The sequence below is a fragment of the Uloborus diversus genome, chromosome 6, assembly GCF_026930045.1.
Source record: "Uloborus diversus isolate 005 chromosome 6, Udiv.v.3.1, whole genome shotgun sequence".
NCBI classification, from domain to species: domain Eukaryota; kingdom Metazoa; phylum Arthropoda; class Arachnida; order Araneae; family Uloboridae; genus Uloborus; species Uloborus diversus.
This window is the reverse complement of record NC_072736.1, coordinates 34,837,393-34,909,481: the sequence shown is the minus strand read 5'-3', so window position 1 is coordinate 34,909,481 and position 72,089 is coordinate 34,837,393. Positions and strand designations below refer to the sequence as shown.

The 72,089-nt window shown below is 34.1% G+C and overlaps 2 protein-coding genes across 2 annotated transcripts; one reads left to right on the top strand and one right to left on the bottom strand.

The window, feature by feature from the left end:
• The first annotated feature begins 29,128 nt into the window (after window positions 1-29,128).
• On the top strand, window positions 29,129-54,496 carry LOC129223882 (ribokinase-like). The gene is made up of 8 exons (XM_054858252.1): window positions 29,129-29,299; window positions 29,445-29,577; window positions 34,192-34,255; window positions 36,493-36,555; window positions 38,606-38,770; window positions 41,845-41,936; window positions 43,314-43,502; window positions 53,951-54,496. The coding sequence occupies exons 1-8, from the start codon at window positions 29,253-29,255 to the stop codon at window positions 54,125-54,127; spliced, it is 930 nt and encodes a 309-aa protein (XP_054714227.1). The 5' UTR covers window positions 29,129-29,252; the 3' UTR covers window positions 54,128-54,496.
• Window positions 54,497-64,780: 10,284 nt separating this feature from the next.
• LOC129224257 (transcription initiation factor TFIID subunit 7-like) lies at window positions 64,781-66,563 on the bottom strand. Its single transcript, XM_054858684.1, has one exon. The coding sequence runs from the start codon at window positions 66,402-66,404 to the stop codon at window positions 65,205-65,207; it is 1,200 nt and encodes a 399-aa protein (XP_054714659.1). The 5' UTR covers window positions 66,405-66,563; the 3' UTR covers window positions 64,781-65,204.
• Between the last annotated feature and the right edge of the window lie 5,526 nt (window positions 66,564-72,089).

Genomic DNA, 72,089 nt, shown 5'->3' with positions numbered 1-72,089 from the left:
AAAAATAAAAAAGAATTAGGGGAAATGAATAAGATCTGATATTTATGATTTTTTTCCCTTTTAAAAAGAGGTAAAAAATATGTAAACCAGGGGGGGGAGTATTCCCCCCTTCTCTTAAATTGCAGTTCTGCGGTAGAGAGGGGGTGGAGGTACTCATTGAAATAGCTTATTGGTACAGGTATAGCTTATTGGAATAAAATTAATACAATGTGTTGAGTTAGGAACCCAAATATAAATTTACTTCAAAACACTTGGTTCAAAAAGTAAATTTAGAGCAAAATTTAAATTTGCTGTCCCCAGGTGGGAAGTAATATTTATCTTTATAGTGCTTATCTTGTGTTGTATTCTGAGCATTAACTTATTCTTCCAGTACAAAGAGTCAGTTTGATTTGTGTTTCTGTTCAGTGAAGTTGAATTATTTCTTGCACATATCGTCGCCTCAGAGCAACAGTGGGATATCTTACTGTTATTCCTGGGATTAGATGTCTTATTGTTGCTCTGATGCAACGATATAGTTTTCCAATGTAGTCACTAACTTTTTGCCTTTGTTTTATTAAAATGCGACGGAAACAAAATTCTCTTCCTTGTGGTTGGAGAAAGACAAATGAATGCAAGATCAGCACTCATGGTGGCGTGCAGAAAAGATGAATTTAAAGCAATTTGTTCTGTTTGTAATTTATCTTTCCAATATTGATAATCAAGGATTTTCGAGGTATTGTCTCATGCTGATTCAGCGAGACATAAGAGACAATCGACTGAAAAATCAAGCTGTATTTTGAATTCCATGTTCTTAAGTCTTCTGCTGAAAACAAATTGGTTATGATGAAGCATTCCAAAGCGTTTGTGCCAAATTCAGTCCAAGGTAAAATTTTGAAAGCGGAAGTTTTCTTAGGCTGTAAAAAGCAATAATTCATTTGCATCTTTAAATATTTTATCTTTAATTTACAGGGATGTTTTTGATGATTCTGATATAGCAAAAAGTGTATATGATAAAAGTTTAGTATATAATGAATTTTGTGCTTGCACCGTACTTTAAATCCCTCCTTATTAAGGATATTTTTTTCATCATTCTTTGTTATTCACTTTGATGAAACAACAACAAGGCAAGTAAAGAATTAATTGGACATACATTTATCCTACTGGTATATATTTCAACTTACGAAGTGCCACTGTGTTAAAGAATAAGAGATTGAATGCAACAATGAAAAATCCGATCCAGATATGACGCAGACTGGTAGTATTGTCACTTCTAAAAAACAATAATAGTGATACCAGCAGATATTTAGAGAGAAAAACATGTGGCTCGTGGTTTATTTCTTCAAAAAGTGAGCCTAAACTTAAAAATAAGGGAATTTGAGAAGTGTCCCTTATAATTTGGCCCCCGACTGTAATTTCTCTCGCATTTAGCTCTGTAAAACAGTTTTATTTATCATTGCAAGTGCATTGCCAAGAAACCAAAGTACAGGGTTACTTCATACTTCATTCAAAGCATTAAGGAAAAAATGAGTAAAGGTACAGGAAATATCCAACGTTTTGTGGCACAAATATATTTGTACTACAAAACGTTGGATGTGTCCTGTTACTTCTCGGCACAAAGGTATTTATTTATTTCTTAAATAAGTTAAGTACTGAAAGTCGAAATTGTTCTTGACAAATTAAAATTTTTGCATGGGGAGCAAACATGGTAGTGATGTAAACGAGATTCGTCTGCTTCTGCCAAGGCAGAAAGTTAATTATAATTGGGGAAAACCTAACCTGGCAGCATGGCCGCCCATATGGGGGGGGGGATCAAGTGGGGGCTCAAGCCCCTCCTCCCTCAGAAATTAGAACTTCCTTGCTTTTAGTACTTTTTCATTTCTTTTCCAGCCGTTAATGAATTAGTTTTTAAAACTGGCAAAATTTAATAACTCTAATCTATACTGAAATCGGTTTCCTTGGGGTAAATATCCTGCTAAAATATAGGGAAAATATCTGAGCCCCCCCCCCCTTAAAACTTCGCATATGGGTGCCTATGCTTGGCAACGTCGTAGTACTGTGGAATATTATCAGTGTTATCTTCCCAATGCTGCCTGATTAGGTTTGCCCCAACTGTAGTCACCAAGTACCAATCCTTATTCTATATTCTTACCTTCATCCTGTTTGAAATTTAAAACATTTTTTCATACATTTTTGCTTCGAAAATGCCATCTTACGCAGCATATACAACTGCTATAAGACTATTATTTCAAATTCGAATTTGGCTAAGCATATAATTCTATGGAGGAAAAAATTCCTCCTTGAATAGATATTTATAATTAATTCTTTTGCATTTGCTCTGTTCTGAAATGAATTTACCCTGTGCATCATAAAGTTTCAAAACTTTTTATTTTCGCATTATATACCATAATATTACAGGTAATTGAGTTTAACAAAAAAAAAAAAAAAACATTTCTTTCAACTCTGAATGGGGTCGTTTCCGAAATTCTAAAAGTATTTTTTTTTTCCTGAAAGATCATGCTGTAAAAACACGGGATTTCACCATTGTTTAAATAATTTGACAAAGTTTAACAGTTTAAAAAAAATTATTTTAATCAATGCGCAGATTCAATTTCATTTTTTACTCTTCTTGAATTCTATTTAATTCGCTTCCAAATTATCACAGAACGCGGTAGATAGCAAGCGTAAGCATTCATCGTGCCAGTGGAGTACGCATCAAAGTTCATCACTTGTGACGTCACAAAGATCACGCCTTGTTTGAAAAATTAGACATTTAAAAAAATTAGTGAAAAAAATTAAACTTTTTGAATAATTTTTTATAATCATAATTTCACAGTATTACGACGCTACCAGGTTAGGTTTGCCCAAATTGAGGTTATCCTTCTGTCTGGGCAAAAGCAGAAAAATCTCGTTTACATCACTATCATGTTTGCTGCCCATGCGAAAATTTTGATTTATCAAGAACGATTTCGGTTTTTAATACTTTACTTATTTAAGAAATAAATAAATACCTTTGTGCCGGGAAGAAACAGGACATATCCAACGTTATGTAGTACAAATATATTTGTGCCACAAAACGTTGTATGTTTCCTGTTACTTTACTCATTTTTTACTTAATGCTTTGAATGAAACTTAACCCTGTACTTTGGTTTCTTCGCAATGCACTTATAATGACAAAGAAAACTGTTTTACAGAGCTAAATGCGAGGGAAATAATGTCTCTTTTCTTACTGCTTAAAACTTATTTTATACTCAAATGGAACTTTTAATGATTTGAAGGACTTGGTACATTTATTTGATGGAATATTTTATATTTCAATAGAACTTTAAATGTTGTTTAATTTAGAAGAGGTGTTAGTTTTTATGGAAATGTTATTTAATGACGTTTTATTCGTTCGGCCGATTTTTCATGACAATTTGCATAATTTTCAGTTCATCTCAGATTTTTTATCCACACTAAATATTATACAAAAAGAACGCTAGCAAAAATTGTAATATTTTTGAGTTATGTACCATAATACATAAATTAATTATTAAAAAATAAATGTATTAAACAGTAAGAACTGTGCATACTTGTAATATTAACTAAAAGGTATTGTTAAAAATTATATAGTAAAGGGAAAGAAAAGTAAATTTGTAGTAAAAAAATGTTTGAATAAAATACAAATTCGAAATGAATTTTTCTAAATTTCTTTTATTCTAAGCGTTGAAAGATCGAATTCGAAAGAAATTTCCAAAGAAGTAAAAAGAAAATGAAGAAATAAAAATAAACACTATTTTTGCATGCGAAAAAAAGGCGAGAATATTCATTGTCAGAAACGTGATTTTTTTTTCTCCCTCAATAATTTTGCTTTCATTAACTTTACTTGTCACGAGTCATAAAAAGGTTGCCCAGTAATGTTCTCCAGAAACATTTTTTCCAGCACTAAGCAGTGGATCACCTGACTCGCTATCTAACAATCACAAAGCAAGTAAAAGGAGAGAACAGCAATCACAGCAGAGCGAAAGCAATGAGCAACCCTGATTATTTAGTAAATTTATCTACTTATTGATTTACTGTTTGAATAAGCGTTGGAGGTTTATACATTTTTTATTTATCCACTCGTCATTAAAGCTTGACTACAGATGGAGGATGACCTTGAAGCGAAACATCATTTGTATCATTTGTAATAGGCAGTGGCGCACACATTTTGCAAGGGGAAGGTCTAAGATCGAAAGCCTCAGTCTCATATCATATCCCCAATACGCCGTCAAACATATTGACTTGATTTTTTCGATTCTCGAGAACGAAAAACTAAAAAATAAATTATTGAATAAACAATTAGTGTTATTTAATAAAATATACTTAAATAAATTACCAGACAGCAAAATAATATACGCATTAACTTTTCTCATTATTAAAAAAATGGATTCAACAAATCAAATTCATCGTTGCAGAAGCACCATATGATTTAGAAGTTCTTAGAATCTCGTTTGGTGTAATCTGTAATTACAAAACTAAAACATGATTTTTTAGTGTATTCATTTATAATCACCATTTTGCTTGTAATAGGCAATTCGTTATAGGAAAAGTGCACAATATTTAAAAAAATCTTTTATCATGAGGATTTTTTTTTTTCACTTATTAGAACTGAAATTAATGTTACCTTTGTTTGAATTTATTTTACGTACAAAATACACAGAATCGTAATCAATTGGGAAAAAAAGCAAGACCTTTGGGAGGGGTCCGGACCCCCTGGACAACTCCCTTTTGTGCGCCACTGGTAATAGGTAGAATCTGCCAGAAAGTATCGAATAGTAAGAGGTACGGTCTCGCTAATTCTATCTGTTCCAAAATAGTATCAAAAAAAAAAAAAAAAACCTATCATTGTCCGTTTTTCACAAGAAGGCACTTGACTCCTCCCTCGTCATGTGGTATCCGATGATTCTATCTCGCTGTTTTCGGCAGAAAATATATTTGGATTATAGCTTTTCGTTGTAAAGGCAGCAGTTTTTAAAATGTAAGAATAACTAAAATGACAACAGACAAGTGAAGCAAGTGATGTAAAGGACACTAAGACTTTTTTGCACATTAAAGTGCACGTGGATTGCGTATTGATCACCCCCGCGTAAAATGGAACTCTGCGTTCGAGGAGGCGTGGCGAAGTGACTTCCCCTGAAAACGGACAATATAAATGATACAAATGATGTTTTTGCTTGAAGATCATCCGTTTTCTTTTCGTCGCCACGCTATACCATTTTTCGTATAATACTTTGCGTTAAATGTTTTTTTATTTATTCAGGTTCTTGAAAAAAGGAATGTATTTTGGAAAAGATGTCCCGTACAGTTGCTGCAAATGGAATATTTTCCGACCTTGCGTGGATGCGAGAATTGAAGACAACTCCTATCATTCTAAATACAATTTTCCGACGGATTTGACTCTACACACAACTGGATGCCGGAAAGCAATAACCGATTTCCTCGGGAATAAAATTTTTAGAGGTGTTGGCGCTTACGTCTTCACATGCTTCTTTGTTTGGGTAAGGTGTCGGATCAGCGGCTATTTTCTGAATCTTTAAATAACTCGAATGATGATCAATGAGGTATAAACAAATACATCATAAGGCAGTGGGGAATCGGACAGAACGTTCAAATCTAAAATGTCCATGTCCAAAAGGTTCAATGGACAGAACGTCCAACGGACAGAACGTCCAGCGGACAAAAGGTCCACGGTCAGAGAGTCCACACTTTCGGACAGGTAGGACATAAGGTCCAGTTTTCTGAGCAGTCTGGACATAACGTCCGGACTGCTCAATTTTTTAAATTCTTCCTTTGTCTAAACTAATTTTGTTGAATTTATCTTGTGTAATGCATGGTGCAATTACCAGCAAACAAGTTTTTTATACCGAATGAGTCTGTATAGATCCCCTCCCCGCCCATACACACACACTGACAAGACAGAAAGATAATTTGAGTATTAGGGTCCCTTTCTTTGTTGTGTATCCAAAACGTGTTTTACGGCAAATGTAGCGTGGAGATGGTCTAATTATTCAAACAGAAATTGACACTCGAACCAAAAAAAAAAAAAAAAAAAGTTTACGCAATGATTACTTAAGTAGTAGTACAACAAATTGAGGGACACACCAGATATCCGGTAACTATTCGGTATCCAACCTATCCGACTGATTTTTAAGTATTCGGTATCCGATCCGGCTACTATAGACCAGATAACCTACAATTTTCACACAGAATATCCGACAGGTTATCCGGTATTGACGTAGGGGAAAAAACATCTTACAGAAACTTTTCAGTTAAAAAATCCATATTTTGGTAAACTTTTTGGATGATTTAATGATACTTTTTCTGTTTCCTTCATTTCTTTCCGCTTCCAAATAAAATTAGAGGTTGTACCTCAAACTTTGTACTGTACATAGAAGTTTTCCGCACTCTTTGACTTTTTCACGATTTCCATTTGAGTAGGATTTTCATCATGCTTTTCAAAAATAATTTAGTTAAAACATTTTTTTAATAAAAAAAAAATTTGAAAAAAAAAAAAGAACCGACTTCAAAATTACTCTAAAACGTGAAAAATAATTTTGCTCTTTAAACACCATCTATAATACTTTCAAACATAATTTTTGAAGTTGGCGCAAAAACAAAAAGTAAAATATAGTGTAACCGTGATTCGTTCAATTTTTTTTTTTTTTTTTCAGAAAATCATCCAAAGTTAGGAACGAAACATTATCGTTACTCAAAGATGCTGTCATCAATGCATAATGTATACGTGATAGTGAAGAAACCGGGCATGGTTAAATTTATAGTTGTTTAGTTATGACTGTGAATGATTTTATCTATCGTTTTTGAATATATATGCTCGTCTGTTCAAAGCTTTTTTTTTTTTTTTTGAAGGAGGATAACGTTATACCAGGTAAAACGTTTTTATTGTTTTGTGTGAATTTGTAAGAATATGGGGGGGGGGGAGTTGAGCAATCATGATTACTATTTGTTTTTACTTGACTATCCTTGGCGTCTGGTTCCTTTTTCAACCCCACCGTCCTCTGCAGGCGCGGCTGGCTCCTTCGGTCCTGAGCACTGTCCCCCGGAATTCGCTTCTCCTGATTGGCGGCGTCCATATCCTACACAGACGCAAGCTCATACACATACACACTCGCCTTTACACACATACACTACACACCAACGTGCATACACACAACTATACACATGTAACCGCCCAAGAGGAGGGGAAGGCTTGGGGACACAGAAGTCGTTTCTAGAAACAATAACTTTAATGAGTAGGGTCCTGTCGCAGCTAGTGATTGCGAAAAACATAATTTGAATTCAAAATTTCAGAATTCAAATTAATTTTCTTTTTTTTTCTTAAGCTAGATATAAAGATTTAATAACATTAGCAGAAGAATTCGAGCTTTCATCTCCGCCGAGTTTAAAAATAATTAATTTAACTAATCTTATTTTACTGCAGCGTTTAGTTATAATGAACAGTATGCAAAATATTTTCTTGAATAAATTATCGCAGAACGAAATGAAAAATGTTTAACGCTGAGAAGGAAGTAAAAATATAAGCCCAGTAGTTTAGAATGCTATTAAGTACTACTGAATAGCTGTACCATTGAAATAGTTTTATATTCGTACACAGATAAGACATATCATGCATTCAATAACAAAATAGAAAGATCAACAGTCGGGGCCCATTCAAATTTTACGGTGTTCCTTGATTCAGAAAGAAATGAGCCCTGACTGTTGATCCTTCTATTCTGTTATTGAATTTATGATATGTCTTATGTGTACGAATATAAAACTATTTCAATGATACAGTTACTCAGTAGTACTTAATAGCGTTCTAAACTATTGGGATTATACATTTTTCTCTTTGGTTTTTTTAGTTTTCACGCAGTCGGGTTTTTTGTTTTTATTTAATAATTATTTTATTCTACACTTTTTAGTTCATTTTTATTGACTTAGTCATTATGATTATAAGACTCGCAATCTTGTCATTTCATTGAGAGAGTTTGTATCTGAGGTTTATTAAGTAACTTGCGGTGGTTTAAACTACTGATAATTAGTTCCTCTAGGGACTTAACTCGGCTAAAGGCTACATGTGCTTGTCCTTTAGCAAAAATGCAAGAACTTAAGTCAACCACAGCACAGCTATATAAACAGCCTGTATAACTCACGATGACGCGAGCTAGCAAACATCCGTCAATCAAATCTTTCTCGCAAAACTAAAAAAGTCACGAAAGTACACGTCGCGAAACTCAGTCCCCTGAATCACGACAGAAACAAATGCAACATGTTAGAGATGAAAACCGAATTCGTAGACTTTCTTTCTTTTGGTGCTTATTGCACGTGTTTATTTTGATGAGGACTACAATCTGAGTGTCTTGCCTTTGTTACGCATGATATATTTTTTATTACAGTACAGATTACATATAAAGAAGACATGAAAGAATTTTCATCAGAAAGAGGGAATGTACATCCGGAGCAAAGGTGTCTTGACCCACCGCCTCAAGTGGGAGAAGCAATCGCTTAGACCACTTGGCCACTGAGACTCCAATTAGTAGACTTGGTAAACAAAAAATTCAGGCAGCGAAAACTACCTGCATTTGTCGCACGCAGGCAGCGTGCGACACAGTGTGCGACACAGCGTGCGCCGATCCCAAACTGACAAAATGGCAACTGGTTTTTGAAATAATACTTTTGATTACTGTCATGTGTTTAGTGACACTCCCAAGGTTAAGACAAATCGATTGACGTAAGAATTACCAAAATTGACCAAGGCGTTTAGCCTGTAGAACGCCACATAGGAACAGACATACATACATAGACTGATAAACACATTACCCTCCTTTGCGTCGCGCACGCACAGTCGGGTAAAAAGTGTAACCGTGGAAACCGTGGAAGTGTGGAAACGCGAAAATAAAATGGTTGATAACCTGAATCGAAATGACATTTTTCGAATTCGATTTAAAAACGCTTGTAACTTTTTTTCCTTTGAAGATAGAAGCTAAGTTTTTCGACTACAGGTCAAGAAAAATCTGGAGTAAAAAATGTCACTTTTTCCAATGGTGTCAAAAAGAAAACTGTGGGACAATTCCTTCCTTCACTTTTTATTGATAGATTTAATGAAGAAAGTAGTACCTAAATTTCAGCGAAACCTAAAAAAATTCGCGCTAAAAACGCAAATTACTCCCGCCGTAATTAAGTTAGAGCATTGAAAAAAAAATGTTTAGAACGCGGAAAATTCTACCCTTTTCAACGATATGTAATATTAATATGTGCAAGTAATTTTTCACTCCCATATTCGGGAATTTATGTGAAATTTGGGCCTAAATTGAAATTAAAAAAAAAAAAAACTATTTACCGGATTTTTTTCGAATTACAGCCTATACTACTCAGTAAGAAAGCACCTTTCATATAGTGAAAGAATTTTTCAAATAGGTGCAGTGATTCCAGAGATTATCTCGAATATATAAACACACAAAAATCCACCCTCTCTCTTCATAATATTAGTATAGATTTTGCTCAATCCGTGCTTTCGTTAATTTGAACGACCTACGTATCCCCTCTTAGCCCGGAGTATTGAAATTCTACTTAATACTGAAAACGTAATAATCCATTATTTCAGTATACACTGACATAAAAAACCCTATTAAAATTTCTTTGGAATTTAAAACTTTACGTCAAATCAATTAGATTTACAGTGGCTTTAATACTCTATTTAGCGAGTGAAGCGGTTTTTGCTGCAATTTAAAATATTTCGCCAAATAAACAAAAAAAAAAGCCATAAAATAATATCTTTCAAACGTAAGAATAGTTCCGCAACTCTATTGTTTATCGCCAAACTCGCCCAGCAACCACGCTACCATAATCCATCCGTCTCACGAAAAAAAAAAAAACATCCGAGTGCAGTGGTTCCAGAGATTACCTCTAACATATAAACACACAAAAATCCGCCCTCTCTCTTTATAATATTAGTATAGATTTTACTCAATCCGTGCTTTCGTTAATTTGAACGACCTACGTATCCCCTCTTAGCCCGGAGTATTGAAATTCTACTTAATACTGAAAACGTAATAATCCATTATTTCAGTATACACTGACATAAAAAACCCTATTAAAATTTCTTTGGAATTTAAAACTTTACGTCAAATCAATTAGATTTACAGTGGCTTTAATACTCTATTTAGCGAGTGAAGCGGTTTTTGCTGCAATTTAAAATATTTCGCCAAATAAACAAAAAAAAAAGCCATAAAATAATATCTTTCAAACGTAAGAATAGTTCCGCAACTCTATTGTTTATCGCCAAACTCGCCCAGCAACCACGCTACCATAATCCATCCGTCTCACGAAAAAAAAAAAATAACATCCGAGTGCAGTGGTTCCAGAGATTACCTCTAACATATAAACACACAAAAATCTGTCCCCTCTTTTTATAATATTAGTATAGATTTTACTCAATCCCTGCTTTCGTTAATTTGGACGATCTATGTATCCCCTCTTAGCCCGGAGTATTGAAATTCTACTTAATACTGAAAACGTAATAATCCATTATTTCAGTATACACTGACATAAAAAAAACCCTATTAAAGTTTCTTTGGAATTTAAAACTTTACGTCAAATCAATTAGATTTACAGTGGCTTTAATACTCTATTTAGCGAGTGAAGCGGTTTTTGCTGCAATTTAAAATATTTCGCCAAATAAACAAAAAAAAAAAGCCATAAAATAATATCTTTCAAACGTAAGAATAGTTCCGCAACTCTATTGTTTATCGCCAAACTCGCCCAGCAACCACGCTACCATAATCCATCCGTCTCACGAAAAAAAAATAACATCCGAGTGCAGTGGTTCCAGAGATTACCTCTAACATATAAACACACAAAAATCCGTCCTCTCTTTTTATAATATTAGTATAGATTTTGCTCAATCCGTGCTTTCGTTAATTTGGACGACCTATGTATCCCCTCTTAGCCCGGAGTATTGAAATTCTACTTAATACTGAAAACGTAATAATCCATTATTTCAGTATACACTGACATAAAAAAAACCCTATTAAAGTTTCTTTGGAATTTAAAACTTTACGTCAAATCAATTAGATTTACAGTGGCTTTAATACTCTATTTAGCGAGTGAAGCGGTTTTTGCTGCAATTTAAATTATTTCGCCAAATAAACAAAAAAAAGCCATAAAATAATATCTTTCAAACGTAAGAATAGTTCCGCAACTCTATTGTTTATCGCCAAACTCGCCCAGCAACCACGCTACCATAATCCATCCGTCTCACGAAAAAAAAAATAACATCCGAGTGCAGTGGTTCCAGAGATTACCTCTAACATATAAACACACAAAATTCTGTCCTCTCTTTTTATAATATTAGTATAGATTTTGCTCAATCCGTGCTTTCGTTAATTTGGACGACCTATGTATCCCCTCTTAGCCCGGAGTATTGAAATTCTACTTAATACTGAAAACGTAATAATCCATTATTTCAGTATACACTGACATAAAAAAACCCTATTAAAGTTTCTTTGGAATTTAAAACTTTACGTCAAATCAATTAGATTTACAGTGGCTTTAATACTCTATTTAGCGAGTGAAGCGGTTTTTGCTGCAATTTAAAATATTTCGCCAAATAAACAAAAAAAAAAAGCCATAAAATAATATCTTTCAAACGTAAGAATAGTTCCGCAACTCTATTGTTTATCGCCAAACTCGCCCAGCAACCACGCTACCATAATCCATCCGTCTCACGAAAAAAAAAATAACATCCGAGTGCAGTGGTTCCAGAGATTACCTCTAACATATAAACACACAAAAATCCGCCCTCTCTCTTTATAATATTAGTATAGATTTTACTCAATCCGTGCTTTCGTTAATTTGGACGACCTATATATCCCCTCTTAGTCCGGAGTATTGAAATTCTACTTAATACTGAAAAAGTAATAATCCATTATTTCAGTATACACTTCAACAGGCTTGATTTTTTTCCCTTCAAACAAGGTTGCTATGCTGGTTATTGCAAGGTATTTGCATACGTCCATTACTCAATTGTCTCTTGGTGAAGAACCTATCGGATTCCTAATTCCGTATGCTAAACCACAAAAGGAAGGAGTTGAATCAGAAAAGATTAAAGTAGAGGAAACAGAAGAAGAATCTGATGAAGAATAATATGTTTAATTATGTAACACAATGTATTGTTTCTTTTGCACCTCACTGAAATGTATTATTTCGCACCTCCTACATTAACATGTGTACGCAAATTTGAAATAATATTCAGATTTGGTCGAAAAATAGTGCCTGACGTATCATTTTTCATTAATATTTATGGATGAAAATCTTTCGCTTAATTAATGTCTCCTTCCATTTCATGTATCTCTCATTTACATTGATTTAACTAGATAAACATCTTCCTCAGCTTATATTCACGTGATTTTGTTTCAAAACTTAATTTTTCTTGAAAACAAAGTTTCTTTTTTTTTTGATTTTATCAAAATTATCTTTTCAAACACTTTTCTTCAGGAAGAAAAAATCCGCTTTTAAATTAACTCAAATACTTTTATTATTAATTTTAATAGGAACATATTATAAATTTATATTTAATTTTAATAGGAACTCAATTTTGAATTCCTATTTTCTTTAAAAACAAACTTAGCTGATGTTTACATAGTTAAAAGTTGTCACAAAATCCAACAAATGTCGCTGGAGTCTGACCGGGTTTTTTGTTTGATTAATTGATTTCATACTACAACTTTTATTGAAATGACTGAGCCTGATAAGACGCGTATCAAGTGAAGCCTTGGTAATCATAATGAAAATTTTGAATCAAGAATTCTCTGGAGCAAACATGCGTTTAAAGTCATTTAAACATTTGGAAACTCTACTTTTTGCACACTTAGGGAAACACAGAGAGCTTTTTTTCTTTCTTTTTGTGTGTACGTACTGTTTAATTAAATAAAGCGCACGATTTTTTTAGTGATCTTTGTTTTTGTTAGTTCATATTTTGGAAATTCTTCAAATTTTTATATGCTTCAATTCATGCTTTCGTTTCTAAATGAATACTCGTTCGTTCTTTATACTTATTGCTCTTTTATTTTTATGGGTAAGGAAGAAGCTCGATTTTTAATCACGTCAAAACGGTGTGTTTTGAGTTCTTTCAGTTAAAACAGAAAACAAAAGTAGCGATTGTTTCTCACAATTATTTCTGACCCAGGCAACGCCGGGTATTTTTGCTAGTATATACATACAGAGAGAGAGAGAAAAAAAAGGAGAAATAATCTAATATCTGCACAAACATAGGAGGTTCAAGCGAGTTTCTAAAATTCTTCTAAAATTCTAGCTTTAAAAAAAAAGGAAATTTGGACTACATTTGGAAGAAATAAATTTTTCGAAATTGAAGTCCTTAACTGAAGTTTTACATGGGAAAGTTTGGGGGATATTCTTTATAAATTTTTTTAAATTGAAGTTTTAAAAATGCGACTATAACCCATCTTAAATTGCCTTTTTTAACCTCAATTTCGAAATTTCCGGGGAAAAGTTCCATCTTTTCCCCTAACTTCATCTTCATCGTAAGTGGGCAACAAATGCGTTTTTAATTTGTTATGTAAGAAGTAGGTGGCCAAAGATGAGACTTCCGGAATTTTTTAACACGCTTTTATTAGCTTCACTTGTATGTTTGTGAGTAACTCTCCTTTGGACTAAGAGGTTGTGGCTTATTACTGTTAGTACATTCCACCACTTTATGAGCATTCGTGGCTCAGCGGTCTAAGGCGCGGGTCTTCGCTGACGTTCACCTCCGGGAATCATTGGGCTTGCGTTCTAATCCTGAAAACACCGAAATTACATTTATAATCTTGCAACTCAATTTTTGCCCACTTTTTGCGATCGATTCTTTTAAAATTTGGAATGCAACCTCAGACCCGATGACAATGCATTGTTCTATAATCAAATTAATTTACACTGCTCGACATTGAAAATGCAACACCAAGAAGGAGTGATCAGAAAGTGATGAAATTTGAAAAAAAGACAGAGACAATAAGGAATAATAAATGATTTTAATTTCAAAATGATTGGCAGAATACAGAGCGAGAACGGCGCGGCGTCGGCTCAGTAGGATGTAGGACCACCGCGGACTAGAGGTGATATGAAATTGTACGCAATTGCGCCCCAAAGCATTATGCCACGTTGTCGTGCGGTGGGACATTCCACAGTTACTGCCGGATTAGATCTGTCTCCACGTCGACGCGACACACGTATGCGGCGACTATCACTGGATAAACATAAGCGGGATTCATCTGAGAACACTACATTTTGCCATTCTGTCATCCACGTCGCTCTAGTCCGGCACCATACTAAACGTTTCTGTCTATGTTGTGGAGTCAATGGCAGTCTTCTTAGCGGACGCCGTGATTGCAGACCACGTGCGACCAAACGACGAGAAATGGTTCTGGTTGACACGGGAACATTCAGGGTATCTTGCACCTGCTGCAGAATCGAGGAACAAGTGACTTGTGGAAAGCTTGTTTTTTTAGTTTTTTAAATTATTATTTTATTTGATACTGAAGACACTGAAAGCGTAATTTTAGATATTCTATAGTAATTTTAAAGAAACGGAGATTCAAGGGCTCTCTCTCTCGGAATTTTTTTGAAACGGAACTCCTAGATATGCAATTTTAGGTCACCTTTAATGACGTGACGAGAAGAAATACGGATCCAGAGGGCTCTCCCGACATTTCTTCAAAATCAAAGTTTCAAAACTGCAAATTTAAGGTGATTTTCTATGATATTGGGTTGATGAAAGGTTCGAGAGGTAGTACTCATAGCTTTTACAAAACAAAATAGAACATATTCTCTAATAATATCTATAAGTTATTACTGTCTGACCACATATTGTATGGAAAAGCAAACATCCGTTTTACAGCCGGAAATGGACGAATCTATTATTTTTTAGGGATGTAAGCTTTTGCAGAAGCAGTCTCATTCAAACGAGCGAAATACGTGCATCAAATTTTTACTTTACCCCCTCATTCAGATAGATTCGTCTTATCTGAACGTTTGCTAATTCCATACAATCCGTGGTTGGACAGTATATGCACACAGTTGATATTATGTTTCATGTTTAGAAAATTTTCTACTAACAGGTGAACAAAATACATTAGATACAAACACTTACTATTTTACAGAGAGTTGCTGTGAGACGAAGACGAATCTTTAAAAATACAATATACACTCAAATTTTTATCGCTCCAAGTTCATTGTATTATAGCCATTAGGTATTCTTGCTACCTTTTAGAGTCTATATTAGTTTCTTCAAAGTCTTTAAAATTCTTCTTCAGTGTGATAAATTTTGAAACACGGAATTGCATTCAAATCTACGTTACAGTCACTGCACATTGGACGAACATCCTTTCGAACGCTCTTAAAATTATCAGTTATTTTGCTTGCACACATGATATAGTTCAAGTGCTTCAATGATTTTCTAAACGAGAAGAGGTGTTACTTACTGATTACTGTTTGATGCATTCAAGGTTTCTAAGAAAGGGAAGAATTCTTGCTTTTTGTTCATTTAATATAAAATGCAGTAAATATAATTCTTCTTGGGAAGGGAGCTGAAATCGTTTGCTTAAGCATGGGAAAATTTTTAAAGGGTACGGGGATCACAAAGGATAAAAACTGAATATTATTTCGGCATTTACCACAAGCACTGTCAATAAACTTTCTGTCATTCGAATTAGAGCAACTGAAATCCCCCTCCACTAGTACAGTCCAAGAGAAGAGCAAGAAAGGTAAATGATGAAAGAGGCGGTGCCACATCCCAGAGAAGCACTTTTCGGAAGAAATCTGCTGTCGCTGATTCAAATCGGACAGTGAGATTTAAACAAAATTACCGCACCAATCCTTTTCATGAGGTTTATTGTTGTATTATTATTATTATTTTTTTTCAGAACGTCTGACGTACTTTAGAACAAGAAAAGAAGAAAAAAATTTCTAAGTGCGAATGATTTTCTAAGACGGTAAAAAGTACTCTTTGGTGCATTTGTGACACTTCAAAACGACCAATAACACAAAAAGATACCTTCACTCGTCGGTCCTTTTATCTTAACTTCTGGTAATTTAGTTCCCATTCTAAGTCCACGGATATGAGTAGCTCAAGCGGGAAATATTTTAAAGATAAGTAATTACAAAAGATCAAAACTGAAGACTAAATCCCCATTTCCCCAAAGAGCATTTACGTGAATACAACTAAAAGCGCTCAGAGAGGTCCCATTCGACTCCGTTCTTTGGAGAACCTTCTGCTAACCATCCCTTTCTCATGATTTTTTTACCACATAATAATTGAATTAAGAAAGGAATTTAAAAGTATGCTTTACTACGGCTTTGTTTCGGAGCATTTGATATACTTCAAAAAAAAAAAAAATAATAATTTGAATTTTGACATCTTGAATTCAAATTATGTTTTTCGCAATCACGAGTGTGTGTATGTAGGCGTGTGTGTTTGTGTGTGGGGTATGTGTTTGTGTGTAGGGGTTATGTGTATGCGTGTGTAGGCATATGTGTCTGTGTGCTGGGCATGTGTGTGTGGAGTTTGTGTGTATGTGTGTGTGTGTGTGTGTATGTGTGTTTGTGTGTATGTGTGTAGGTGTATGTGTGTGCAGGTGTTAGGTGTATGTGTTAGTGTGTATGTGTGTGTATGCGTTAGGTGTATGTGTGTGTGTGCGTATAGTTGTGTATGTATGCACGTGTGTGTAGGACATGGATGCAACTCGGAGACGGCTTTCGCTATAGGAGCAGCATCGTGAGGAGCCCGTCGACGGTGATGGTGCGGAGGGTGGCGGTGGGAAAAATCGAAGGACCTGAAAAACAGTCAAGTGAGAACAATAAGCAATCGTGATTGCTCAAAAAAAAAAAAAAAAAGGAAAACTTGCATGAAATCGAATCAAGATTTTTTCAAAACAAGCTTTGTTACATATTAGATACTTTCATGGGATTTATTGCTAATTGATATCGATAAGAAACCACATATTTAATATCTCTTTTTAAATTCTCATAGAAAAAAGTACAGTTAATGCATTGGAGTAGTTTTTAGATATGAAAATATAGTATGAAAAACAGGGAGAAAAAAATACTTTATTTTATGTGATTAAAGCGTACATTACAGGAAAAAAAAGAGTCAAAATATTAGCATTTTATTTGTGTTTTCATGTACTTTTTCTGTTTTTCACATCAACTTTTATTGACGATCAACTCTTCTATCAGTTCTGCCGAGAGTCACAGCTGGCCTCTTGTCAGTTTGATAGGCTAACTCTACTCCTTCATAAAACTTATATTAATCTGATTTTGAGGTGGGGACCTCTAAGGGCCGGGCCACTAGTGTCCGACTAGGTTGACACTGCTTTTCGGTGGCTCATGCATTTTCCTTCATTTTGCTGTGCTTTTTGAAAAGAATTATTAACTTAAACATATTTCAGAGACCTGTGTAGTAAGCTATCTTGTTTGGCTTGCCATATAGGCTTCCATAATGCTCTGAATATTTTTGATTGCAGCATGCATTTTGGGGGTCTTTACTTAAATTATCTTCACAGTTCTGATTCTCTGACGTTTCTAAATAGTATTTTATTCCATTTCTATTAAAAACTTAGAGAAAAAATTTATCTGCAAAATTTTATTCCCCCTTTTTCTTTTGTTTTAAACTTTTATCCCACCGAAGGTCTCCAATCCCTTTTGCGTAAAATCTAATTTTCGGGTCCTTTTTTTTAAAAAAAAACTTGGAATAGCCCTGTTCTTATCGGCTACACTTTGTAGCTAAATAATTTGCTAATTGACATTAATCCAATTTATAGCTGAGTTAGTTTTTTAAATGAAAGTTTGGCAACAGCTATAAATTGTTGAAATTTGCTAAGTTTGGGCCAGACCCGTCATTTAAAAGTTTTCTGGGGGGGAGACAAAAAGTATGAACTCAATGCATTGTAGTATAGGAAAAAAGCATCAAAACAGAAGCAAAAATGTAAAATTACATTATGTTTCTATATTCCAGGGGGGATGAATTGATCCTTGCCGCCTGATTTCCCAGGTGACGGGCCTGGTTTGGGCCCCTTTCACTCGTTTATCGAGCCTTGTATAAACCTTGACAAACTTCGGCGAGTATACATCTCTCTGTTAGTTGTGAAAATTTTCTGAATATCTGACGTGCAAGAGACTGAAGCATAATGCTGCTAGGTCACCCAATTCAGATTCCAACCAAAAATTTCCTTGGGCTGTCCGTTTCCGGGCTCCCTTGCAGTCAGGATTCAGATTTTTCCTTCTCTCTGGGAGGCGACCTGGTTGTGGGCATTATGATACTTATGACCTCGAACCAACGTTTAGTTTTCGCGAATGAAGGTTGACAGGGCCTTAGAAGAACGAGGGCAGGGTTAACGCCGCGAAACTAGGAACGAGGGGGAAAGTGCCAGTGACGTCACCGGGAACACTCGATCTGGGATACTTGTATAGTGCGTGCGTAATGGGGTTGTTTCCTTCAGTCAAAAGTATTACTTTTTAGTCAGCGAAATGGATAGAATGAGCAAAAAAAAAAAAAATAATACATGGATTCAGAAAATACTTTCCTTTTCCCAACAGTTTTTTTAAATTAATTTCTTTAAATCTCCGATTTTTCAAACAAGGCTTGGTCTTGATGACGTCACAAATGATGCACTTTGCCGCATTTTTCTACTACGTTTCCACGTTATGATAATCAAGCAGCGAATTAAAATTGCGCTCTACGCTTGCTACCAACCATATCGTTGCCAATACACGTGAGTAAAGATGCGAATTAAATATTTTGCGCTGTGAATAGCAACATTGAATGGCATTTCATCACTTGTGATGTCATCGGCAGAAGCCGTAAGCAATGAAAGCGCTCCAATTTAAGTAATTTTTTTTTAATATTAAACGTAAACAAATTTATCAAAAAATGGTCAGATCCTATGCTTTTAAGCTTGCCATTTCAGAAAAAAAAATACTTTTAAAATTTTGGAAACGACCCTATTCTTTGCACCCTCTTTTCCCGTTTTTATGTTTAAAAGTTTTTTGAGGGGTAAGCTTTAAAAAGGAATGAAATACAAGGGTAAATGTTTCGAGTCCCATCGACAAGTTAATAAGCAATACTTAAAACAACTTAAATCTACAATGCAAATTTTTAGTTTCTCTTGTGTAGTTTTGGATATACTTTATCCAATATGCGGGTTTTAAAGGAGTAGAAAGCGGAGATTTCGCACAATAAAATTGAGCTTATAAAGAAATGAAAATAATTTACTGTGCTTGTCAAATTTCCTCTTGTGTGTACATAATTTTGTCAGTTTAGATTTTAAAAAATAATAATAATAATATTGTATTTCAAACTTGTCTCAAAGAAAATGAAAGAGATAAGATAGATATAAGGAATAACTAAAACATATTTGAATTTCGTGATACCCCATTTGAATCTAAATACTAACGATATTTTTTAGAGGATTTTTTTTTTTACGTTAAGTAGAGTAAAATTGCCTTATGTGCCTTCGATGATAAACGATGTATTATGTAGGAAGGCACAACAACATAAGCATATGGGCATTATGCAATCAAGTAAGAATGAAGTTTTTTTTTTTTTTTTTTTTTTTTAAACACCGAAGAATTGTAAATATTTGCATGTATGATGTGAATAATTTATGCAAAAAGCATCGATAATGACGATGATACAAGTTGTAGAAATAATACTATGTGAAGAAGAAGAAAAATTAAATTTTTTGATGCAATTGGAAAATTTAATGAATAAGAGAATAATTGAAGAAATGTGAAGACACATGAGAAGTGAGAAAAATGTAGATTTTTTTGAAAAATTAATATGAATTTAATTTGGAAATGAGTATTACAGTGAGATGATTGAATACGTAGTGTGAAGACATGGAAGATTTTGAAGGAATAATAATATGATAACCAATAGAAGTAAATATATTTGAATGAGAAGAAGATTGAATTGGATAGGCGAGGAGAAGTCGAGCTCTCTTTTTTTTTCTCTTTTAATTAATGGCAGTTTAACTTAATGATTATATTTTATTTTTAAAATTTTATTTTGATTTTTTATTTTATTTTGTTTTTATTTCAATTTATATTTTTATTTCATTTTATTTAGATTTATATTTATTTTTACTTTTATTTATTTATATATTTTTTATTAATTTTATTTTTGCTTTGATTTTTTTTTAATTTTATATTTTTAAAAGGTACCTTAGTGTATGCTTGTAAAATAATTATTATTTTCCTTTCAAAATTAACTACGGAGTATAATTAATTTCCCTTTGAGATCAGCTTTTTTTTTTTTTTTTTTTGGTCATTTTCTAATTTTACTGGAATATAATGTATATATTTTTGTATATAATATTGCATTTAAATGTTTTTGCATGTTGAGTGAATGTGTGAGTGAACGAATTTGAATGAATGAATTTGAATGTATGTGTGCGATTTATAATTTCCTGGCTGAGCCGAGGAAGGAGACTGGTACCTGGTTATCAAAAAAACCCTCGGTCGATGACGCCCTGAATGAAATCTCCAGGTGCCAGGATATGATATTTAATGAGAGTTTCGTGATCTCAATTTATGATCCGGCAAAAGTCCCCAAATATTCTTATTATTGTATACTACTTGTAAATGTGCGGTGATTTGAATGTAAGTGTTTGATAAACTTATTTAATATGATTGTGCGCACTAAAATTACATTAAATGTCATTGTTGTAAAGAAAAAATACATGTGCCGTGAATTGAATGTAAGTGTTTGATAACCTTACATAATAGGATCATGTGCACTAAAATCATATGTATAAGTTGTAAGAAATTTTCATTTTAAAAGGTGTGATATGAAGCAAAATTGAATGATAGGAAGAGGGTATAAGAAATGAACATGACGTCTTGTGAGTATATTTTTACATTTTAAAGTACTGTAGAAGTGAAGTCACGACACTCGACTTTGAATTTTAACACTTCTAGGGTCCTTCTTAGATTTTTAATTATGTTATGCGTGGTGTTTTATTTCAGGAAATTTTTTGGCAAATTACTTAATTTGAAAAAAAGAAAAATTTTTTTGATGGAGTGTATTTATTTAATACACCGGGCTGGATGGTGGGACTATAAACTTAAAACAAAAATTTATTTTTGCGAAAAACGACAAAGTCCAAAAATTCGCGCCAAAATATCTAAAAACGCGGGAAAAACCTTCGTAACCTTCTACGAGTTCGGAGGTGATAGGCAGATCAAGAGGAAGAGTGAGAGGCGCAGCAGGCGGAGTGAGTTGGGAGGAAGAGTAAGAGGAAGAGCTGATCTTCAAATCTTCTTCTTGCCGCAGAACCGGTCTTTTCCCACCACTCCTCTGGATACCCCCTATTTTTTTTTTAGATTTACTAATAGTATTATGCTGCAAAAGTTTTAGATTCTTACTTAAATTTTAAGAGGGTGCTCAATGGCCCCTTAATTTAACATTAGCTGTAGAAAATGCCTCAAGTTTAGACATATTTACACAGTCCAGTCACATGAATGTGACCACCACGTACTTTCCAGGTCAGAGTTAAATAACCAATCACAGAAGGCAGGTGGCAGCACAGTGCAGTTGAGCGTATATAAAGGGTGTGTGAGGGCTTCGGAAAACATTTCAATCGTTGGCGTAATGCAGAAACGAAGCGATTTATCCGACGTCCAAAAGGGCATGATCATTGGCTTTCGGGCCAAGGGTGGAAGCATTTCCGAAACGGCTGACTTTGTGAACTGTTCGCGTGCCGCCGTGGTTAAAGTGTACCGTGCATGGCAAAATGGGACTGTCCAAAATCAGCGACGTGGCAAATGTGGTGCACCACGGGCCATAGATGACAGAGGCGAACGATGGTTGCAGAGATGCGTTCGGGCAGATAGACGGGCTACCGTTGAGCAACTGACCACCAAAATGAACCAAGGGATACCAAAAGTGTCTCCCAAACTACTATTCAGCGAACATTGCTGCGTCTGGGCCTCCGAAGCAGACGCCTGATTCGTGCACCTATGCTGACTGCTGTTCATCGACGACGAAGGCTAGAATTTGCACGCCAGTACAGCAGCTGGACGTTCACTGAGTGGCGACGGGTAGCGTTTTCAGATGAATCGCGTTTTATGCTCCATCGAACAGATGGACGTTGGCGTATAAGGCGTGAAACCTCTGAAAGGAACCACCCTGCAACCATTGCCGGAACGGTCCAAGCAGGAGGCGGGAGCATTATGGGCTAGGGAATGTTTTCCTGGCATTCTCTGGGTTCACTGATCATTGTGGAAGGTACGATGGATCAATACAAGTACGCATCTGTCCTTGCGGACCATGTTCACCCCTACATGCGCATTGTTTTTCCTCAGGATGATGGCATCTTCCAGCAGGACAATGCGAGGTGCCATACAGCTGCCAGTGTACGTGCGTGGTTCGAAGAGCACCAGGATGAGTTTACCGTCCTCCCCTGGCCAGCAAACTCACCTGACTTAAATCCAATCGAGCATCTGTGGGACCATCTCGATCGAGTTGTTCGCGCCATGGATCCTCAACCGCGTAATCTAGCGCAGCTGGCCACGGCATTAGAGTCGGCATGGCTCAACATCCCAGAGAACACCTTCAGGGACCTAAGTGACTCTCTTCCTGCACGTCTCGCAGCAGTCCGCACTGCGAAAGGTGGTTATTCTGGCTTTTGACAGATGGTAACAGTAATGTGTGACTGGACTGTGTAATTTCCCCAGCTGTTTTTTTTTTTTTTTTGTAAATAATTATTTTAGTGCACTGTATATGCATATTACGAGTGTATATTATGTTGTTGTTACGTATGACACTCGGGAACCCGAGCCCGAGTAGAGATTTAAAGCAGAGGGGTTACGGCTTTCGTTTTAATCGATAGGAAGTATGATTTGGCTCAGACAACACGATAGATGGCAGCACCATCTACGGACAGTTCGATAATTTAGAACCAGACCAGAAGTCGAATAACTTTCTGGTCTAGCACCCACTGAGGTATCGTTTCACTTGGAGGACATTGTGACTACGAGCATATTTAACGTCGTCCAGTCACCTTTAATGACGACGGTGATTAATGGTGCGACGACCAGCGAAGATCGAACCCGGGACCCTCCGGCATGGGCGGATTTATGGGGGGCAGAGGGGGGCAATGACCTCCCAGTTTTGGGAGGACTTTATGTAGTAACAACACATCTTCCAAAAATTAAAAAAGAATATATTTTTTTCTTTTTTCAGAAGGGTATGGGTGGATTTATAAGGGGGGGGCATAGGGGGCAACATATCTTCCAAAATCTTAAAACAAAAAAATTATGACTTTTTCTTTTTTTGGATAGTTTAATGAAAATGAAGAGAAAAGCCAATGTCCTTTTCTGATGGGAGAAAAGAAAAGGAAAAAAAAAAGAACATTAAATACAAATAAAACAGCTGTCACTGGGGTGCTAAAAACGTGTCTAAATTCACTATTTTGGACTGAAAACTATTTGGGCAAGTATATAAATGAAAATATAGGCTAAACGAGCTTTACATTAAGCTGCAACACTTATAATAATTGACGATTATTTTGACAAATTAGAACCTAAAGCAAAGGGGGGGGGACTCCCCCCGCCCCCATTCTAGCTAACAGAACGATCTACTCGTTATGATTTGTGTCCACATTTCAAGTATATTTGTGCATAATATATATGTTCTTAGTAGATTAATTAGCCCTTTAAGAAATTCTAAAAAGCATAGTTTTTTTCCTTCCCTCTCTCTTAAAAAAAGGAGAGAGAGAATAAATACTATCGCAAACTGAATAAATTTCAGTTATCTGAGTATTCTGATTAAATGAATCTTTTAACTTGGAGGGAGAGTACAATTTTACTTATTTTATAAATACTGTTTAAAAAGTAAGGTTAATCATAATCATTTAAGTCTAAGTGAGTCAGTCCTTGCAATTATTGAAATCTAAATAATTGAGTCATCAAAAGTTTTGGAAAATTTTGCTGAAATTTTATAAAAGTCTATAAAAACCTAACAAAGATTGGTAAAATCGTAAAAATCCTTTAACCGTAAAAACTGACGAATTTTCGTAAAAATTACAAAAAATCAAGCAAAAATTTGCAGGTAAGAGTGAATTACAAACAGGGCCAAATTTGCCTATAAGATAAACAAGTTATTGCTTAGGGCCCCTGCTTTGAAATGGATCCCTAATTCCCAAAAAAAATTCATGATTCGTTCCTTAAAAAATAGAAATTGCTTGAAAAAACTAATTTCATTTTTAAGTGCTTGAAAACCTTGAATATTTCAAAACGTGTGACTACAAACCTTAAATTTTAAAATGTCTTACAAATGGTAGAGGGGGAGGAATGCCAAGACATGTCAAATTCAGCTCCTTGTCACATCCTGTATTAAAAATGTAAAAATCATGGTTCTCACGTTTGTAACATTATTTGAAATAAATTTTTGTGACTCATATGTTTCATATCTTGCTAGTTATTCAATCCCGAATGCAGTAATTTAGAAATTCTTTTGTATTGATTGCTTTTATCTTACTTCTTCTGCATATTGTCTATCTGTTTAGCACGGGAAAAAATACACAATACACTACTTCTATTTCTTTTCGTTTTCTGCCCCACTTGCAACTGAAGAAAAGTTACTGTCATGAGAAATCTATGGTTACTTTTCTCTTTTAAATTTAAAATAGCTATTTCTCAAAGTTAGAACAGGATTGTAAAAATTTACAATCAAGTACTAAAATATCAGAGACTGGAAAGTACAAATGAAGTGCGTTAAATAATTTTATTTATTTTATTTATTCTAGAGTCCTTGAAAATAATTAGATAAGACTTTGAAAATCCTAAGCAAAATGGGCTCCAATTACTTCTACTGCATATTGTTAATCTTTTTAGCCAGGAAAAAAAAATGATACACTACCTCTATTCCTTTTCGTTTTCTGCACTCTACTTATAATTAAAAAAAGGTTGTTATAATGAGAAATCTATAGTTTATTTTTTCTTTCAAACTTAAAATGGCTGTTTCTTACAAAGTTTGAACTAAACTGTACAACTGTATAATCTAGTTATCAATTTCTATGTCTATCCAATTAACCTCTATAAGGCTTCAAAATGCAGAATTTTATATCCATTTTACAAAATTTCCTGCGGAGGAGAAACCCCCGGCCCCCTAAAATTGGAGACATTCTATTTCCCTCTTAAAAGAGAGCCCTGCGTCACTCTCTTGATACCAGCTCCCTCTCTTAAGGTCAATTCAAAAAGGACAGCATGAAAACACACATTAATCAAAACAACACACAAAAAAAGTAAAGCATGGACTTATGCATCACAGGAAAAAGGCAAAAACATGGGAGTGGGGGGGGGGCAATAAAATGTTGCTAAAAAAATCCTGTCCCCCCCCCCCCCCCAGGAACTCAGTCCTAAATCCGCCTATGCCCTCCGGTCACAAGTTCGATGCCTTATCGATCAGACCACCATGCCCCTTGGTGTATGTTATAATATGTGGCATTGTTTTTTCAGTTCAATGTATTCCCCCCCCCCACCATACTTATTAAGTTGGGGGATGGTGTTGAGCACCCTCTTTCAGTTTAAATAGGAAGCTAAAATTCTTCCAGTATATTACTATCCAAAAGTCTAAAAATATTGAGGAGTGTCCCGTTGTCAAGGAGAAACTTTTTTTTACATGTATTTTTGAACCACCCGACTGTCCCGTTGTCCCCGCACATTGTGTCGGAACGCACAAAAGTTCCGTTTTCTGAAAGCTAGCAACCTACTCCCAGTAAGCAAAATATCTTTCTATTTTCTATTCAAGAGTCACAACTGACTACAACTGTATTTTTTTTATGTCGAGGTCTGCATACTAGTGCCTTGCCTCCATTATTTTTTATATACCGATAGATGGCAGCACCATCACCGGATCGAACAGTTAATGAGAATTTAGAACTAGTCCAAGAGCTAATAGCTACCTGGTACTAGCACCCCCAGAGGTATCGTTTCACTTGGAGGACATTGAGACCACGAGCATATTTAACGTCGCCCAGTCCCCTTTAATGACGACGGTGGGTCTTCGACCAGCGGGGATCGAACCCGAGCCCCTCCGGCCCCGAGTCCAATGCCCTACCGATCAGGCTACCACGGCCCCAAGCAAAATATCTTGCCTCAGTATTGCATAAAGGTTGACATGCAAGAAAAATCATCTTGCATGCTCAATATTGTTATGTTACTCCATTTATGCTGTCAGCAGGCTGCTACAATATTGACTGGCAAGGTGTATGCAGCATAATATCAGGAAAATATCAAGGTAGGCTACTTTTGTAATACAGTCGAACCTGTTTATCTCGAACCTGCCTATATCAAAAACCTCTCTATGTCGAAGTTTTTCATTTTCCCTGCACATCAAGTATTAATTCAATTTTTTCCCCATGTTTATCTCGAATCAAATTTTCTGAAAACCTGTATATCTCGAATTTCGACTAAAGTGTCTTTCTTGAATTCGATCCCCAACGACCTTTATTAACTGACAAAAAGCATTTTTCTCAATATTAGCAGTCACATAATCCTCCAGAATTAAAGCTTTATGTACAAGAAGCAAGTTTTCCAGCAATTATATCCATTCGAAAACTGAGAGGAAGGGGACATTGTTGATTAGTAAAATTGCTTCCAAAGTTTTACTTTCGAGTCATTGCTCCAATTACTTATTTTTAGAACTTTTTCAAAACCTCTCTATCTCGAAACCTCCATATCTCGATTTTTTCATCTCTTCCATAAAATTCGAGATAGACAGGTTCGACTGTATTGCATACATATTGATATGACAGGATAATATCAAGATGTTGTCATGACAGCATAAAATCAAGGTCTAGGCAAGATGATCTTGCTTTTGTAATCTTGCACACGTATTCCCAGTAAGCAAAATATCTTGCCTCAGTATTGCATAAAGGTTGACATGCAAGAAAAATCATCTTGCATTAATACTGCCTCAATGTTGTTATGTTACTCCCTTTATGCTGTCAGCAGGCTGCCACAATATTGACTGACAAGGTGTATGCAGCATAATATCAGGAAAATATCAAGGTAGGCTGCTTTTGTAACATTGCATACGTATTGATATGACAGGATAATATCAAGATGTTGTCATGACAGCATGAAATCAAGGTCTAGGCAAGATGATCTTGCTTTTGTAATCTTGCATACGTATTGATATGACAGGATAATATCAAGATGTTGTCATGACAGCATGAAATCAAGGTCTAGGCAAGATGATCTTGCTTTTGTAATATTGCATACGTATTGGTATGACAGGAAAATATCAGGATACATTGACATGACAGTATGAAATCAGCACGTTTGCAAGGTGTTTTATCTATTTATTTATTTGTATTATTTTCACTTCAAACTCGAGAATTAAATTTCATTCTTTAATTATTTCTGTTATTCTTCAAGATAGTTTTCTAGTCTGAGAATATTTTCTTAAAGCTGACATCTGATCGGAAATTCATATAAAGATATTAATAGTACTCGCAATTTAATTTAAAAAATGAAAGTTTCTTCGTTTTGCGTAATACTTGACTTATTTTTTAAATTCTTGCTTCTAATTGTATTATAAAGACATAAAATGCCTATTTAGAAATAATTGCGGAAGTTTTTATAGCACATTTAAGAGTAAAGGTAGCAAAATAATAAATAAATACAATAAAGTACATTTTCAAATGGATGTCAGCATTGAAAATATCCCATGGACAAAACATATGAATTTATCTCAAAGAATAACATAAATAACCATTGAATAAAATTAATCTTACTTGTGAGATTGAAGTGATAATACGAAATTCTGGACTTCATGTCCTTTGTTATTTTCGGCCATTTCTAACATTGATTGCACATCGTCTGCGATATGACTTGTTTAGTACTATATTAATAAACAAATGCAAATATCAGTTATTCATAAGTTATTCCTAAAACAATACTATTCCACACTAATAACTAAGCAACCAACTTAACGAAGCCTAAAAAATGCATAGCCACGTGCAACTCCTCTGAACCGACTGAATCAATGTGCCAGCAATGCGAGGGACGCTGGGTAGAAAGAACTGTGCGCATGCGCAAGTATCAACGAAGGTCCACCTGCTCTATTGTGTACTAATTACCTTGACGGCGACAGCATGAAATCAATATCATCTTGACGGCATCAACATGTATGCAATGTTGTTATTTTAAGGTAATATCAATATTGATATTTTAAGATGAATGCAATGTTGCATACGTGTTGTTATAGTAATATTGCTTTTTAATCTTTATGCAAGCTTTATGCAGTATGAAACACGTCAATATTGACGCCGTCAGTATAATATCAAGATCTGTCAAGGTTGATGCAAGAAATTTTGCTAGTAGGGATTGATATGACAGGATAATATCAAGATGTTGTCATGACAGCATGAAATCAAGGTCTAGGCAAGATGATCTTGCTTTCGTAATATTGCATACGTATTGATATGGCAGGAAAATGTCAGGATACATTGACATGACAGTATGAAATCAGCAGGTTTGCAAGGTGTTTTATCTATTTATTTATTTGTATTAAAATCACTTAAAACTCGAGAATTAAATTTCATTCTTTAATTATTTGTTATTCTTCAAGATAGTTTTCTAGCCTAAGAATATTTTCTTAAAGCTGACATCTGATCGGAAATTCATATAAAGGTATTAATAGTACTCGCAATTTAATTTAAAAAATGAAAGTTTCTTCGTTTTGCGTAATACTTGACTCATTTTTTAAATTTATGCTTCTGATTGTATTATAAAGACATGAAATGCCTAGTTAGGAAGAATTATGGAAGTTTTCATAACACATTTGCAGGAGGGGGCCCAAATTTTATATCAAGGCCGGATCGAGCAAAGACACCGTCTTGCTCCCCCCTAGATTCGGCACTGGCTTTCAGTATTAAAACTTACGAGAATTTGCCGACCGCTCTAAGCTAGAGTCCCTTTTTTCATTCTGTTGACTCCCGAAGCCACGCCTCTTGTCGTCATGTTTTGAAAACGGTAGACCAGCCAATTGGCACTCCATCATTTTATGTTCTAAGGCAACTGGCATCAGAATAACAGAATTTCGTCTGCTCTCCTTCGTTGATAACTGTAAATTCACTGATAGAATGTTTGCAAATCATGTACATTTATCTTAAGTAGCATCAGAAAGAAATATATCAAGAAGTAATTGAACCTTTATCTCTTGCTGGTTATGAACTCTGTGAACTGATCATTCAGAAATGGCTGATATTATTGTCGTCGGGGGATGCATTGTGGATTTAATAAGGTTAATACGGTTTTGAACGGATTCCGTTGTTTAAATAAGCAATTAAACTATCATCTGAAATACTTTTGTAAATTAACTTGGATAATATGTTTCCAATTACTTGCAGAATCTTTTAATTTGCATACATACTTTTTCACTCTTTCAGCTATGTTCGAAGATTTCCAAGACCGGGAGAAACTATTAGTGGAAATCGTTTTGAAAAAGGTTTTGGAGGAAAAGGAGCAAATCAGTGTGTAATGGCAAATAAACTTGGTTCTACAACGGCTATGATTGCTAAGGTTGTGTTTTATATTAATTAGTGTTTTTTTCCGCTTACTTAGTCTCAACATCTAAATGAATTTTAAAATGTTATTGGAGTTTTTTGCATAATAAGGCCTGACTAATTGAACATCTACATCAGTGATCGCCAAGTTTATGAAGTTGTGAGCAACCATACTGTTTTTGAATCGTACAAAATAAGTTACAGAAAGTAAAAGGAGGGAGTAAATACTTAATGAAATCACATAACTTTTCCTGTTTCTTTTGTTGATACAATAAATGGAAAAAACTTGAAGTGGGCTAGTTAGTATTCTGTCACAATTATTCTTTATTCATATGTACTTTTATGTGTGTTATACTTAGTGATGTAAAATACCCGGATATTTATTTTTAGGGGTAAATACCCAGGGTATATACCAAAATGGGTATTTACCCAGGTATTTATTTCAAAAATTTATATTCAACTAAAATACTTTTTTTCATGTATTCCGTTATGTATATATATAACCAACCATATACAAAACAATAAATTTTTGCCCAAAAGTTGTATTGTGATCACATATTTAAAGAATTATTGTGTGAAACAACTTAGCAATCTAATATGATATTCACATTAAATGTGTTGGATATGCCTAATCAATGTTGATAGCCAAATTTCAAGACATAAAAAGCCATTCTACAAAAAGCAAAAAGCTTAACTGGTTAACTGGTTGCAAAAAAGAAAAAAGCAAATGTCAATTTTTAAGGTCCTAGTCTTTTATAACCCAGTAATATGTCCCTGCATGACATCAAAATGTAATGAAATGTTGCTCAATTGATTATTGCTATTTATTTACCTATATCTTTTGCAGAAATTTCCCCCAAACCTAATTCAAGTGTTCAGGCGTATTCTGCATCTCATATATATATACAGTAGAAGACCAATATAACGCACACCCTGGGACCAGAGCTTTTGCGTTATACAGGTTTTGCCATTATATAGGTCATTTCACAAATTTTTAAACTAATATTCAAAATCTATCTATATATTAACACTTCAGAATGAGTTTTATCGGCAATGAGCATTAAAGCACTAATTATACAATGAGTCATTCACAAATAAATATGTTTCTTTATTACAAGAAAGTGAAATATCCCGCACTTCTGCTAGCTTCATGGTTTGCATAACAGCTGCATTTTCAAGAGCCATCTGGTATCTTCATTTTACTGTGAATGCTAATTTTCATTTAAAAGCTTTGAATTAAGATGAAAAACTGATTCAAAATTTAATTTTCCTTACAATTTTTATGTTTGCGAGGCAAAACAGAGGGATTTTTTAAACTTCAAAACTTATTGTTTACTTCTGAAAAGTTGTGCGGTTTATAGAGAATTGCGTTATACAGGACGGCGTTATAAAGGTATTCAACTGTATACACAAAGAAACTTTATCATAATCTGCATTTTAAACCTGGACAATTCAAACAATTCAACCTAAATTGAATCAAGCTTCACTACTCAGTTCAACAGGCAGCACTTTGATACTGGTAGACAATAAATTTAGTAGCAAATAAAATTTGATTGCAATATAAAATTTAAACAGAAAGGAACGTAACATTGAATAAAAAATCCCAAAACATCCTGGCGCCTCATCAGGGGGCTACTCCCCGAGGGTAATGAAAAACCATGAGATGTTTTGTGAATGCTGCAGGCGAAATGCCTGAAAAATAGCATTAGTACCCCGATATCTCATAAGTCAAGCAAAGGGGATACCGGAAGTCAAAAATATAAGCATGACAGAAATTAAATAATTAAAACATTTAAAAAGGAAAAATACAAGCATCACAGTAATTAATTAGAATAAATTCAAACAAGAAAAGACAAATAAACTCATTTGCAAGAGGAAAAACCTGGGAAGAACATAAACATGGAACAAACAAAAAGACCTACTTCTACTCTTTTTCATAAATTTGTAAAATGAGATTTTTGTTGAGATGAACTAGATATTTACTCATCCAATTCATCTCAACGAAATTCAACGTATAGTTCAGTTTTTTTTATAAGATTTAATTAAGCCTTTAATTAAAAAAATTATAATATATAAATTTTTATATTTTTAATCTTTCATTTTATGGTTTACGTTTTAAAAAGAAAATCATCGCCTTTTGATACCACCTAAATTTTTTTAGAAAAATGCACAATTACTAGGGGATTTACCCTGCCTTTGGATAAATACCCAAAAAATATTTACCTTCCCACCCTACATCACTAATTGCCTGTATTAAAAAAAGTTTGCATAAATTTTCATCTTGAGTACCAGGGAGCAAATGCAAATGAGCAAGGCAACAGAAAATAATATTTTGATTTATTATTTATTTATTTATTATTTTTTTTTTTTTGGTTATTAATGTGAAAACTGTTTCTATATTTGCCAGGTTATCACTTAAACAGCAATAAAATAAATAAATAAGATCATAGTGTCTTAATAACTTCTCAGTTTATTCTTCCAAACATGCCTCATGCTTCTTTTTTTTTTTTTCTTCCATTTTAGTTATGATAACCTAGATTGTGATTTTGAAATCCTGAAGTTCATCGTTGAATTGCTCCAATTATGACATTGAAAAGAAAGATTCTTTGGTTCAAACGATATGTTTCTTTTATAATTTCATCAAGTCTTTTAATAAAAAATATTATCAACTGTGTAATACATATGTATGTATCAGTTTTACCAATTATTTCAAATTGAGATTTAAAAAAAAAATCCTATTAACACTCTGCAAATTTTTTTTTTTTTTAAATACCCAGTTTTTAGGTATTTAACCAGGCCTTGGGTAAATATTCGGGTAAATATTTACCTACCCGCTGGGTATCTACCCGATCCACATCACTATTTATGCTATAAAAAACCTTGTTCTTTTTGAAACTGTTCTTCTTCTGTCTATTCAGTTCAAATATCAATCAGCATAAAAAAACAGTTTCAAGAGCAATTAATGTGAAGTTTAATCAATTTGAGCTCAACTATGATCAACTAAAAATATCCTGATTCCAGTTTGGGAATCACTCTTATATGAAGAAGCAATAGTACTTTTTCGTTAAAGGTACTTTGCTCAGCCTGGAGACTTGTTTAATTTCTACCTTGTGATCCATAGAGAAATTGCTTCAAGGAATTAGCGATATCTACAACTTTATGACAGTCCTAGAACTTAGAAATGGAAGTTGTTGAATGTACTCAGCTGTGAAATTTTTACTTCGCGACAGCCATAAATAAATTAAAATTGCCAAAAACAAAAAATATTTCTTTAACGGAAAAACATTGACGCAATCTGCTAACAGAATCTTTCTGTTAACTGCTAACTTTTTTTCATGCCTATTTTTTAGCACCCAGCAGCTAGAGAAAGTTTTTATGAAAGAGGCAAATTGATCCAAAAATTCAGACGGCCAAGATAGTAAGGGAAGTGCTTGGTTAGAAAATTGGATTCGAATAATTGTGACAACATGAACAGGCCCGACGAGAGGCAATGGAGGGGGGGGGGGGGCATCAACAAAAAACTGACACAAAATAAAGAAAGGAAAAAAGAAAAAGGGCATGGGGAAACTCTAAATAAGAGAAAACGTAAAGATAAAGTTAAATTTACTCTTTTGGTACTCTTACTGATGTGACACTTAAAATAGAGTTTGTTTTCTAGTAAACATTTTTGGTTTTTTTTCCTTTTCCCATCCTTTTTTTCTCTTTTTCAGTTTTCTTTTCTTTTTTTAAAACCTTTTTCTTCTTCTTCCCCATTTTCTATCCTTTCCCCCTTTTTCCTTTTTTGGGGGGCGGGAGGAGCCCTACAACATGACTGACGAGGGGCATGCCTTGGCTCTCTGCGGCTCTGAACATGAGATTCTGTGCATAAGTGGCTTGTACAGGTGGGCAACTGTCCCCTCACTTTCAAAAGTAAAAGGACCTTGCCCCCTCACTTTTCAGAGTTAAAAATTAATAATTGATTAATTGAAAAATGATGTTTTATAGGGTGAATTGATTTACTTCACGAAAGTAAAAACCAAAAAAATCCAAATAAATGACTTTATTCATCATATTTCATTAGAATGGAACTTTAAAATAGAAGGAAAAGTCTGCGGTGGCCATTTGTCCTAATTTTTGTTTCCATATTCCACATTTTTAAAGTTTATTGAATCAGTAATACTAAAGGCTAATGATCTTACCCATTTGAAAAAAACAGCTTCAGGGACCATGCTGCCTATTCCCTACACTTCTTTTGACTCCCCACTTTTTGGTGCACCAGCCAGCCACCTATGGCCCTTGGCAACTCGGCATCTACTCATGATCACAAAAGCACTCTACAAAGTATACTTGATTATAATATAACTATACTGTCAGCCCTTCTTAAACAAATACTGTCCATTCCAAGAAATATTATTTGATTAAGTGGGGATTTTTAACATTGCATCTGCGGCATGGGAAATATTTGGTTCTGTGATATTTTATTGGTATAAGCAGGGTATTCGTTTATCCATTACGCCATTAAGCGGGGCCGACAGTATTTATAAATGAAAATGTCTATGCTTGCTTTTATACATTATGTTTTTTTTTTCTTGTTATAGCTCATATATTCTTAATAAAAGTTTTATCAACTTACTCTTGAATATTTTTTCAGCTTGGAGATGATAGTCTGGGTCATGAATATTTTGAAAATTTCAAGCAAAGTGGAATTAACTATGGTATTCATCTCATTCTTGTTACTGATTTCATAATTATCATAACTATAAAATATAACTATTTATGTTTAAAACTCATATCAAAATATAAATGTGTTTCCATCGTATTTTCATTTTTCTAATTGTGTTAGACTTTCAGTAAAAGCGAACTGGATGTTCATATATTTAAAACACCATTAGAACAGTCATGCTATAAAAGTTTAATACAATACTAACAGTCTGGTTCCCGCCCTTTTTTTAATGAAATTGTCTTATCTTTAAAATTAGTTTTTTAATAAGAGTTTTAAAATGAAATACAGTTGACCCTCGTTTTACGCGGGATTATGTTAATCGGAAAAAATACGTAAATCAAAACCGTGTAAATTAAGACTTAATATTAGTGTCAAAATAGGGGTTAGGTTCCGTAGATTTAAAAAAATACTTCATTCTAGTGATGACTAACAGGGCCATCCCAAAGAGGGGGTGAGAGGGGCAATTGCCCTGAGCACCACAAAATGAGGGGGCACCGCAAGGCATCCCTTGTTTTGATGGAACACCACAACATTTTCACGAGGGGCGCCTTGCGGCACCCCTCATTGTGTAAAATGCCTCGATTGTATAAAATTAGGGGCGCCTCGCGGTGCCCCCTCATTTTGTGTATCATAGATACGCAGTCTTAGACACACAAAATAGAGAATCATTGCAATGATTCTCTATTTTTTCCTAGGGGACGAAAACATTTCTAAGTCCCCAAAACAGTATCATTGCAGCAGATCAATTTCTGAGAATATAGCTGTTCAGAATCAAACAAAAGGCACTTCGCCTTTGTCTAGTTTTCACTAAATTTGCTTGAAGTCTGCCCCTGTGTGCAGTGATAAAACCATAAAAAAGTTCTAAGGGAGCATATTCAAAAAACAAAATTTTTTTTTGATCGGATAGGAAAAAAAATCGAAAGCTGTCCGGTCAAAATTTTGAAACTTTTAATTTTAAAAACACAATTTTAGCCTTAACAATAGGCCATGTTGATTGAAGTTATGGTAAGGGAGGGAGCTCAGAGACTGTTTCCGATCGATTATTTTTTTAAATAGATTGAAATCAATTCCTTCTCCCCCTGCAAGTTTTCGAAATTAAAGTTTCAAAACAAACTTCAAAGATTTTATAAATAGAAGAATCTGGAGCATTTCCCAGGAAAATTGTTCAAAATTATTGTTAAAAAAACTTAAATAATGTTTTACATTCAGGGGCTATTCAACTTAAATTTTTTGTAAGTGTCGTTTAAAAATCCATTGCTTGTGAAATTTAAAAAAAAAGCGGCATGGGGACCGAATTGCATAAATATTTTCTTAAACTCAAGTCTCAAAGTGCAATTTGTAAGGCCATATGGTCTTTGATATTAGGTCCAGTGATTTTTCAAAATTAGAGCCCCAAAAATGCTATTCTGAGGGATTTTTGATGTTGTTGAGTATTTGTGGGCTTCTCCCTAAAGCTTACAAATATTTGATGCAAAAGAATAACATCTTTGTTTATAACATATATGAAAGCTGGTATTAAGTTGGTGCAAGTAAAACCAAAAAACTCTTGAGAAGTATCATTGGATGAGTCCAGATCAAAATTTAATTTTGATGTAATTTACTTCGATAAATACATTTTCAATTAAAATCAGAAATTTTTTTACTCGTGTTCTTTGATTCATCAATATGAATAACCAATTCAGTTTTAATTGTTTGTTTTTTATCTAGTGGGATAACATTTTACTAGATAAATATTTGGATTTACAACATCAAAAAGTTTTTGGGGCATTAAAGTTTCACAAATATTCGAAACAGATTCATTGCTTGGTTTTAATTTGTATTATCCATAGCCCTCTGATTGTTCAGTTCATTAATATGTAAAAAAATAGTAACGTATTGTGCATTGATGTTATAACTAACTTGATTTTTCTATTTGTATGGGGGGGGGGGGTCACAATGATTTTTTCTTAAGTCTTTGAAATCTTAACTGCACTCATTTATTTTTATCTTTACTGGGGACTAATAAATTGACTAGGACAAGCCTAATTGGACCCAGAGCCTGTTTCTGGTTGTCATGTTTGTATTTGTAAATATTTTGTGTTTTTAATGCAGCCCTAGTGCCTTGATCCCGTGGGCACATGCCTTTTTGTATGAGCTACTAATCTAATTAAACCCCATGCAGATACTTCAACATCAAAAAACAAATCACAAATTTTCTTCAAAATGTATTGTAATCAAACCTCATTTCAGATTTTGTGTCCATGACAAAAGAGTCTCACACAAGCACAGCATCTATTACAGTATCAGAGGATGGTAAGCATTATATTATCTGTTACAGTACAGTCTCGTTCATCCGGATCAAAACACTTCAGTATAAGAGTATAATAATATATTTTTACAACAGTTATTTAGTATTTTTCTTAGGAGAAACTGAAAAGCATTTCCTGTAAATACCTGTGAAACTTTAAGTTTATAGTTAAGAGTAGTAGTTTATTTTTCCAAAAATAACATTTCTAATGTTAATTGGTTCATCCATCTTCTTTACATTTGACGTGACTTTATTTATGTTAATTTAATAATTACAATTTTTAACAACTATTTTGTTTCATGTTGGTTTTGTAAGGTTCCTTCCATTTCTTCTATATTTCAAAAAAATTTCTAGTTTCTTCCAATGTACAAGAAGAAACTGGCTTCTTCCAAAAGAAATCCAACCCTTATACTAAGCAAAACAAATCAATAACTAAGCACACTTACCATTTATCAGGCTAAACAATATTTTGGAACAAACTTACATAAAATGTTTACAGGGCTTTAAAAAACTATAAATATAATTATTCATTTTTTCTGTTTCAAACACTTGTGGCATTTGGATGAAGCACTTTATCAAAAATATTTCAGCTAGAGTGATGTCAGTTCGACACAAGTAGGCCATGATACTTGTAAGATTATTATATTTACTGCAAGGGCGCCCATATATCCAAAATTGTAAGGGGGGGGGTCAGATATTTTAACCATGGTTTAGCATGATATTTTCCCCATGAAAACCAATTTCATGACAGATTAGAGTCATAAAAATTTGACATTTTTTACTTATTCATTAATGGCTGGAGAAGAAATGTTTTTACATTTTTACAAAGAGAAAGTACTAAAAGCAAGAAAGTTCTCATTTCTAAGGGGGGGCTCGAGCCCCACCTCCCCCTTGCTCCCCTATATGGGCGCCCTTGGTTTACTGTACAATCTATGCAGGAACTGCATATTTAATCAAGATAAAAAGCTTTAGTACAATAGACCTCTGGTTGTAGTGCTTGGCTCTGTTCAGCCCCCTCTCCTTCACTTCAAGACCAAAAGCGAGTGTTTGGCATACTTATTGCTGTGTTCTTATTATTTAATAATTCAAATTTCTATTTATTTGAGCATAGAGTAAACTCTCGATGATCGGCAGTCGGATTATCAAGGGGTCACATTATTTTTTTAAACTGTCATTAAATGTTTCTTTAACTAATGATTGTGTTATTGTTTGTTTTTACCTTTCACCTATATTTTTTATATTCAATGTTAGTAGATGCAATGTACATGAGATACACCGCCAGCTCAGTCGATTCCAGCCGAGGACTGCAGTTTCGTGCTTATTAGCACTCATCAGCCTGGCATAGGAGTGACTGAGCTGGAGGTGGAAAACCTCTTAAGGAAGTCTAGAGTGCCAAACAAACTGGTAGCTAATACAAGAATTAGCACTGACTAGACGAGTGACCGAAGCAATGGTGCCTTGCCTTCAATATTCAAGTTGAACCGAACCATTGCTTCGGTCACTCATCTGGTCAGTGCTAATTCTGTATTAGCTACCAGTTTGTGTGGCACTCTTGGCTTCCTTAAGAGCTTTTCCATCTCCAGCTCAGTCACTTTCCTATGTCGGGCTGATGAGTGCTAATAAGCACGGAACTGCAGTCCTCGGCTGGAATCGACTGAGCTGGCGGTGTATTTCATGTATTTCTGCCTTAGCAATGGCTATAGATAACTTACTGAATATACCTAGATGCAATGTAGCCATGTTTTTAGCTATAATTAAAATTCACATGCAAGTGTTATTCATATTTTCTAGCTATTGTATACAGTAGTATCGTTTTTTATCTGTTATTTGGATTATCCGCCATTTTCAGTTATCCGCAGTTACTGTGCCACCTTATCCACAGATAATTAGGAGTTAACTGTAATATTTTTTTAAATCAACAAATTGGATCTGAATAAACAAAGTTCTTTTATATTTCAATTAAACTATATGACTCATATATTTCAATTAAACTATATGACTGAAGACTTATAAATTAACTTGATACTTGATTTATAAGTCTTTTTTTCCCCCCAGGTCAGAACTGCATTGTATATGTACCTGGAGCAATAATGAACCTCACACCACGCGATATACAGGCTGCAGAGGATTTAATAAAAAGAGCTAAAGTTATGCTATGTACATTTGAATGTCCTTTAGATTCACTCATCACTGCTTTAAACCTAGCAAAGACACATAAAGGTATAAACTGTAAATGTTTAAAAATATTTGGCAAGTTTAAAATTATTTGAATACTTTATTCATTTGAAACAAAAGAAAAAATTGTTGAAATAGATTTCAGCAACATGTAACTTGAAAATAAGAAAAAAAAGTTAACATCACCTTATGTATTGTAAATATCATTCATGAATGCTTGAAGTATTTTTTAGCAATAACAATTCCATATTTCTATGGATCAAGACCATGCAATTAAACTTAATACGAAAGATTGAGCATGGGAATGGAAATATTCATGTATTCTGCCGTATGCAGGTAAACGGCAGTATGTGCAGAAATGAGTTTTCGAGATATTTGAAGAAATGTGGGGTGAATTCTATACTAACAATAGGAAAATGTTGGAATTAGATGTTTTTTCGCATCTTTTTTCAATGGAAAGCAAATAAGCGAGTTTGTACAATAAAGATAACGTATAATAGATGACAAAAATGCAAAAAAATAAAAACTGAAAAATTTGCAGTTACTGCCCTTTACCTGCACACGGCAGTATTCAGGGGCGGCATTTCACCATTTCATTTGGGGGGTCGAGTTTCTTAAATATGTAATACCCAAACACACATTAGCTAACAAGAAGTTGTCATAAAATCGGTTTAGTATAAATAAAATTAGTGCTTAGAAACAATTAAAATTTTGATTCATTGACTAAAAAGTTATCATACAAAACATCTCGCTACTTAAGTTTTTATACCTTTTGGAAAAGTTATTATGCATGATTTTGAGAATTCGGAAGAGCAGGGAATCGTGTTACTAATCTATCAGTGCTCAATGTCATGCTGTTTTGCCAGTTTAGCTGAATGGAAAAGGTTTTTTTTTCCGCTTTGTGCTTCGAAAATATTTCTCTAACCTCCTGAGACATAAAAAAAAAATCTTTCTCTTCTAGCTGAGCTGATTGTAATAGTTAAAAAATAATTGAAGTAACACAAAGTTATGCATGAAAACACTTCTTATATCTTGCTCTTCAAAATCACCCAGACTACTTCAAAAACTGCGAGGGGCTTAAACTTTTCATCATTGAATAATCTAGTCATGTCGGCGCTCTCAGCTTCAGTGAGATATCATCTGCTTCCAGCTCTGTTATTCACTATTCCAGACTGATGAGTCCATTACAAAGACGAAACTGCAGTCTCTGGATGTAAAAACCATTCTGTCGGTATATTGCTTGTAATTTTTCTTGCCTCAAGCTAAAAATTTTATTCACAGTTGAAACATTTTATTTTTTGTTTTCAAAATCCAATCCAAATAACCATAATCTCAGCCAACCATACAGAAAAATAATTATCATCAAATCTTGTGTTAATTTCATTCGAAACTGAATCTATTACTTCATACAAAATATTCAAAAATCAATGTTTGACTTCACATCATCATGTGGGTTTTTGTCAGTTTTTTTTTTTTTTTCGTCTCTTTAAAATTGGCTGGGAGGAAGAATTTTTTTTTTTAATTTCACGATTAATTGAAATATACATCTATAAAATATCTATTGTCTTTTTTTTGTTCAATAATCACATGCATTTTTAAGAAGTTTCTATGAAAGCATTATATGTATTGAGCAGCTGAAACGTGTTTCTAGCAGAAGAAAGCGATGAACACTCATTAAATAAATATACACTTAGAAAATGAGCGTAAAAGTGAATGTAAAATATCAAGGAATTTTCTTGTGAAAACCATGCAGCCGCACCACTTTTCACGAGCCTCTCATATTGGACATACCATCGTTACACTGGGCACACAAGTGTGAAATATTTAGCCTATATGAGGCAATGTCTTCTTTAGTTAAAATTAACCATGGTTCTCTATCAGTTTTCTATGTTTGGAAAAAGCCGAAAATACTTCATGAATTTCTAAGTCATCATCCAAATAACGAAAAACACTTTTTCTAGTCTGAGAATGTGTCGAGTTTCATCAAATAGTTGTTTAGAAACAGCGAGATTTCCTTTAATGAACATTGATTTCCGACTTACATAAATTGAATTCACTCATTTTCTATCATTCTGCTCAAAAAATTTGGGGGTGCGACCGCCCCCTCTTGACCCCCCTATTTGCCGCCCCTGGCAGTATTATAAATAATACAATTGTTAATTATTAACGATATTGCTGTTCCGGAGGAACAATGACCTAACAAAATTTTTTAACAATTGAGTTTTAAAGCTTAACGGTATCACAAAGTGACTGTGTAGATTCGAAAACGCTCACAGCAGCTTTTTCAAACTCTTTTTTCTCAAAACAACTTTTTTTCAACTGCTGGGCAATCTGGCTCAAAGAGTTATTCGGAATCGTTCTGAAAATGTGTGTATATTCTTTTTTCAGTTATACTCAATATAAACCTAACTCTGGGATGATATTATTAATTTAAAAAAATAATAAATAAATAATGCAAGAAATGTGAAAAAAATGGTAGAAAAAAATAACATAGTAATCAAACACCTCAAAAAATTGCAATTTTCAACTTTTTTGATCACAATTAGGTTCATATTCTTTGGAAATATGTTGTTTATAAGAAGAAAAATTGTAATGATTACAGATAAAAATTGTGGCTTCGGTAGTGTCCACCAGTAGCAAGCTCTGATGGCGACCGCCAATGGATAGCAGCTTCTAACTCCACCATTTCTTGTGGAAATGACTTGAAAAAATTACAAGATGTGGTTCAAAAGATGAATTAAATATCCTCCAAGTTTAAAGAAATTCTGATTATTTCTTTTGTTAAAAAAATTCCCGAAAAACATTAAAATTTTGGCCTCTTAAACTGGTTTCCCACTTTAATCTATGCCTACTTACACTGTACTTTACAATTGTGAAAGTAGCTCAAAGGTCGTTGTTTAAGTAAGTTTTCTGGTTAAGTAAAAAATCCTTTAATACATCAAGCCGCTCTTTTTTTTTACTTGAATTTCTGAAGAGTGTTTTAATTCTAAACTACAAGCTACTTTAGACTAAAGGATAACTTAATGAAAGCATAAGTGGTATAAGTCATGATTTCAGAAAATAGAGAGTAAAAAAAAAATAATGAATCAAAGTTCTTACTTTCTAATCTGTATTTTCAGTCACAACCATTGTTAATGCAGCTCCAACTTGCAATTCTACCTATGAAGAAGTTTACCATTTGGCAGACATAATTTGCTTAAATGAGGTTGAAGTGAGTATATATGGTAATGGCATTTAAATCCATGTTCTGTTTTGAGAAAACATAGATAATAAAAATTGTAAAATTTAAATTATATTTATTATTACCATTTCATTTTAATACAGTTGACTCTCTGTTTAACGACTTTCAAGGGACCACAAAAAATTGTCCTTAAGTAGAAATCGTCCTTAAATAGAATGCTTTTAACACTACAGTGGACCATATGGGACCGTGAAAAACAGTCGTTAAATAGAGCGTCGTTTAACAGAGAGCCAATTGTATTATCATTTTCAGAATGTCATGTTTCCTTTTCACTTTCCGTAATCTACAATTTTTTAAATATGTGTTGAGATTTACTTTTCAAGTTAATCTCAAGAAACACAAAGATATCGTAAATGAATTTTTGAAACACAGTGACATTCCAATCCCCACATCTGTAATTTTAAAAGCTAATATTTGGAATGGAATAAAGCAGTGTTGTTGTTGTTAGTGTCATTGTAGCTTAAACCCAAAGATGACTCGTTCGCATCAACTATAGAGCTGCAGCACCTGCTGTATCTTATTTTGAAAGATTCATTTTTAGCATTATTACATTTATTTCTCCCTAAATCTAAGTTAATGCTGATCAAATTAGCTGCAAATCAGCTCTTATTGCGGCAGTTTGTGCTTTATAAACAATATTGTGCTACCTCAAACTGTAAAAATTATACAGGAAACGAACGGGCAGGCTCTTAACTCGCTGAAAAGCTCTTTATGCATGTGTAGACTGAAATTAATTAATTTTTTTTTTAATGATTTTTATTATAATGTTAGTGTTTTATGAACCAAAATGTATTAAGCATAGGTTTCAAATAATGTAAACAACTTTTATAGTATTTTTCAAAATTAGCAGCACCTTTAAATCCCTGACCCAGGAGCTGCCACTGCTTAAACCACTTGGGTATCCGAGTCCTTGCTTCAAGATTTAAGGCTTCCATTTACAGAGCACCACTAAAGTTGAAATTAGACAGCACACGATATATGGACGCACCATCAACATTTTGATAATTTTGGTCTAAACCAGAAGCCAAACAACTCCTGGTTGAGCACCCTCAAAGGTATTTATTGATTTCGAGTGGGAACTTGGAGGACTTTGTGACCATGACAAATTTAGTGTGCCCTAGTCATCACTAGAGAACAGGGGGGATCTTCGACTGGCTGGCATCGAATTGGAACTCCCAGTTCTAGTTCAACACCTTACCAATCAGACAAAAGACAACCATGGCCCACGGAACAAAGTAATTTATAGTGTATCTGAAAATACATATAAAACGAAAGGAACAAAAACTCCGTAGTTGCACAAATTTTTTTATAGCCCAGACTAATGTATGTTTTATTTTTTTATTTTAGGCATATGATGCAACTAATTTAAAAATTGAAACTATAGAAGATGCAGCAGAAGCAATTAAAATTTTATTCCAGAAAGGTTGTGCAACTGTTATCTTGACTTTAGGTTGCAAGGGGGCTGTATTTCAAAATAAAAATGAAAATAAGTACATCCATGTACCTGCTAGAGTTGTTAAAGCTCTTGATTGTACAGTAAGTATTTTTACAAATACTTAATAAATTATCTTTTTCATTTTTTTTTCTTCTGAAATTGTTCTTTTAAATGTACGAGTTTTAAAAACTCAATGCACCATATATCTTTTTCCAAACTTAAAATATATAAATTATATCTGTTCTATAATCTGTTCCATGGAATAACTCATAGCGTAAGATTTAAAGAGACAGTAGTTGACTTCTGTGCTACAAATCAAGGCTGCAGAAAATGGCGGACTCCTGGAATTTTACAGCCGTCAGTGCTTTTACTCCAAAATTAGTCTGACTCTGCAGCCCTACTTTGAACAACATACTTTTATACAAATACAAATGTGACAACCAGCAACAGAAAGCCTCTTAAAGCAATACCCCCTTGCTCATGACAGCCTCTTCCGGTAAGCTGTTTCAAGTGCCCATAACCCTACGAAAGTAATCATTTTTCCTTATTTCCAGGTTAACCTGAGGTTTGAATAGCTTTAAACAATGACCCCTTGTTCTGCTCTCTAAGCAAAAACTTAACCCACTAAAGTTTCAAAATCCCAAATGAGGCAATGAAAGAGGTGTAAGTGGATATCTTCAAGTTTTGAGTAAAACGCATTTGAATTTCAGATCCTAGGCAGGCTTTCATTGAAAAGTATTTCTAAATCATGCTGTACAACTGCAGCTCCTTCCAGAGCTACTAATACTATCTCTTGCACCCAAGCAGAGGAGAGGTTCACCCACCATTTGTACTGGTTATCTTGAAATTTTTGATTTTGGCACTTACATCCCTTTGCTTCTTACTACCTTAAAAAATCTTAAAATGCGAATGGGGACACAAAATAGCACTAAAAGTGTTCATTGTTTTTGGCAACAGACAGCCACAATCATTCTTTTACTTACTGTTGTGTCTATAAAGAAGAGAGAATTATTCTACGAATGGCAACACCTAAAAACAACTCAAAATTTTCCACTTTTTAGCCAGAATCAGGGCAGTAGATTGAGTAAGGTTGTATTGGTGACAAGAGGGCGGGTTGCATATAGCATAGTACTAGAGCCTCTTCTCCCATGGCATTTGGGGACCAGAGCTTTTATTACTCCTTTTCTTCTGCAGCGTTTTGGGATCAACAGTGATTATTTGAAATACAGTATAACCTCAATTTTACGATTGTCAAGGGACTGGAAAAAGTTATTGTTACATCAAGGACATTGTTAAATCTAGAAGCATAGACACTTAATACAGCCAAATCCGATCCAATAAACTGCATTATTAAATTGAGGAAATCATTAAATCGGGTATCATTAAATTGAAGTTGTACTATATTTTTATTTCAAAACTAGTGGTACCCGCATGGCTTTGCCCGTAACATAAAAATTACGAGGGTTGTCTGAAAAGTTTCCGACCTAACGAAGAAAAACAATATTTACCTTCCAAGTTGACTATTATTTTTCAACATAGTCTCCTTGTAAGTCCACACACTTGATCCAGCGATGCTCCCATCCTTTTAACCCATCCAAATAGTACGATGAGTCTTTCTCTTCGAAATAACTGTTCACGAAGTCGATTACCTCTTCATTTGAAGAAAACCTTTGTCCCCCAAGAGCTTCTTTCAGCTTAGGGAACAAGTGAAAGTCAACTTGGGGCCAGGTCTGGTGAGTAGGGTGGGTGCTCAATCAGTTCATACTTCAATTCATGGATTTTGGCAATTGAAACTGCTGAGGTGTGTGCTGGAGCATTGTCTTGATGAAAAAAGGACTTTTCTTTTTCAAATGAGGCCGTTTTTCTTCAATTTTATTGTTTAATTTGTCAAGTAAAGTCACACAGTATGCTCCTGTAATGGTTTTACCCTTTTCAAGATAGTCTATGAATATAGTTCCATGGCTATCCCAAAAAACAGTTGCCATCACTTTCCCAGCAGAAGGAACTGTCTTGGCCTTTTTTGGAGCTGGTTCTCCCTTTGCAGTCCACTGTTTTGACTGCGTTTTTGTTTCAGGGGTGTAGTGGTGAATCCAGGTTTCATCTACAGTGATCAGACGTCGGAAAGATTCAGTTTTGTTGCGCCGGAATAGCGCCAACAGAGCATTGCAACTGTTCATATCGGACCCTTTTCTGGTCCAAAGTGAGCAAACGCGGCACCCAGCGTGCGGCCAGCTTGCGCATGCCCAATTCTTCGTTCAAAATGTGGCAAGCACGTTCCTTGGAGATATTCATAGCTTCTGCTATCTCCCTAACCTTCAATCTACGGTCATCCAGCACCATCTGATGAACTTTGGCGATGTTTTTGTCAGTGGTAGCAGTTTTGGGCCGACCCGAACGTTCATCATCACCCAAGCTGGTACGGCCACGTTTAAATTCTGCTACCCCAAAATTTGACTGCGGTAGATGATGGAGCAGTCTCCATACACAGCGTCCAACTCCTCTTTAATCTGGGCAGGCATATTCCCCTTCAAAAACAAGTAGCGAATGACAGCTCGATATTCGATTTTTTCCATTTTCACAAAAACTGTAACATCAACTCAAAAAAATGGCTGACAAACAAACAATTTGAGCTCAAATTGGCGCCAATTTCTGTTCCGAGCTACCAAAGAACGCCTAAATAAGGACACCCCCACTTTGAATTACTAGTGCTGCCATCTTCATATCAAGGTCGGAAACTTTTCAGACGACCCTCGTAAAAGGTCTTTTGGTTCGCCTGTATACTTATAAATAATGTATGGTGAATTTTCTTGCCAATTGGCTTGTAATCATGTTACGGTTCCAGGTTATGATAATTTTGAATCTTGCCAATTGGCTTGTGCCCATGTTATGGTTCCACGTTATGATAATTTTGTAATTTACTCGTCCATCTTATGATAATTTTGTTCTTAAAATTGGAATAGAAAAAGAACCACATCAAATTTTCAAAAAATCGCTTTAAGGTGCACACACCCATGCTACAAACTAACTTTGTGCCAAATTTCATGAAAACCGGCCGAACAGTCTAGGCACTATGCGCGTCACAGTGATCCTGACGGACAGAGATCCGGACTGAGAGAGATCCTGACAGACAAAGATACGGACAAAGAGACTTTCAGCTTTATTATTAGTAAAGATGTGAGTTTTAATTACTTTCCGAGGCACAAAATATCAATCTGATCAATTTTTTCCTTTGAATTTTTAGATTTTTCCTGGCTAGAATAAAATTGTCAGATTTATAACTGAAAACATCCATGTTTTTATCAATTTAGTGATCCAGGCTGGCGATAGCACAACCAGGAAAAGTGAAATTTTGTTGCCACGTTTCAGAAGCAGAAATTTAGCTCAGGTTTTAGAATCGATGCTTACTGTAAAGTTAGAAATATGCATTGTAGAGCCAAGAGCAAAAATAACACAAAAGTAGGAGTTTTATAATTGCAAAACATTTTGTGGCTTATTGAGAACAGCACTTCATGTAGAGATGCACCCAATATTCAGTACATACCGTATATTCAGCAGACAAACCAAATATTTGATTTTGCCGAATACTTTAATATTCTGCAACCAAATAGTAAACAAATTCGTCGATAATTTAGAATGAAATATATTCGTTTACACAATGAAAGTAAGTTACAGAATAGTACCATAGTAAAAAATTAATTCAAACTGTTACTGATTAGTTTTCATCAGATACAAAGTGGTTTTAATGTATGGGAAAACACTCAGATGCTAAAATTTAAACTTTGTTGCTTTTTTAATTTTTCTTAAATCTTACGACACAATACATTAACCTCACTTATAAACGTATTTAAATATGGCACAAAAATCAGAGAAAAAAAATTCAATGTTAAGTAGTTATAAATACATAAAGTCAATTTATTATCACTTAACATTTACTGTAATTCTTTATATAAAATATACCAGTTAAAAGATGAAAACACCTGGATATTAAATTTTGCAATATTTTAATTTCTGCAATATTTAAGTTTTTGCAATATTTAAGTTTTACATTACAGTCAAACTCGCTTATAACAAACCCTGATTTAATGAGGACCCAGATTTAGTGAGGAAATCAGAAAGATTTGGTTGTGGAACTATGTTAAGGCTATGAGAGCATATCTCACTTTTAACGAGAAAACCGTTTTAAAGTGGGCAATTTTGTGATTCATAAAATTTTTATTGATATGACTTCCAGCTCAGCTAACCCTTTCTAAGAAAAATTCCTTTGACACTCTGAAGTTGACCAATAAAAATTACATAATTGTTAACCCCAATACGTTATCACTTCTGAGGGTATTGTTGATTAAATTCAAGCAAATGCAGATGGAAAATAAAGTAGAGACGTACCGAGTACTCGGTAACTACTCGGTACTCGACCTACTTGGACAACTTGCCAAGTACTCGGTACTCAGCCAAATTTTGATCAGGTACTCGGCCTATACCGAGTAGTTGTAAAAAATTGAATATTGTTCAAAGCACATTTTACAATTAATAAAAAAGTGCAAGCATATAATATACTGCAATCATTTACAATTCAAATTTAAAAGTCCAATTCAAATTTTGAGAATAATGAAGTTTGCTGTGCTTCAATGAAGTAAATCTTATATTTTAACGCCCCAAAGTTAATGAAACTTATTTATTAAAAATGGGGCAAAAAAGGTAAGTACAGAAAATATGAAGTTTATAGTATTAAACGTATTTTTGAAGAGATAAAGGAATATTCGAGTTATCGAGATCAGAAAGTTTATTTTTTACTAGCCGCCTGCGGCGACCAGCTGGTTCGCCTTCTTTCGCAATTCGCCTTTCTGTGCAAGCAGCCACCTACGGCGGCTGTTTGGTGAACTTGTCATTCAGCAGTATCAATCAATCCATCTCTTTTTTTTTTTTTTGTGCCATTCACATTTTTACGCCAAGATTGCCGCCTTCGGCGGCTATTTACCTTTACGATCTATCTCTAAATTTTGTTATCCATCTCTATTTATTTTAACCTCCCCGCCCATTTCCTAATAAAAACAAAGATCTTTCAAAAAACAGCTTTTTTTTATTTAAATAAAGCAAAAGCAAAAAAAAAATCTCAAATTCCCCGTAGTAGTGCAAAAAGTAGTGTTTGACAAACATAAAAAAATCTCGCTGTTTTTATTGAATTAAATTCGCACAACCATGAAATGTAACGTAATATAGATACAGCAAAAGGTCCAGTTTTGGGAGGGGGGAGGGAATGCAAAAAGAAATAAATGCAATCCCTAAATAAAACAAAAAAAAAAATAAAGAAAAAAAGCAAGCGCTGCCGGAAAAACACGTAGTCATCACGTCATAAAATGTAGAAGAAAGCTATATAGTAAAAAAAAAATTAACATTGCTTGCGATTAAGATTCCATCGTAAATATCGAATCGAAATCCAAGTAGTGAAGTCACAAGTATAAAAGATAAAAGAACGCTTTTTTCGACCGATGCGTGAAAAGACATGATGTGTTCAGCATTAAAAAAATTGTAAAAAAAAAAAAAACTATTCCGTATTTTTAAGAACTTTTTTTTTCTGAAGAGGGCGAAATGTTTTTACTATTATCAACTTAAAATTTATAAATGAGGCTTTGATTCTTCTCGCAGGATGATATTAGAAAAAAATAAAGCCCTGGAAAAAATGCAAATTAAAGGTTTTTTCAAAAATTCATAAAAAATATAAATATTGCTCAATCTTCAAAATTTTTTCATTCATCATATTTAAAATTAAATTTTCTACACTATAGTACAAAAAATATTTGTATGGTGCGATTGGTTCGGGGTCTGTGAGGTAAAAAGTACTAAAAAGTGCAAAAAAAACACATAAAACATTAAAAAACTTTTTTTCTAATTAAAATATCAAAAATCGAAGCCCGAGGTGCACATCCTCAGCAAAAACTGCACCAGTATACCAAATTTGATCTTTCTAGGCCTTACCGTTTTCCCGGGAATGCGCGCCCCCACACACACACACACACAAACATCTTATTTTATTATATGTATAGATTGCAAACGTTAGGCTGAAATTCCGAGAAATATCGGTAGCCCCCCTGCTCCGATTCAACGTCATAACTCCTCCCCCCCAAACCTCTCTTTTTTATAGATTTCCTTGCTGCAGCGGTTGAAGGAGAAGTAATGAGGCCATTCTGAAGCGAAATAATACGGGAAAGTCAGGTTAAAGTGCCGCGGCTGCGTGTTAGGGTGTACAGTATCTTTTAATGCAATGGAAAACTTTTTATTTAAAGTCTGATTTTTAAGTAGAAACAATACAAAAGTGGACTAATTGGACCAAAAAGTTAAAAAGCTATCTAAAGCAGACTTTACCCTAAAAAACGGACTTTGGCGGGAAAAGCGGACCATTTGGGAGCCCTGCATTTTTGACTCAACAAAAGAGCACAGCGACAGCTCTTCTTCAGACTCAAATTAATGGTACAGAAACTAAACATCAATATTTTATACGCTCGCATATGCTCTATGTAATTTTTTCATCAAGTTTAATCAAATTTTCCGATTAAAAGCTTCTGAGGAAATGGACGTGTTCAAATTATTTCACCAGAAGATATTGTATTCATAAGTAGAGCTTTTTCAGCATGGCTTCAGGGCTATCACCTATCATCTAGGACTCGACCGATGCATCGGCCTGGCCGATGCATCGGCGCCGATGGTTCAACAATTTTGCCATCGGCATCGGCGGCCGATGCTAACTTGCGGGAAACATCGGCCCATCGGCCTTAAAAAACACCGAAAAGCCGATGGAATTGGCCGATGTTTTTGAAAAAAATAAAGGACCTTTGCTGTTTTACTTTTTAATACAAAGTAAATGGAGTTGTTGTTTTCATATAAAATTATTTACTTAAATTTCAGTATGAATTTCTATTTTTAGTCATCCCTAGAAGAGTTTTTAATACTACATTCAGGTACCAAACAAGTTAATTATTGCGTTGTTTCTTGCAGCAGGATGTACGTATATATCTGTCATAAGTCATAACTCAAAAATGATAATCTGTAAAAGGTTAAAGTTTCGTATGTGGGGGTCTGCGGACGTTCCAGTTGTGCACTTACCCCTTTTTGTTTTCGATCGGGTGTTCTGAAAAGCCTGTTTAATCATTTTTTGTGGCTATTAATTACTTATTTCAATGCAAAACTAATATAGCGTCTCAGACTGACGATCATTTGGTGATATATTGCCGAATTGGAGAGTATGGAAACAAATATGAGATGGCGAAACCGATTTTTGTGTCATTTTATTACATTCCCGTTGAACTGACGGTAATTTTTAATTTTTCGATATTTGTAATATGAATCACAGTAATGCAGCCTTTTTCTGTATCGCTTCGGCGGAGTTACAAGTTTGGGGCCCGTCGAAATACATTTTGGGGATCACAGAAGTTGTAAAACATTTATCATTCGCATTTTTGTAACTCATTCGGTGGCCCTATGGTTATGGGGCCTCTCGCGCAATTGCAACATTTGCTATATTTTAAATCCGCCATTGCACGTCAAAACAAACTCGGGTGCAAGTTTTGAAAGGGTTTTCTGCTCAATGTTTATGATTATTTTGAACTCTATTTTTACGACTATTTTTTGAATTTCTGAGAACACTTACGTGCCCCCTCCTCCCCACTCCCCCAATTTCTGAAATTAAACTCAAGTTGTATTTCTGAGTTGTTTAAAACTAACACCGTTCATAAAATTGGAGATTTTTTTTTTCAAACTTTATCTATTGTTTAGAAAGAATTTAGGGCATTAATGTAAGAAATTGATTAAAGACGTTTTGAATGGTGACATAATTCGGAAATCAAAGGGACTTTTGATTTTTTTTTTTCGGAAGTGCGAAGTAAATTAAGAAACTCTTCCGAGGCGTTGGTGGTAGCTGTTCTGTACTAAAAAAATGAGGCAGAGGTTGGGGCCGAAGTGTGATTTACTCCAAAATCAGAGGGTAACCCCTCTAATCCTACCTCGTCGTTTCAAGCATTTCTTGCATATTTAGCGATTATTTATTTTGGTCAAGAAATGTCATTTTGCGTATTTATCATACTTGTTTCACCTATATTTCGTAAATTGCCATCTTTTTTGCATCATTAATAGCGATTGATTTTTTTTCTGTTGTAAGTAACTATTCTTATGTATTTATATAAAATCAATGAATAAGTTGTTTTCGTTTTTTATAGAAAAGTTTCAAGGATTTTCTATTATGCAAGTTTTCAAATTTCAGAAAATTATTGTTAAATTGAAAAATTTAATTTGAACTTGTTTGTAAAGCTTCATAAAAGATTAAGCAATCAAATTGTTCAATACTATGTGTGCAAACATCAGATCAAGTAGTATATGTATTCAGTTATTAACTTGGTGTAAATATTGAGTTTGTTTATTGTACCTGCGTTTTAAGAACCATACTCTTTTCATGGCTATTTTTTTTCAGCGAAATGTATGTCACTGTTATAGCTTTTATGAAAAATGCAATCTTTTCTATTCATAAATTTTAAATAAGTATAAAAATATTACTATTTTGATTTAATATTGTAATTTATCTTTTACCTTTTTTGTTTAATTTGATGACTAAAAAATGTATACGCCACACTTTAATTGCGTTTCGACTTTAACTGCCACTTTAATTACGTGATTTGTTGACGGTTTCATAGTTCTATTCTTTTTTTTTGAATGATTAAACAACGCAATTTAATTTTTTTAACTATGTTTAGTGTACCTAAATCCATACATTATTACAACATTACTGAAATCTTAGTTATATGCTCAATTAAAAAAAAACAAAACAAATCAATTGGTTATCAAACAGTCTCTTTGTTTTTCTTCCTTCTTTTTTTGGCTATTGTTCTTTCTCTTTCATCATACAGCAGTCAAAAAAGGAGAAGCATAACTACACCCTATACAGATTGTACGTAGTACGATGCAAAAGTTCGGGGACAAGCTGTATAAAATCTTACCCAGAATAGTTCACATTACCGAAGCACATTCATCTTCAAAAGGTCGCCTTAAAGAACTATGTACTTCTGCCAGTGTTCATATAACTTTTGGAAACACTCCTGGAAGCCATTTTTCACTACCTTCTATGATGCAGCTTCATCTTCTCTTGACGGAAAAAAGCGGCTTCTATGCAAATGTTTTTTTTTGCTACGAACAGGTAAAAGTCACACGGAGCTAAGTCCGACGAAACATTATGTTATTTGTTTGTCATATCGGAGTATTGACCAATCGAACCGTGCATCCTCAACATGAAAGTCGCCTTCTTCCCCACGATGAAGTTAAAGCAGCAGCGCAAGAGGCCTTACAGGAATTTGCGAAAAATGTCTTCCAGGAGTGCTTCTAAAAGCTATACAAACGTTGGCAGAAGTGCATAATCGTTCAAGGTGATTATTTTGTAGATAGATATATGCTTCGGTAATATGAACTATTCAGGGTAAGGTTTTATACAACTTGACCTCGAACTTTTAGATTATACTACGTACGTATGAGTTTTCACTTTACTATTTCATAACGTTTTTGAGTGACGCAAATATGTATGTACAGATTTGCCGAAAAAACTTGTGAAGTATAAATTTGGTGATAGTAAAATAGAAATTTAGGTCGAAATCTGATTTTTTTTTTGTGATTACAATTCTTTATTCGTAGAAAGGAAGTAAAGTGAAGTGAATCAATGATCCTTTAAATCCCTGACAATCTTATCAATTTATTTCTGTTTGATTTTTTTTTTTTGCCATCGGCCAACGGCATCGGCCATCGGCCATCGGCAATCGGCCATTTGGAGGAAAACAATCGGCCATCGGCCATCGGTCATCTTTGAACAATCGGCCAACAATCGGCATCGGCCCATCGGCCAAAAAATGCCATCGGTCGAGCCCTACTATCATCCTCAATGGAAGCGCTAAAACCGGCACTTTGCAATGACGGACTAAACTATTTAAGTGTAAAATGTGTCAGGAAGTACGCAAATATTTTCCTGATAACAGTATTGGATGTGCGAGAGAAAAATAAATAAAAAAGGAGCAAAATTTGCTTGAAATCACTTGAGCATGAGACTTCATCAGAAACAGGCATGTTAAAACTCTGGCATTACATTTTTTTTTTTTTTGCGAATCCCCTGAAAACTTTTCACGAGCTCCTAGTTGTTGGCAAACCACCGGTTGGGAACCTCTGCTCTACATGAAAGTTCTAAAAAATCATTTTTAAATTTCTTATTGATTCCAAAAGTTTTAATAGGTTCAAATTTATCAAACTATTATAACCTAATTACTGATATTTGTCAATGAATAATAAATCCGTTATAAGGTCACCTCGCTTATAAGGTCTGTTTCGTGAGGTCCCAAAGGTTATATCAAGGTCCGACTGTAAATACTCTATATTCGACAAAATATGGTATTCGGTGCATCTGTACTTAATAGATTGAAGGTTACTACTACTCATTACATAAAATAGAATAGTTTTCATGTTGTTAAATTTGCTGTTACTTCAACTGTTGAAATCATATTTACAAAACTTTTAATTATTCTTACAGGGGGCTGGAGATGCATTTATGGGAAGTCTTGTGTATTATTTGTCTGCACATCCTCAACTGAGCATGGAGGAGGCTATTAAAAGATCATGTGAAGTAGCAACAACAAGTGTTTTAAAAAGAGGAACTCAGTCCAGCTTTCCTAACAGAAATGAGCTTTCAGAAGATTTATTCAAATAATATGAAATATCCTCATTCCTAAGCTTCATTACTTCAAACAAAAAATGCTTATTTGCAATTTTGAAATATTTGTGGGTAAGATGAACTCTGGTTAAATGTTGTTCTCCTTTATGCAGAAAATGTGAGTCGAAGGGAATTCTAGAATATTGAGAGTTCTTCACTTCGACTCACCTGCAATTAACAACACTAAAATACTCTCAGGTCAACCCACAATTGCGTATAACAGCTGCTTTTTGATGAAAAACTTCATGACTAAAACAAACTTATTGTACTTTATAAAGTTTTAACTTTACTGATAGCAATCACATTAGTTGATGCTTTTGTTATAAATTTGGAAAATTCTATTTTTATACGGTATTTTATGGGAAAATAAAGTATTTCTCAAACAAAAAATAAAATGTTGCAACTTTTTTATTTTAAACATCACAAAGTTATTCAAAATGTATGCTTTAAACATTTCAAAATTTGAGAATAATTGTCCAGCTATAGTACAGCCTGACCTCCGATTAAATGGAAAGGCAAACATCCGGTTTACAGGCAGAAATGGAACGCATCTATTAGTTTTCAGGGATATCAGCTTTTGCAGATGTATGTTAGCCTTTAAATGAAGCCGAGTCACATCCAAATGAGCAGAACACACGCATCAAATTTTTACATTTCCACCTTCATTCAGATAAACTTGTCTTGACTGGATGCTTGTCAATTCCACGTAATCAGTGGTCAGACTGTTACAGTGAAACACTGTTATTCCACACCTCAGCATACCGCCTTGGGTGCCACGATGACCCCAGATATTTAAAGAAACTGAAATGAACCATTTTCTTTCATTCATTCTCTGTAGTCATGCATGTTCAACTCATTTTAAGAGCGATATCTATTTTTATTCTATTTCAAGCTCTTTCTGTTCAAATACACTAGCTGTCCTCTAGTAAGAGTTAAATCGTATTTACCCAAGAATTAGTTATTTTCTATTGGTACATTTTTATTTAATGGCAGTTTATTAAAATATTTTATGTACAATAAACTATGATGGATTTCCGAAAGTTTCACTGGATATTTAGTTCAGTGTCTATAAGTATTGTACGTTGTGTTACTGTTTTATGTTTGGAAAAAAAAAAACATGTGTTTCTGTACCAATTATAGTATAACTAGCTGCGTGGCCGGCGTTGCACGGGCTACTTAAAAAACGAAAGAGATGTCCAATTGATGTTTTTGCATTACTCTGACTTCAGTTTCTAAAGCGCTAAGGAGTAAATAAATATGCGTAATGCAAGGTTTGCAAAACACCAGTAGAGCATATTTTTGGCAAAAATCTCTTTAAAGTTAATTATAGTTATCAATAATGCAAGTTATGCGTATTTTCAATTAACACAAAAGATAAAAATACATGCATTATCAATTATAATCTGTGCTCACTTTAAACTGAATTAAATCTGATAGACTATATCTGAAACATTTGTATGTACAATTACGATCAGCTTTTTACATAAAATGACACATACTTTTTGGTTGCTTACGTGATACTAAAGCACCAAGACTTAATAAATACCAATTAGCATTAATTTAATACCAGGTCATCAGATTCGAATTAAGCTTTAGTTAAAATCATTAAAAACGATATTTTTGTTCAACTCTGTTTCACTTAATGAAATTCAAACAATCTTAATTTGACATGTTCTTTTAACGATACAAACTGTATTTCAAAAATAGAAACAGGAAGGAAAAAGAGAGTTATTACAATTCGAAAACTCACCCATGTGACGGGAAAAAGTCCAACAAAATAAACATAATTAGTCGCACATCCTAAATGTACCAAAATATGAGGTCGGTGAATAATAAACTTACACTACAATCAATAAACATAGCTAAAGAAACAACTTTCATATGCTAAAAAGAATTAAGAACGTTGAATGTAAAAAATAAAAAAAGGACAGACGATAAAATAAAGGCTACGTTCGAATAGGGCAACCAATTTTAAACTAATTTAAAATGAAATTCTAGATGGAAACGTTGTTTTAAGATTTGGACAGCAGCCAAAAAATCTCTTTTAAAACAATTATTAGAATTTTACTTGCTCGCGCATATGCAAAATGGCAACAGGAAAGAAATAAAAATTCCTGAATAACGTTATGTTAATTAACGTTTTAATTAATATCTCTGCTAATTAAAGTCGCACAATTACGAGATTGGTCCTATTGTTTTCTTTGGAAAATTTCGAACTGATCGATATCTCGTTTGACTCCCGATTCGCAGTGGTTCTAGAGAAGATAGATCTTCAGACAGACAGACAGACAGACGAGAACAGATTTTAATATTATAGAGGATGTAAATGCAAAATGCGCTGTACAACTGGAGTCGAAGGTATTTCATATATTTTGTTTGGAGAAATAAAAATCCAAAATTCTAGCTATCATCATTCCAATAAATCTTTTCGGATGATTTCAGCCAAATGTAGTGTCATTCCATAACAAATCAATAAAGCACTCAACCTGAACATCTCGGGTTTTCAAATATCCCCTTTGACATCTTAAATTTATACATATTATTTCAAAAAGCCTTATTCATTATTGATAAGCAATTAAATTTTAAAATTTGTTTAAAAGATTTTTTTTTCTTGCTAGTAGTGCTTTGAAATGTTATAACTCAAGTTCTATGGGGCTTAAAAGGAACTGATGTGATATACCCCACCCTTGGCGACTTTTTCCTGTTGGCGCCAAGAAAACGATGTATGAGGACATATGTCATACATCGTTCTTAACGATGCTTTTTTAGCGCCAACAGGAAGAAATCAGATAAAAAAACATGATCAAAGCACTTCAGAACACAATATATATAAAAACAACATAAAACAACAACAAAAAACATCACGAATATACGCTTCAAAAATACCAGAAACTAAAAAGTTTTTGTACACAAAGAACAATTACTAGAAAGTATTTAAAATGCTTAAATTGACAAATAACTATAACAGCTCACCAATGAATAAAAGCTATTTTCCAACATGCATTTCATCGAACAAAAACTTTTCTCATACTCTGCTAAAAAAGAGCAAAGCGATTCAAATTGCGATGTTTAAAGCGGAAAACATCCCCAAAATCAATAACTATTTCAGCCAAAAAAGCGCTTAGCTATTCAAATGTACGATGTATGAAAAGTAAAAATGTCTCAACAGAACCATCCTAAACATAAACAATACAAAAATACCATACATTTATTTGTTATCCAGACATGTTTTCAAAATACCTATTATATTTTACATAAAATAACACCTTTATATTATTATAAAATGCTGTCAACTTATTTTCAGAAATTCAGTACCTAAAGGAGGCACGTTCATAGAATGTCTAAATAATTCTTTGCATCGATAAGAATTAACTTTTAGAACAAAATAACCGTACTATTTTTGTAAAATTAAGTTACATACAGTAAAAATAAAGTTAAAAACTACAAGAACCTCTCAACGATATGTAAAAACAAAGAATTTCGAAAGTGAGAGTTTTTTTTTTTAATTTTAAAATTAAGAACTTACCTTTTTATGGTATAAATCCTCACACTCAGTCTAAAACAATACATTATATGACATTGGCACGTTACAGATACACACCACGTTGGAGTTAACTTTTAATTAACGTTCAAGTTTGAAGAAACTGTCATTTTCTAATGTTTTTACTTCAAAACACAACTACTGAATTTAAACTAACACAAAATAAGTTTTCCTGTAAGGTATATTGCACGAAACAACACCTATCTCTCCTGAATGAAACCGAGTAAACAAACGAAGTAAACAAGTTTGAACAAGATTGCCTTCGGGTTGCGAAACACGAGTTAATTTCGCCAGGGATGCCATGCTTAAAAAGTTATCGCCTCATTGGCGAGAAAAATATTTCAATTTTGTGCAAAAAATCGGATGTCGCCAAATGGGGGGGTATATCACATCTGTACCGCTTAAAATTGTATATTAGCTCTTTTTAAAGAAAACTATAGGCCCCACTTTGATATATAACTTAAATACTTCACAGAAAAACCCACAAAATTTTAAAACTCAAATATTTTAGGAGATAGTCAGGAATGCCCCCCCCCCAAGAACTAGACCCCCCTCCAAAAGCAAGAGTCCCTCTTCCAAATGAGAAAAATACCTTTCAAAACCCCCCTAAAATTTCAATGGCGCAGTATGCGCCATGGACGTAACATGTGCAAAATTACCATGGTGTCGGACATAAACAAAAGTTTTTAAAACCTATTTAAAGCACTTTTAATTTTGCTTTTAACCTTGAGTAATATGTTAATGACAATAAATAAGATGTTTAGATAATTGCAACATTAAGTATCAAATAATTTTCATAAATGTTAATTATCACCCACTTCTAATTGGGATAGAGGTAAAAAAATCTTTAAAATATTTTCTTTTCTTTTGAAGATTTTATCTTCCTCTTTTAACCATTTAAAGTGCCCTTCTGTCCTATACATCACAGATATTTCAATCATTTCCTTATTTAACTGGGGGATGCAACCTGGGTAATGTACAGATTCATAGTTAACCGCAACCCAGTTATATACTTTTAAGTCGTGCAACAAATTCCATACCTTCGAATTCATCTAATGCATCACTGTCAGATAATTCTTTAAATAGAATAACCATCTTAAGTGTGTATGAGGAAGAAGTGTCTGAGATAGTAATTTTAATCAATGAAATTGCTTTGACTCAGTGCATGCAGCGAAAACTAAGGATTTTCTCTAATATTGGTGCAATGTTGCTGAATTATGCATGATCTCTTCTAAAGATATGTATACTTAATGTACATTTCTGATTAATAAAGAAGCCACAGATGCATAATTCTTGTGGCATACCGATTAACCCTATTTCAAATTTTCTAGTAGAATGGACCTCTGGTTGCAATAATAGTCTAATTTTGGGTTGAGCCCCCCCCCCCCCCCCCCCCCATCATTTTAATTCTAGCTTTTACATTACGCCACACTTTTTTTTTTTTTTTGTATCTTATCAGCTATGCAGTCTACAACTCCTTCCCAGGGAACAAAGAAATTCTAGGTTAATTTATGTTAAATTTCTGAACAAATAAAATTTAAATTTTGTTAATAGGTATCTTTGCTTAAATTGTAAGCTGGGTCCATTTGAGAAAACTCGTATATTTTTAGTGCTTGGATATTGGTTTTAAGATATTCCAAAAGGTAACTCACAAATTTAAGCACGGCAAATTTAGTATGATTCAAAGTGTCAAAAATTATTACAAAAGTTTGAGAGATTTCTTTGGAAATCCTCATACGAGATGTAAAGATCGTGGCTTGGGCATGTGCCCAGTTTGCCAGACTAAATTTCGTTCTGCTGTAAAATTGTTGCATTTTGAGATGTTTAAAATAAAGAAAAATTATTCCTAATAAGTTCAGTGCTTCTAAAAAATATATATTAAGTAACAAATTGGACCAGTTGATGAACCAATTTCTAGTTTCATGGTTTTGAGAAATTGTTTTTGAGTAAGAGTAACCATTAATAAGGACATTTTTAATGACTAAAGTATTAAGAAATGTTATTATTATTCCTTCTATTTTAAATCAGAGAAATTCTGTAATCAGAACAAGATAATAATTTATAAAATCTTGGTGTTGGACGTAATTAGTTTCTTATGTCCAACACCATAAAATAACAAAAAACTATATTTTTGAATTTTGTTTGAATTGCACACTGATGTTTTGATTTGCAAATAAAATGTTTTGTAAAATATTCCATCCTATTTTATGCAGCACAAACTTTTAGGTAATTTAGTGGACTTAATTTTAGCAAAGTGACTTATAAATAAGCTTTTAAAGACAAAAATATTTTATTTAGATCTAATTTTTTGTGTTACATTTGTTCTAAAGTGTTGTGGCAGGCAGCTGAATCAGTTACAATTTGAAAAATATTGCAACTATAGTTTGAAATACCAATTTCAACAAGATGTCAAAAAGTCCACTATGGCAGCATGTCAAAAATACCTTTGTTTAAAAGCTTGTAACTCTTACAAACATAAACTTCTGTAATAATTTTTATTGTTTTCATATAATTCAACTCATAAGCTTCAAAATGATATCTATTTTGTGAGAAAAAAAAAGGATCTTGAAAAATTGGTCATCAGTTCCCCATTTCTGTGGAATTGCCCAGTTCCTGTTTTGAGGATGCACAAAAGCCTAGTGGAGGAAGTTGTGCACACAACAACCACCCATCAATTTGAAGGTAAATTGAAGAAGAAAAAAACATCCTGTGCAATAAATATAATGGAATGGGTCTCATTAATCAATTATAATTACCAGAAAGCAGAGGTTCCTTTTAGTCTATTTCTGTGAACGCTCCTTTTTCAATAACTTCTTGCAATAGTCCAGCAGTATTCAGCAAGTTCTTGATTCAGCCCAATGGCCCTGATACTATCAGTGTCCCACATATTGGTGAAACCTTTCACCATGCTCGTCGCTTACATTCAGTATTTTGGGATTGCTTGGTATAACCCATATTGAAATAACATGAAAAATAAATAAGAATTTCAGGGGAAGGTATTGAGTTTTATGTCAAATCAACACAGAAAGTTAATTGTATTCCCTCAACATTTTAGAAATTGATTTAAATTTTTTATCCCTTTTAAAGCAAATCTCTAATTTAAGCACAAAATTTGCAGCCACATTTATATGTTGCAGAATAAGAACTATATAGCAGCAATGATAGTAGAAATTTCTAAGAATTAAAACATTACATTATTCAAAATTAATAAATTGTAATATCTTTCTCTAGTTTAATTTAATTGTATATACTGTGGCAAACAAAAAGAAAAAAGCTGATCATTATTAAAGAATTTAAAGCAATGAGTTAAAGTTGGTATTCTATTATGAAGTTTGGTTAGTTGTTAGCAGTTAAATACAATTTCAAAGTTTCTAACTTTATACAGATGAATCATTCAGACTTGTGTCAATGTCATTTCAAGAAGATTTCAATTAATATTGCGTACTTTGAAATTAACTATCTCATAAATATTGTTTCAGAAATCAATAATACTGATTACACAATTTAAAAAATGTAAAATTCAGAGGTTTGCTACACAAGTTTAAATTCTAGTTAAAACACCAAAATTGTCAAGCTTCAAAAACTTACTACACTTGGTGTAAAGATTTTGCAAGGAAACCTAAAGTGTTGGTTGAACATTTGGATTCAGCACATCAACATTATGTAAAATATTTTTTTCTGTAGGAAACAAACAAAAAGCTGAAATTTGCACGCTAGTATTATGGAAGGTTACAAACACCTTCCAAAACATTTGCCTTAGTTCGTGAATTTGCTTAATGATTAAGCAAATTTGTACCGTACAGTAAACTCCCAATTAAGAAGATGACAAACTTCCTGTGGATTATCTGCAAAAAGGCTAGAATTTTCTTTTAAAAATAAAGGCAGATCAGCCAAATTTTTAATAATAAAAAGCGGTCTAAATTAATAATTTATCTCACTAAAATTTTAAGTTTGATGCACCAGTAAAGACAGTTGATCAACATCCCTCCAAACATGATTTTGTAGCCAAACATACAATAAAAAATGCTTATTCAATATTGGAAAAAATATATCAATAGCGCTAACCTTAAATTGGATCCTAACTAGCAATGTCAGTTGGGACAGAATGACATCTACATGAAATACACTGCCAGCTCAGTCAATTCCAGTCGAGGACTGCAGTTTCGTGCTTATTAGCACTCATCAGCCCGGTATAGGACTAATTGAGCTCGAGGCGCCTCCAGCTCAGTTAGTCCTATACCGGGCTGATGAGTGCTAATAAGCACGAAACTGCAGTCCTCGGCTGGAATTGACTGAGCTGGCGGTATATTTCATGTATTTCTGCCTTAGCCCTGGCTATAGTGCGGTAACTTACTGAAGAATGACATCTATTTAACAGAAAAGTGTTTGTCATTATAAATTCAAAATACAGTGAAACTTCGATAAGTCGAACTTCGATGAGTCGAAAACTTCGACAAGCCGAAGTGGTTATTAATTCCCGTCCAACTGAACGGAGAATGCATGTTAATTATTTTCGATAAATCGAATTTCGTTGAGTCGAAATATTCGATGAGCCGAATTTTTCCCCCTGACCTTGTCAAATTTTCCATGCTAATGTAACTCTATAAGTCGAAATCGTTTTTTCTTCTAGTATGAACAAAAAGAAAAAAGCTGGCGCCACTGCATTGCATCAAAAGGCGTCTAAACCAAGTAGATCTAATAAATAGGAATTCGATATTTTGTAGGTAACCTTGTAAATGTTTTACCTTTTTTTTTCCCTAAAGGTATTGTTTGCTTCATTTTTTTTTTCTTAAAAAGAAAAACCTGCACAGGGGGAAACCAAAGCTCTGTCTTTGCGGAGCCCGGGACAGAAAAAAATAGAGAAAGGGGGGGGGGGCGGTACATTTAGGACTGAAATATCCACTTTTGGGGAAAAAAGATCGTGCGGGGACTGTTGTCTCGACAGAAGGGATTCTTTCTCGAATTAGCGTTTTGTTCTACAAAGCTGTAAGGTCATTCTAAATTTGCTGTTTTTCTTTATGTGTTAAAGAAAGCGTGTGATTGAGGGGCTGTCTCGCTTATCCCTCAAAGTTTAGACCTTAAAAAAATCGCTAAGAGAAAATTTTAAATTTGCAAGAAAAAGTTGAGCTGATCAAAGAAGTCGATTTAGGCATAGCAAAAAAGAAGGACACTGCATTGAAGTTTGGTGTGCCTCCAAGTACGCTTTCAACAATTTTAAAAAACCGAAATGTCTACCTCCAAGCGGTTGCTGACGAAAAATTTAATGCAAAAAGAAAACGCCTTAAGGATGGAAGGTATCCAGAGCTTGAAGAGGCCTTAGTAAAGTGGATGCTAGTAGCGAGAGAGAAAAATGTTTCGTTATCTGGACCAATCATACGTGAAAAAGCAGAAACTTTCGCAAAAAATATCGGCATTTCAAATTTTGAAGCTAGCGCAGGTTAGCTAGACAAATTTAAAACCCGACACAACATTGTGTACCGAACCATTTGTGGCGAAAGCGCAGTAGTGGATGAAAAAATTTGCGAAGATTGGAAAGAAAAAGTATTAAAAACTATTCTAATGGAGTACAATGAAAATGATATTTTTAATGCAGATGAGACGGGACTTTTTTTCAAATGTCTCCCTGACAAAACTTGTACTATAAAAGGTGACACATGTTCGGGTGGAAAGCGGAGCAAAGAACGCATAACTGTTATGGTAACAAGCGATATGTCAGGCACGGAGAAGCTGCCTTTGCTTGTTATCGGTAAGGCTAAGAAGCCGAGATGCTTTAACAGCGTCAAGTCTTTGCCAGTCGATTACACAAGCAATAGTAAAGCCTGGATGTCTTCAGAGGTGTTCAATTCTTGGCTTAAAAAATAGATAATAAATTTATCTCAGCTGGAAGAAAAATTGTAATGTTTATTGATAATTGCCCTGCACATCCCAAGGCAGCGGCTTGGGATGTGCAGGGCAATTAAATTGGAATTAACTTAATGCAATTAAATTAATAATAACTTAATGTGTTAAATAATGCAACTTAACTGCAATTAAATTGGAATTTCTTTCTCCGAACACAACTTCTATCATGCAGCCTATGGATCAGGGCATCATAAAAAATTTAAAGGTTCACTACAGAAAACGTGTTGCATTAAAAATTCTACAGTGTCTGGACGAGAATTCGGTTCCTTGCATTACTCTGCTCGACAGTCTCCGGGAACTGCGGAAAGCATGGAGTGATGTTATACAACAGACAATTGTTAACTGTTTTAAAAAGGCTGGTTTTGTAAAAGATACATCTTGTTTGGAGCAAGATAATGAATACGAAGAAGACGAAAATATGGACGATATAAATTTTCAAAGTGAGTGGAGCGTTTTACAAAATAAAATAAACATTCCTACCGACAGAGATTTTATGGATTTTGTGTCAGTTGATGACGGAGTTTTAGTGACTGAATACCCGACAGATGAAGAAATTTTATCAAGCATAACGGAAAAAAGCGAAAACGATTCTGGTGATGAAGAGGTAGAAGTATTTGAGCCAGTTATAAAATTACCTTCGATTCAAGATGCAAAACGAGCAGCAGATATATTGCGCGTTTTTGTAGAATTGCGTCCGAATGTTCCAGACTCTCTCTTTGACGCATTAAAAGTATCCGAAGATTATTTAGTGAAAGAACAAATATCCGCGCAAAAGCAATGTTTGATTACAGATTTTTTAAAAAAATGATACCTATGTCTTTTTTGGTAAGTTAAAAAGTTGTTCATTATGCATACAAATTTAAATTTGTTTTTCAACCTACATAAATTCTTTAATTTTTACAATTACATGTTAATTATGTCATGTATGTATATAGTATCACTGGTACATTATTTTATCACTTTTTTGAGCATGTTATAAATTTTTTGAGTTTTAGTGGTATCATTTTCTTTTTCTTCTATAGTTTGGTTTTGTTTTCGATTAGTCAAATTTTCGATAACTCGAATTTTTTTCGCGTTCCCTACAACTTCGAGTTATCGAAGTTTTACTGTAAACAATTTTGGATTTATCAATGTTTAATATGCTCAAGGCTCAAATGTGCATTAAATACATAATACAAGAATAACATTATTATGCCAGGCATAGAAATTGATTTAAAAATCTATTTGGATGACAAAAGAAAAAATTTTTTTAGTTTTTGTTCATGAAAAATATTATCTTTTTAATCATCTTATTTTTTTTCCTGCCCATAATATAAGGAAAAAAACTTCAATGCACTTAATTTAATAAAAATGTCAATTAATTTAGAACTTTTTAGGATCAAATACATTGAATTTATTTTTCAAAAATCAAAAAAGAATGAAAAGAACTACAAACCATGTCATTCATTCTTTTCTATCATTCAATGTATTGAGCAAGAATAATAACCAGGATAACAATGAAAGTATAGTTGTTAGCTCTTGGAATACACATGCAAATCTACAAGATGTATGCAAATGTTCAAGTTCCTGCTATTGCAACCGTAACATGTACTTTAAACAATCTACCGTTAAAATTCTTTATAAATTCATCCTTCATCCATCGTGTAATATACTCATAATGTCGTTATATTCCATTTGTTTTTCATATTCGTCTTGTTTCAAACGATCTATATTGGCCTGGAACCTTTGCTTGAGTGCTTGATTTTCAATGCTCATAATTTCAAGTTCTTGTGCTCGGCGTTTAGCTTGCAAGTTCGAAATAGAATGCTCGAGTTCATCCAACTTTTCCATAAGTGCCATTCGTTCCTCTTCCGTTTTCTGTTCTTTCAATAACTGTCCTAAATTTTCCCCAGCAGTAGCAGATTCCAACTGCGACACTGCAATACTGTCATTCTCCGTACCGTAATCTTGATCTTGAAATTGCTCCGAAGTATCAGGACTCAGCTGCATGCTCTTTGAGAGATCAACAATATCTTTCCCACTCTTTGCTTCCTCATATTCAGGTACCTTATCTTGTTCTTCAACTTTAACTTCAGATTTGACCTCTTGCCTTTCAGCAACGTCAACTACATTAACATCGTCTTCTTCTCCACTCTCTTCAGAACTGCTAAGGACTTCACCAAAGATGTCATATTCAGCAACATCCGCAGTCTGAGAATTACTAAGCTCTCTTTCCTCAAGCGACAGTTGCCCTTCAGTTCCAAATTCTCTCTCACTACCTTTATTATCAACCTTTTCATCTTCTGCATTTACAACCTCATATCTCACACTAATAGCTTCTGTGTCAGTTCTCAAAAGCCGCTTTACTTCCTTTTCAACATCAGGTAAGTCCACGTACTTCTTTTTTAAAGTTTTCCTGAATCGTCTTTTCCTGACATTTTTTAAAGGAGCAGTGATGCCATGAGGCAACATATATCGTTTATCTTTCGCATCCTTATCCTTTTTCTTCGGTGAAACTTCTTCATCACTCTTAGAAGCATCGCCTTCTGTGGCGATCATTATTTGACAAATATCGGCAGTTTTGTAAAATATTTTTCGGTCAAGTGTTTTGCATGATTCTATAATCGAAGGCAAATCATGTAATTTAGCAGGCAATGTCCATTTATCAAACTGAACAGTCGCGTGTCTCATATCATTTTCAATTTGAATTTTTAGTCTATCTTCCAAATTCATTACTCCAGATCTTACAGCTGCTCTTAAACTAGCCGCTGGAGTTGGAGGTAATCGCAAAATAAATTGATTTTCCAGTTCAACAGGAGCGTCAGCTCCAGACTTCCGCGATTCTTCCAGCATTTTCGAAACAAAATAACAATCAGCCCTCAAGAAAAATACATCACTTTGAGCACTAGGTGATATTTAAAAACACTTTTATACATAATTCATATTTTCTAATACTTTAGCCTACATAAACAACTGTTCCCGTTCTTTCCAGAAAAAGACAAGTACGGTCTGAACGGCCAAAAAAAAAAAAAAGTAAACAGTCAACTTCACTTCAGTTCTGTTTAGCCCATAGACTAATAATAAGAGTAGACCGAGCTATGGCAACCCTTTTGCTGCTCATAAACCAAACCATCATGTGACTGGTGGATATCCTAGCAACAGCGGGCGTTAATCGTAGCAGACGATCAACGCCAGCGCGAAATAAAATAAATAGAATTTATGGAACACGGAAGAATGATCTTTTATGGAGTCCGATTTGTAAATTTGTTATTCTAAGTTGTAAATATTTTGTTAATATAGTGAGTTTTTCGTTTAGATAGTATTGTGAATTTTCTTTAGTCAATTTCAATAACTCTCTAAGCAATAAAAGATGCAAGCGACCAAGAAGAATCAACAAACGGTAAGATTTTTACCTACAGTTTTAATTTAAGATACCGATTAGTACATTTTTGCGTTAACGCAAAACGTTTACGCCATTTCGTTCACGCCAACGCTGACAGCTCCAAAGGAAATAAAAGTTACCAAAAACTGATCAAAAACTATTACTAATGTCAGAATAATGCATAACTAAAAGAAAAACAGTTCAATCTCTGCACCTGGAAGTTTTTTTTAATGAAAACACATTGTCTTAAAATACATGTCGAGTGCCAAACTATAGATAATGCTGCCATCTAGCAACCATGCTGCCAAAGTCTTCGCCAAGCCCTTCCACTAGTCACATGATACATGTATGAACCAATTTTCTTCATCAGCAAGAACGAGAAAGCTCGGTCTACTCTTATTATTAGTCTATGGTTTAGCCATCACGTTCCTACCCCTAGACATGGGCCATGGTCCCACTTGAACGTCACCTAACGGATATATTAAGAAACTACTGACAACTGTACACATTCACTTTAAAATGTCGGACGAAAACCTGTAACCCACCGTGATCCGTTGCAAGATTTGTTGATTCTCACATTTGTAGCGAACAATAGAGTAAGTTATACAGAACTTTTATTATTATTCTCTTATTTAGTCTAGTACTTTTATATTATTCAGTAATAAGGACATTTTTTTTAGTATTGTCTAGTGTTTTAGTTTAATATTTGTAAAAGTTTAATGTCAAGTACTAACATATGGTTGTTTTGCTTGTGTAATCGGTATGTGTGTGCAGCGACGCTCCGCTGGTTGGTCTTATCATGGCCCCACTGAATGCGCTGGCGCTTACCAGGCCTTGACAATTTTTGACTTTCCTGTGTTAAACCGGGGCAACTATTTCTGCACTTGGACATGGTCACACTAGATGGAAAAACTTCAAAACTTCATATTTGCCCATTCTGACCGCAAGGAGGCGCCACAAGCCACGGTTGCATCCAACAATCAACGACAAGTTTCAAAGTTTGTTTATTTTAATTAATTTATAGTACATAGAACAAACATCAATATTTCGCAAGATGCTAATTTTGAAATTAAAGGTTTTAATTTAATTTTACATGTTCATTTATAGCTTGTGTTTCATTTGTTGTATTATTTTACGCTTTATGGAGAAAGTTAATTATTTAGAAGATTATTTTTTATTTTAATGGACTTTTTGATCTTGTTTCTTGGCTTGCTTCGCTTACAAATATTTTAAGAAGAGAAAATAATTTATGTTATCGCCAAATAAGTACTTTATATGTAACTTGAAATAGTCCCTGACAATAAGTAAAATTAAATAATCCCCATGTTAAAAAATACACCACTACGTACCTATAGCGGAAAACTACCCTCCTCCCCTCTTTTTTTTTTTTTTTTTTTTTTTTTTTTTTTTTTTTGAGAAATGCTAGATATTTAGAGCTGCTCCTAATGCTATACAATTAGAGCAAGATTACAAAAATTTGTAAGCAGATCTTAGACTCCTGCGGATTCTTGACGGTCTGCTGTGTGTGCGTATTTTATTTTTCCAACAGAAAATTCATATCCTAATTTCCGCCAAACTTGGCAATCAAATTTCCTGCAAAGTTTCTAGTTCAAAGCTCCTTTCTCATTCATGCTTAAAGTGTAGAAAATAGTTTTTTTATGACTAGAATTCAATGTTTACAGGATTTTACATCGCTAAATATTTTAATTTTCTTAAAAATATGTTTAAAAATATCGCAAAAGTGTCAAGTAAACAAATTCCATATCATTGTTTTACTTTTGCAAGGACAACATAAATTTTATGTGGAACTCTCCCCTGCTAGAATTTTATAAAACATCAACAGTGTTGATATTTTATAAAATAATCTGTTCCTTTTTTTTAAAATAAGTTTCACAAATTTATGTGTAGATATTTGAGTTTCTTTCCCTGTTGCATGATTTGTTAAATGTTTGAAATAAATTTAAAAAATCATAATAATTTGAATTTTGGCTGCTTAAGTTCGAATTAGGTTATTCACGATCATGAATTGCGATAGGATCCTACTCGTTGGGTTTCTTGTTTCTACAAATGGAATGAAATAGAAATGACCAAGAAATGTGCAACCGTCATAATATGATTGTTGATTTTCTAGAATAGATATTACGAGGCATATCCATTAGCAAAAAAAAAAAAAAATGCTGATACGGTAAATAAGATAAATATTTTATACCCGATATCCACCAGTACACTTTATCATAAATATTATTTACTGCGTGAACACTTTATTACAATTGAAGTAATAGCACCTGGGATGTTATAGGTAAGGCGGGAGGGTGGGAAGGGACTCTAACTCTATTCTAACATACCCTTGAATATAAATCGGCTGCGGTTTGCCTTTATTCATTTTCTTTTTAGGCCTATCCTGATATAAAAGGTGCGGTTTTCTTCTCCATTTCCATTCCTTTTGTAGAAACAAGAAGCCTAAGGAGCATCACATTTTAAAATCTTCAGGAGCATTGAAAATAGAGCCCCAAGAAGGAAACATTGGATTGAAGTGATATTTAATATACGGAATAATATAGGTGAGAGATACACTTGATTCCCAAAATCTAGACAATTAAACAAATACAGGCGAAGAAATGAGATTAATACAGTGCTACTTCAAAAGCACGTTGGACCCTCTTTTGCTGCAATACAAGCCGCAATACGGTCCGGCGTTGAGCTAATTAAACGTCTGATGTTGTCCTGAGGCAGATGGACCCACACATTTTGAACAACCACTTCTAAATCTTGCACAGAGTAGCACAGCAGCATCTGCCGTTTCAGCTGATCCCGTACATGCTCTATAGGGGACAAGTCATGGGAGCGGGCTGGCCATGGAAGAGTCTCAAATAGGGGAAGGTCCCAAAAGGACCTAAGAACCAAAGGACCAAACCTGTTTTGTCCGATCTTTTTTTTTTTTTTTTTTTTTGTGTGTGTGTGTGTGTGTGGTTTATAAAAATTATTTATAAAACGAGCGAAAATTTTTTATCAAACGATTGCGTGGTAGTATCATTAAGGGTCGACAGAGGCATCCGATGGGAAGTCACTGTGACTTTCCAAAAATTTCGGGACAATTAATTCGGGAAATTTTTCGGGAGTCGGCAAAATTATCATTGCTTGGTTTATTTTGATTTCGTTTAAATATAACATTTTGGATATTTTCTACGTGAGACTTTTTTTATGCAGTCCCTATCCACCGCATAAAAAAATATTTTTTTAACTCAGTTGCGAAAACTTTTTAAAGCTACTGGTGAAGTTTCAGGCATTTTTTTTACACGATTTTTTTATGCGGTCCCTATTCACCGCATAAAAAGAGGATTGGGTGCGTATATGTAGGGGAGACCGGGGCAAGATGACGAATACCTTAATTTTTCCGTTTTCCAGAAGGTAACAGCATCAACTGGATACCACTGGCTCTCCTATCCGCTGTTCGCTCAGAAATAGTATAGAGACGCTGAAATCGCAATATTTGTGTTAGGTCTGAAGCTCTGATTGTTTATAGTTGCCACGATATAACTTTTGTGCATATGTAAATAGGCTCTGCTATAGATACACATAAGATTTCTCGTGTTTCTTTAGTATTTATGAGTAACTTAGTTTAAATACTACCTATTACCATGAATAAATGTCAATTAATCGCCATCCTTTATGGCAATAGAGACGAATCCGTTCAAACAGGCAGTCCGGGGCACGATGACGGGTCGAAACGCGGGGCAAGATGACGAGCTCGTTGGTGATGAAACTGAGAATAATAGTGCTAATACTCAGCCCTTGGTAGTAGAAAACCAACATATAAACCCTCCAGACGAAGCAGAACTTACGGCAATTGCTGGTTTCGATGCACCAAAGAAGCTTGTTAGTGTTTCTGATTTCAATGCATTGCCTAAAGCAACACAATAAGAGAAAAAAAAGAAAAGGCAGAAAACTGAGCTCAAACATTCTTACAAGCATACCCATCAGAGAAATGTCAGAAAAAGGAGCGAAACGGAAGAAAAAAATAGATTATTAAAAAAAAAAAACAGGGAAAATAATCCGGTGATGCTAAAAAGGGAGTAAAAACAACTTGAACTAAGTTCCTGTAGGTCCAAGTCTATACAATTTGTGCCAAGCAATCCAGTTGCATCAACTTCAAAGGATGGTGTTATAATATGCCCTGCTTTGTCCAGAGGAATATTGTGACCCTCCAACAGATGAATGGATAGAGTGTTGTAAAAGTCAAGAGTGGTGGCAAGAGGAATGTTCCAATTATGAAAATGGCATTTTTATTTGTGCCCCAGGGCCGATCCTAGCAGGTGTGCAGAGTGTGCGCCGCACAAGGGGGCCAAAGCAAGGAGCGGCCGTAGGTCGCATCATATAGTTCTTATAATCAAGCAAAATTCCTCAAGAATTTCTCACAAGATAACTTATAATAAGTAGAATAAATAAATAATTTTTAAATGTTCAATTGTCAAATATGTGTCGATTTCCCGACAGCATAGCATAGTTTAAGAAAAATAGAGTGTTAGGGAGCATTGTGTTGGTTCATTGTCCATTAATATCTACTCTTAACAACATGCTTCATTTGGTTGCAAAGTTTGTGACAGAACCGGTAATCAGGCATGGATACAGGGGAGGGGAAAGGCCCCTTTCTGCGGCATGAAACGGTGCCGTCTAAAAGGAGCACCGAGGGCGGCCACTAATGATTACCCCCCAAGCTTTAAAAAACCTAAACAATGAAGACATATTTTATTTAAATTATTTTAAAAAAAAAAAAGCTATACTGATTAGATACTCTCACAAGCATTTCAAACAACAAACTATGTAACAAACTCTGTGCTTAACAATCGAGGATGCGTGGAGAGAAAGTGGAAAATTGCGACTCCCTGGAGAATAACATATATGAATGACGAAATAAAATGTTGTACTTTTCCCCCTTTACGACAATTTTTCTGATTAAAATCTTGAATGAACTGCCCGGTTTCAGATCAGGTAGGAAGACAGGGCCCTTGCCCCGGGAAGCAAATTTAAATGTAGCTCCAAAACAAAGATCCAAAAGGATGCCATGACCTCCTTGACGATACTAAAGAAGGCTTGAAATTGCGTTTCTAGGACTTTACTTTCAGAAAATTTCGCTGGTTGAACCATCGATCTTAAAA

What these genes read in the sequence shown, in the direction of transcription:
- LOC129224257 (XM_054858684.1), bottom strand. Translation starts at nt 66,404, where the DNA reads ATGCTGGAAGAATCGCGGAAGTCTGGAGCTGACGCTCCTGTTGAACTG.
- LOC129223882 (XM_054858252.1), top strand. Translation starts at nt 29,253, where the DNA reads ATGGCTGATATTATTGTCGTCGGGGGATGCATTGTGGATTTAATAAG. An exon ending in CAACGGCTATGATTGCTAAG is followed by an intron (nt 29,578 to 34,191) that starts GTTGTGTTTTAT and finishes ATATTTTTTCAG; the next exon opens with CTTGGAGATGATAGTCTGGG. An exon ending in GCAAAGTGGAATTAACTATG is followed by an intron (nt 34,256 to 36,492) that starts GTATTCATCTCA and finishes ACCTCATTTCAG; the next exon opens with ATTTTGTGTCCATGACAAAA.